This window comes from Eumetopias jubatus, unplaced genomic scaffold (assembly GCF_037043125.1).
Source record: "Eumetopias jubatus isolate StellerSeaLion01/CBP00866 unplaced genomic scaffold, mEumJub1_p1.0 scaffold_11, whole genome shotgun sequence".
NCBI lineage: Eukaryota > Metazoa > Chordata > Mammalia > Carnivora > Otariidae > Eumetopias > Eumetopias jubatus.
Genome location: NW_028274817.1, coordinates 469,919 through 540,629, shown reverse-complemented (window position 1 = coordinate 540,629; position 70,711 = coordinate 469,919). Strand labels below are relative to the sequence as shown.

Sequence of the window (70,711 nt, the reverse complement as noted above, 5' to 3'; positions counted from 1 at the left end):
ATAAAACCAGAAAGAGATTACACTATACACCTATTAGAATGGCTAAAATTAAAAAGACTGACCATACCAAGTACTGATAAGAATGTGGAACTGGAACTCTCCTACGATACTAGTGGGAACGTAAAATGGTACAACCACTTTGGAAAACAGTGTGGTAATTTTTTAAAAAGTTAAATGTACCTCTACTATATTATGCAGTCATACCACTCTTGGTATTTACCCAAGGAAATATGTGTACATATAAAGGATCATACACAAATGTTTACAGGAGCTTCATTTGTAGTCGCCCTAAACTGGAAACAACCCAAATGTCCATCAACCAATGAATGAATAAACCCATTATGGTATATCCAAAAGAATACTGATTTTACGATTCCATTTATATAAAACTCTAGAAAATACAAACTACCCTCTGGTGACAGTGGGCAGATTAGTGGTTGCTTGAAGATGAGAGAAGCCAGGGAGCAAGAAGACAGGGGCTATGAGGGACACAAGGAAACTTTGAGAGTAATGCATATGTTTATTGCTTCGATTGTGGTGATGGTTTCACGGAGATATAGATATGTCAAACCTTATCAGATAGTACAGTTTAAACATATCCAGTTATATGTCAAATGTACCTCAAAAGATCTGGTTTCTTTAAATACACCTACAAGTAGATAATAAAAAAGACAAACAACCCTATACAAGTGGGCAATCTATTTGAACAGACACTTTATGAAAGAAGAATATAGAAATGGCCAGTAAGCACATAAAAACATCATACTCAACATGATTAGTCATCAGGGAGATGATAATTAAAATCACAATGAGTTGCCACTTCACACCCACTTAAATAGCTAAAAATAAAGGCTGACAACCACAAATGTTGAGGAAGATTGGAAAGAAAAGGAACTTTCATACATTTCTGGGGGGAACATAAATTGTACAACGACTTTACAGAATATTCTGGCAGTTTCTTATAAAACAACTATCCTATGACGTGGCAATTCCCTTTCTAGGTACTTATCTGAGTAAAATGAAAGCATATGTCTACAAAAACTTGTACACAAATGTTCATAGCAGCCTTATTTATAATAGTCCAAAATGGAAACCGCCCAGATCATAAACTGGTGAATGAATAAACCAACTCGGATATATCCAGACAATGGAATACTACTCAGTAATAAAAGGAAAGAAGCAATAACACATTCAACAACATAGATAAATCCCAACATCATACGGAGTGAAAGAATCCAGGCACATAATAGTATATACTGTATGATTCCATTCATATAAGTTCTCAAATAGGCAGAAGGTATCTATGGTGGAGAAAAATTAGAACCATGGTTACCTCTGTGTGGGATTGTGGTGGTGACTTACTGGAAATGCGCACAAGGGAAAGTTCTGAGGTGTTGAGTGTTCTGTATCTTGACAGGAGATTGGAGTAGGCGTTTGTCAAAACTCACTACGTGGGGCACTTAAGATTTGTGTGTTTCACTGTATTAAATTTTACCTGCAAAAAAAAAAAAACAGTAAATAGGGGGACGCCTGGGTGACTCAGTTGGTTAAGCAGCTGCCTCCTGCTCAGGTCATGATCCCAGGGTCCTGGGATCAAGCCCCGCATGGGGCTCCCTGCTCGGCGGGAAGCCTGCTTCTCCCTCTCCCACTCCCCCTGCTTGTGTTCCCTCTCTTGCTGTGTCTCTCTCTGTCAAATAAAATCTTAAAAAAAAAAAAAAACAGTAGACAGGTATTGATCTCTAGCTAATGTTATGCATGCTGAAGTGTTTGGGAGTGAAGCCTACTGATGTCTGTAGCTCATTTTGAAACGGATCAGTAAAATAAGGATGACCTTCCAATCAAGCAAGTATAGCATAATGCTAATTGTAGAGTATTAGTGTTTGGTACCTAGGTACAGATCTTCGAATTGATCCGTATATTGCAAAGTTTTCATAATAAAATCTGAAGGAAAATAGGAAAAAAAGTTGTTAACATCTAATGGATAAAATTGTTACAAGAATATTTAAGAAGTTGGTTATCATTATCACTAATAAAGCATTAAATGTTTATTAATACAGAATGAAAAACATGTTAAACCATGTCTTTCAGACATGTTTCAGTGCCCAGCTTCACCCCACCAGTGTGGCTCTTTTTTCGCTTGGCTTACTACAGTCCAGCATTTTCCTTTTGGTCTTAGAATATACCCAATTTATTCCTGGCAGAAGACATTTACACTTGCTGTCCCTTTTGCCTTCAGATGCCCTTCCTGTCTTCAACAAGCTTCACATGGTTGAGTCCTTGTCATTCAAGTCTCACATCAACGATAGCCTCACCGAATTCCCCCACCATCACTCCCAGACATCACCTTAATTGATGCTCTTCACAGTTCTTATCACTCTTATGTGTTGTATGCTGACCCTTGCTTATTACCGTCTTCCTTAGGAAACAGGAGTCTTCAAGAAAGCATCAACGGGCTTAGCACACTGCTGAGCAAAGGCAGCATCCTAGATTTCTGATGACTGGCACCAAAGTCTTCTGGAAATGGCTGCAAGGTCCTCCCCTCCCCCGCGAGGAATCCCGTTGGTTTTTCTTCATAGTATGACCTATTTTGAAATTAACTCAAATACTTTTCCCCTCTACTCCCATTCCCACACTCGTGCCCAAGCGCGCGCGCGCGCGCGCACACACACACACACACACACACACACACACACACACCCACACTCACAGGAGCTCTTGGGCGCCAAATGCGCGCCCCCTGAGGGCAGCGAGGCGGCCTGGTTTTGCTCACAGCTCTATTCTTACAGCAAGGGCTCACAGTAGCATTGGTGACTCAGTGAGGCGCTTCGACCCCTCCCGTGAGATCTGGCTTTGCTCTGCTTTGCTTTCTGTTCCCATCCCCCTCCCACCCCCGTCCAGAAGGCGCCCGAGGGGGCGGGGTTCTTTCCATTCCTTCATTCCTTCCTTCATGGGCTAGTTGGTCCGTTCGCTCATTCATTCATTCGTTCGTTCGTTTGTTCATTCATTCACTTGTACATTCATTCCAGTCCTCCCCCCTCCGCTAGGCAACGGGCCCGCACGCGCAGATCACCCGTGGTCGCGCCTGACCCTCCCCCCCGGGCCTCAGCACCGCCCCCTTCCTGCCCCGCCCCCTCTCCAGGCCAATTGGGGCTGGCTGGCCGGGCGGGGCCGGGGCCAGGGCGGGGCTTTGCTCCCCCACTACCCCCGGCGGCGCCCGCGGCTCCGGAAACGCGCCGCGGGGCTGCTGGGCTCAGCCGGGCGCTGGCGGCTCCGTGGCGTTTCCTGCCACGCCGGGCCTGCTTGGGCCGCGCCAGCGCCGCTCCACCGAGGGCTGCGCGTCGGCCGCCACGGGGCCGGGGTGAGCATGAGGGCCACGGGAGGATGTGCCCAGGGCGCGGGAGGGTTTGCGGGATTGGGCTGACCGTTTGGGCCACGGGAGGATGCGCAGGGGGGCAGCCTGAGAGAGTGCGCGGGGCTAGGGTGAGTGTTCCGCAGAGTGTGCGGTGGGTGGAGGCCAAGCGTTTTTGGGGGGCGTTTCTGGGCCCGCAGGGCCCGCAGGAAACTGCTCGGCCCTGAGGCCATCCAGAGTGAAGGACGAGTCCCAGATGGAGGGTACGAGGAGGCCCGAAGGCCTTCTCGCGGCGGGCGGGGGGCGGCAGTCAGGGGCGGGAATCGCGGATGTGCCGAGGCCTACGCTGCTTTTGGGGGGACACTGGAAACTGGTCGTTATGGGAAGGAGGGGACCCCCTGCCCCAAGTGCAACGGAGGCTGAGGGGGGGAGGGGGCGTTGGGAAGGTTAAAGGGCTTTCCCCCAGTTTGGGGGAGGGGCTGAGCCGCAGTCTGGGGCGCTGGGTGGATGAGCTGGGAAGGGTTCCTGCTGATGGAGTTCCTCCTTTCCTTTTGGGTGGAGGTTGAGCCTCAGGTTGGTGGGGAGGGATGGGGGGATAGCCCAAGAGCTATGAGGGAGCGCGAGGGGGCAGCGCTTGCTGGGGGAAGATGAGCTCAAGGCTCTAGGTCTGAACAGGGCTTTTTCTGTCGTCCTTCTGGGGGCCACCAGCTCCTGCTCCTGTGCCTCCCCCTTAAACTCCTTTGCTGCCTCCTAGTCTATATTTGGGTGATTAATTACATGTCTTTTTCCATCCTACCCCCACAAACACACACTTGCCTGCCGCCCAAAGCCCATGGTCCCTTTCAAACAACCCCCCCCCCAAATCCTGGCCCTCTTCCCAGAGGTCCCACCCTGTTCCAACTGACGCCCTCCAGCCAACGTTGGCCTAGCCTGGCTGCCAGCCCCCTTCAGTCTCCTTGGTCAGTGAAATATTTTCTCTTAAACCTCAGACCCGACATTTTTCCTTTACCAAAGGATTTCAGAGGAGATTGCCAGAACAGCACCCCCTCTGGGTACTAATGCCTACTCACCCCCTTCCCCATCCTCCCTCCCCCATTGAGCCTTTAAGTAGAAGCAGCTTGCACAGTGTCAGGCACAGTCCAGTCCACTCCCCCCAAAATGTCCCTGGATCTATGTTTAGAATCCTCTTGAACAGTGATTTGCAGCCGTCTTTGGGTGAGAGACCCCTTGGAAAATCACTAGAAAGTGTGAATTCTCTTCCCAGGAGTCTGACAATTGGCGCAGATAGTGGGATCCCATCCCGGAAGCTCACAGGCCTGAATCCTGTCTGCTGAGTGCTGGTGGTGAGGAAGACTCCAGATTCTAGATGGGCTCAGTACTAACAAGGCACAGTTCTACATTCCAATCCCCAAAGTGCTGGTTGCAAATGCAGATTCCTTGGCCCCACCCACACCTGCTACTCTGCCCCTTGGGTTCTTAGCAAACCCGAAGCCAGGATTCTAGTGCACTGCTCCGGCCTCGGTCCCAACCTGCCTGGGCTCCCCAAATGAGCATCCCTCATACCTGTGTAGACTCTCTCATATCCAGGGCAATGTAACCTAAACGAATCTATACTTAGAATTTATTTTGATTTTTAGTAAGATGCCATGCATCTTCTTGGGAAAGGGGGAACATAAACCTTTTCTCAGTTAAGTACAACAAACACTACAAAATCCCCTTCTGGTCTACCTTCTGGCTTTTTATAGAAGGGTAAGAAAACGGAAACCTAAAGAGAGAGGGACAGGTGCCCAGGCAAAGTGAGAGAGGAAAACCGGGGAAGATGGAGACAGATGCCTCCCACCCACGCACACAGAAAAAGACACGCACAGACACAAACATCCCAAGAGAAACAGACTTTCCTGGTGAAACACCCTCTCTTGGCCCTTTAGGATTCTGCCACTTCTAGCAGCAGTGCGTTTGCACAGCACTGGGTGGGCCCTGATAAGGCCTTTGTGGCCACATCCTGGTGAGACAAGTTGAGAGCACATGGAGGCCAACTTCGCCTTCAGCCCAGAGGCTTGGGTCAGCATCCTGGCCTTGCCTGGCTGGGTTGGACTGGGATCTTGGCAGTGTGTGTTGTCTCACCCTGTCCTTCGGTCAAGCACTCATGACCCAAAGAGACATGTTCCTGGAAGGTGCACCCAAGTCTGCTTCTGTCCCCCTGAATTATTTCAGTCCCAACAGGTGGGACCTTACCTGCCTGACTTATCACTCAGAATTGGCCTGAGACACAATGAGCCATCCTTGTATGTCTCTTTGGGGTAAGTCTGGGAGTTTACAGACCATGTCTACTGGCCTTAAAGCTGATCATGCTGTCAGAAGGTCCCATGGGTGAGGATGCAAGATGGTGGGAAATATCCTTTCGTTTCTGGAAGCCCTTCTATTTGCATATATGTCAGTGTCACTGAACCGTCTTTGCCCAGAGACAATTCTCGGTGTAAGCAGCAAGACTTGGAGGAGGACAGATACCCAGTGAGGAGAATTGGGAATCTAGGCTGTCATTTGCATGGGACAGAAAGCCACAGATGCTGAGGAGTGAGGTCTCTTGTCTGACCTATAAAGACACCCTCCAGGGCATTTTTGCTCTGCCCAGAACTGAACACCACGAGCTAGCTGTTGTCTTCCAGGGCCTGAGGACATTCTGGTACAGGTCCTTATTTAGATGTTCCAGGGAGTCCAGGTATTTCTGGCATCCCTTAGAAGTTTCTGGAAGCTGCTAGATAGATCCAGTTCGGGTGGCTTTGCTGCCTCTCCCCTGCCCCACTGCCCAGGGGAAAAGGGTACCTGCTAGGGAGGTTGCATGGCCATTGGTGCCATGGAATTGATGAAATACTGATCTTTTAGGTTCAGATGCAAACTTTACTAGTACATTCTGAGGAGGGATTCTGAGCTCAAAAGCCACCTTTTAAAGACACCTAATTATTCACTACTTTTTTGACATGGGTTGGTTTTTGTCTCCATTGAATTCAGCTCTTAATTTCTGTTCTTTCATATCAAAGTGGAATGGTTATTTTGGTTCTCAGCGTTTCTGATTCTATACAGAAAATTTGATTTAAAGAAGTTGATTAAAATGTACATTGCCATCTAAAGCACATATCAGGAATATTTCTGCACTCACATGAGCTCTCGTGTTGTAGAATACATGATTTTTCAGATCGTCAGGCAGGGGGTTCGCATCAAGAGGATCCCCCTGTGCTCATCAAACAGTTGCAGTCTCTCTGGCACTTTGCTTGGTCCAGGGTGGAATCTGCCGCCAACCTTTGATAGGGCCTTCACTCTCTGGGAGTGCATAGTCATTAGACTATACTTCAGATCCCACTTAAAGAAGGAGAACAATATTATTTATATTAAGAGAGAGAGATTTGTTTTTCCATAATCTTTCTCCAAACTGCCATTTCCCAGGTGGGTGTAGGAGCGCACCTTATATGAGTTTTGGGTGAATCAAAGTGCCTTATGGTCAAGGTCAGCATCGTCTTCTGTATCCATCAGGTGCATTACTATGATTTTCATATTCTTCCTGGAATTGCTTTGGCCTTGGCCCCTGCAAGTCCACTTTTGGAAGGCAGTGGACATCTGTATTTGTCACTTTTGTCACAGCATCCGGCTTCTTTCCCAGGTTAGTTCCGCCATTTCAAAGCAGAGCAGTCGTACAGCATGGCTTCTAAATGATCAGATGATCTTCGGGATTGGTGATAATTTACTTTTAACTGCAGTGGGGGTTAATGTGTATCTTATCATACAGAATTTGGCTACTTTTGTGAAAGAAGGGCTCACTTTTTCCCTCCTGTTTTTATGAGCACTTTCTAAATGATCTCTGTATGTCCATGAGTGCTGGGACTGTGTGTGGTGATCCGAATTTCTCGCAGGTTAGGTCCCCTGGGCAAGCCTGATACAGGAAGGGCCACTCCTGTTGCTACACAGGAAAGGATAATTAATAATTCACTTGGGGGTTGTGGCTCGAGGATTTCAACAGTTAATCATTCCAATTAAGTCAAAACACTTTGATAGGATCTGCTCAATTAAATAGAACACTTCAGGAGGATGTGCTCAATTAAACATGGGTGGCTTGGAAAAACTGTGTGTGTGAGTGTGAGTGAGAGAGAGAGAGAGAGAGAGAATGATGTGTGTGACTAGCGCCCAGTGAGGGTCTCTGATGGTATATCAAAAGGATGATTTAAAGCCAGCCCCCGAAGTCCATATATACCATTAGGCTATTAGGACATTCAACAACTGCCTATTCTCTGGATATGGCCTGGTGTTAGAGGGCTGCATATTTCCTTTCTTTGGTGTGGCTTGAAAAGTCTTAAATCTTGGGAGCTGGGCCTCAGGCAAGTTACTTAACCTCCTGGATCCATGACTTCCTTCTGTGTAAAATGGAGGGGGTAATAACTATTGGTTGCAGTAATTAAATGATGTGAAGGGAGAGGCACAGTACCAAACATGTAGTAGGTACTCTGTAACTAGAGGTTTGCTCCATTTAACACGCCCCTCCCCCCACAGTTTATCCCATGTCCACTCGGTGCCAGGAGCTCCTGCAGACGCTGGGGATTCAGGGGTGACCAGGAAAGAGAAGGTCTCTATCCTTTGGGAGGTGATGTTTCTCCTGGGGAGTCAGGTAAAGATAATTTCATTTCAGAGGATGATTTTTAGGTAGTGAAAAGTGTTATGAGTAAATGGTGATTGGGCTCGAGAGTGAAGACACTTTAGGAGGTTTAACACTTGAATGAGGCCTGAATTCTTAGCAGGAACTACCTGTGGCATGTTCAGAGCCCCGAAGGGCATCATCTTGGCATATTTAGGACAAATGAATGTCAGGGTGTCTGGAAGGAACGACTGAGATGCGGGGTGCCGGATTTGGGCCAGGTCTTTGTAAGGGGTTAAGGCCTTAGGTCTCGGGCTTGAGGACAGTGAGACAAGTTTTAACAGGCCATCTTTTTCAGAAGGTAAATATGAGATGTTCTGTCCATTCCACTTGGCAGCAAAACCTCAATGTCAATGGAAGTGAGTTTTCTTAATGAATTGTATAAGTAATCTACGACCAGTTTGTTTTGTATTGGAAGCCAAAGTCAAACCAGACATCAAATGTATACCAGGAAGAATCCCAACTGCTCAGAGGGGGGCCCTATCCAGGTGACAGTGGGACACAGAGAGCTTGGCTGCTGGGTACCTGGGGCTTCACTCACACACGAGGGAAGCACCTGTGCTGGGCACTGGGTTGAAGAAGGGAATGGGGCTTCTCTGGATGTTGAGACTAAAGGAGGCCTTCTGCTCACACCCATCCATGGCACTGAGAGCCTGGGGAGATGAGCCCAGGAAGTCCCAACCCCATGGTCCTCTCTCTAAGCTTTCTGGGACTGCCCACACATTGCTATCAGCCCCTCTCCCCTGTGTCTGCCATGCCCATGTGGGTACCTCAGGATGTTGCTCAGCTTTGAGGGCCATTCCCCATTGCTTCCTTGGCCTCAGCCCTACCCCCTCACATGCTAAGAATCTTTCTTATCTAAAACCTACCCAAATCTTTTTAAATTGTTATTCTTTTCTGATTACCAAAGAAATGCAGCTTGGTTACTAAAAATTCACATGGTACAGAAACAGAAAGCAGAAGACCTTTCTAAATCTAGACTCTACCCCAGGGTGGCACACGTTACAGTATAGGTGTGCTTATTTTAGCTACAAGTCACTCCGTTTACTCCTTTTTTCTCCTGAAATGCAAATATATACTTAGCTCTTCTCTCCCCTTCCCCTACTCTCTTTGGGTTTTTTAGTAAACAGTTGCTGTCTGTCTCCATCTTCTATGAAGGATTGGAATTTTTGTAGTCTGTGTGTCATCCGTATTAGCCACCTGTTGGGTTTTTTTTTTTTTCATTTTTATTTCTTTTTCTTCTTTTTTTTTTTCTTGTTTTCTACCACTGGTTGATTTTATGTTTAAGTTCTCCATTTTTCTTCCTGCTCTGAGTTCTAGGACTCTTCAGTAAGGTCTCCAGAGCTCTGAGCCACATCCATCATTCCCCCTCTCCTTTTGTTATTTTTTTTTAAAGATTTTATTTATTTATTTGACAGAGAAAGACACAGCGAAGAGAGGGAACACAAGCAGGGGGAGGGAGAAGGAGAAGCAGGCTCCCCGCGGAGCGGGAGCCCGATGCGGGGCTCGATCCCAGGATCCTGGGATCATGACCTGAGCCGAAGGCAGCCGCTTAACGACAGAGCCACCCAGGCGCCCTCCTTTTGTTATTTTTGACATTGGGATTATTTAGACCTATGGTATGTTGTTTTCCATCCTTTTACTTTTCACCTATCTATGTCTTTACATTTAAAGTCTTTATATTTAAAGTTTCTTACAGACAGCATAGAGTTTTGTTTTTAATATAGTCTAATAATCTGTGCCTTTCGATTGGAGTGTTTAGTCCATTTACATTTGACTTAATTATCCATGAGGTTGGATTTAAGTTTGCCATCTTGCTATTTGTTTCTATTTATTCTCTCTGTTCTTTTTCCTTTGTTTCTTTACTCTTTTGGATTATCTTTTGGAATTGTATTTTATCTCTACTCCTGGCTTTTTAACATGCATCAGAGTCTCAGAGGGCTTCCTTAAACACACAATCATATGTTTTACTTACGTGTTATAAACCCCACAGTACCTTATTATTTTTGCTTTAAATGGTCAGTTATTTTTTAAAGATTTAAAAATAAAGGGGGTAAAAGTGTTTTTACATTCCTAGTCTTCTTCATTCCTTTGTGTCGATCCAAGTTTCCATCTGGTATCATTTTCCTTCACCTGAAGAACTTTCTTTAATAGTACAGGTCTGCTGGGGACCAATTCTCTCAGCTTTTTGTCTGAAAAAGTTTTTATTTTGCCTTCATTTTTGAAGGGTATTTTCCCTGAATATAGAATTCTAGGTTGACGGGGTTTTTTCCATTAGCACTTTAGAAACGTCATTCAGCTGTTTGCTGGCTTTGCACATTTTCTGATAAGAAGCCCATAGTTGTTCTTATCTTCGCACTTCTGTATATAACATGTCCCCCCCCCCCCCGCCCCCGCCGCTCTAAGATTTTCTCTTTATCACTAGTTTTCAGCAATTTTATTATGACGTGTTTCGGTATATGTATGTGGTTTTTTGGTTTTGTTGTTTGTTTAGTCTTGGTAGGGGGTTGGCTGGGCTTCTTGGATCTAGTTTTCATCAAATTTGGGGGGGAAAATTTCAACCATTATTTCTTCAACTATATTTTTATCCTCTCCCCCTTTTCTTCGTCTTTTCAGATTCCAGTTACATGTGTGTTAGGTGATTTTCTGTTATGTCCAGGTCACTGAGACTGTTTTGTAAATATCTTTTTTTTTTTTCATTTTGATCTCCATTTGGGTTAGTTTCTATTGCTATATCATCAAGTTTTCTAATCTCTTGGGGGGGGGGTGTTGGACCCTGAACATCTCCCTACCTGTGTGTATCCTGGGAGTTGTTCAGCTTAAATCTAATCCTTCTTTTTATCCTCAAGCTTTCTAATCCAGTGTCTAATCTGCTGTTAATCACATCCAGTGAAATTTTCATTTTAACTGTTATAGTTTTCACCTCCAGAAGCCCCACTTGGATCTTGTCTATATTGTCCATTTTTTTCATTATGTTTCTGTTTTTCTTTCAATACTTGTACCTAGTTAAACTGGCTGTTATCCTTATCTGTAAGTTCTACCAGTAATCATTTTTGAGTATTTCTGTTGACCTGATTTTCCTTGCCATGGGTCACAGTTTCCTGCCTCTTGGCATTTCAGTAATTTTATTTTGGCTGTTGGACGTCATAGAGATCATATTGTTGAGTGTCTAGATTTTGTTATTTCGCTTTGAAAAGGGTTGGACTTCCTTTGGGGAGGTAGTTATTTGTGGACCAGCTTCATCACATTGAGGCCTATTTGTAAGCTTGTCTAGAGCAGGTTCGGGGTGGCTGTGGCCCCAGGAGTCGGTCAGTCCTACTACTAAGGCGTGGCCCCTCTGAGTCTCTACTGAATGGCCCAGGTGATCACTGAGGACTCTTTACTCTGGTTTTTTGAACCCTGAACATCTCGCTACCTATGTGTGTCCTGGGAATTGTTCAGCTTAAAGCTTCCTGGCCATTCTTTTCCTAGTCTTTGGGAGTTTTATTATGTATGCGTGGCTTGGGAGTCAGGAAAGGCTCAAGGGGGGCCTTATGCTGATTTTTTGGAGCTCTTTTTTTCTGCATAGCTCCCTCCTTTCTGGAACTCTGCTCTGCAACTTCTAGCTGCATCAACTGCCCTGGATGCTAGTCTGGGTCTTGATGAAGCCACCAAGCTCCGTTTGAGTCCCCCTTCCCTGCACGCTCAGTCTAGAAATTGCCTCCAGGCAGAACCAGGACAGTGATAAGGCTTATCTCAGTTGTTTCTCTTCTCTCAGGGTGACGATCCTGCACTTCCTGCTGCCCAGTTATCTGAAAACTTGTTTCAAATCTATTTTGTCCAGTTTTTTTTTAAAGATTTCATTTATTTATTTGAGAGAGAGAGTGAGAGAGAGAGAGAGAGAGAACACATGAGAGAGGGGAGGGTCAGAGGGAGAAGCAGGCTCCCCGCCGAGCAGGGAGCCCGATGTGGGACGCGATCCCGGGACTCCGGGATCATGACCTGAGCCGAAGGCAGTCGCTTAACCGACTCAGCCACCCAGGCGCCCTGTCCAGTTTGTTTGTTTTTTTTTAAGATGTTTATTTATTTATTTGACAGAGAGAGAGACACAGCGAGAGAGGGAACACAAGCAGGGGGAGCGGGAGAGGGAGAAGCAGACTCCCCGCCGAGCAGGGAGCCCGATGCGGGGCTCAGTCCCAGGACCCCGGGACCATGACCTGAGCCGAAGGCAGCCGCTTCACGACTGAGCCACCTTATGGCAGGACATTGTTCTTTGTTACAATATCATGGCCAGAAGTAGAAGTGTTTATCATCTATCCCTTTCAATATCTGATTTTATGTAAGTCTTTCTGGAGTGTCTGGGTCTTCTACTCCTTGAGCTAGTGTAGAAAATGCCTCCTTTTCGTTTAGTTAGGAATTAAATTGAATTGACCTGACATCAGAACAGAAACTGTGTTCCTGCTTCTTTTGAATTCACTGAAACGGGAGGCCTCTGAGGCACACACATTTGTGGTAATATAATTACACCATTTCACATATTTTGCAATCTGGAAGAAAAAGGTAAATTGTACATATTGTTCAGATCTCTTATTTAGCGACTTGGTGTTTGAAGATCTTTTCTTTGAGGCTCCTTTTTCTAGTTGTTTTGTCCAACTTTTCGTTTTGTCAGACGTTTCACAGAAATGTTCTTGTCTGCATCTGTCTCACTGTCACCTGGATAATTGCTTGAGTTCGGTGGGGCATGGCCTTTAAAAGGCCCTGCTTCCAGCCCAACAAGACCTGGATCCTGCTCTTTGGTTGCCTCTCCCAGTGGCCCCATCTTTTTTGTTGCCCTTACAAAGTTGGAAGGCCCTCTCACTTGTCACTTAGTTATTTCTTCTGATGTTCTTTTGGGGACGCTTCCTTCCTATGCAGTGTGAGCCCTGACCTCTTTGAGGCTGGCTGCTGGGAGGCCTGTGGCCGGCCTGTCTCCGAGAGCCAGTCTCGCTACTGCTGGCCCCCCATCTGCGTCTGCGTTCCCTGCGCTGTTCCTGGGCCAGCATTCATTTGTCTTGTCTGGGTTCCCTCCGGCCTGCCTGTATGAATTCTTTGCCAGTCTGTTTCCCCCAGTGTTTGGGGTATGTTTTCTTAGGCACACCTGTGCTCTGGCTTGTCACTCAGCTGCTGTGCGAGAGAAGACTGAGTAAGATTTAATACCAGGGAAAAGGAAATCACTAATCTTGTCCTCGGGGACCCAAAGGCAGGGCTGCTGTCACTCATGGCTCTTTTCACTTTCCTTAGCTCTGCCTGCCCCCACCCCAGGGTCTTGCCCTCCCCCAGGATGGACCGCCAGGAAACCCGGTCCTGGCAGGTCCTCTTGAGATACTTGAGGCCCAGGTGAGCTGTGCTTTCCTCTGCCTGGCTTGGGAATCTGTCACTGCTCCCTGATTGTGGCCGTGACCTCTGCCTCTTTTCCCAGCATGACACACTACGGGACCCGAACTCCAGCTTAGGCCTGTCCTCCCTCTGCTTTCTTCCCGAGTCTACCAAGAAATGGACACCTGCTGGGGTTGTAATTCCCATGATGCTGGTGGGGGAGCTGCATTTCGGTCCAGGAAAGTGATTGAACTGAGGTCCCTCGGGAAGACAGTGGGAGGCCAGGGCCATGGCCCAGGTCTTCTGATGCCTGGTCAGATTCTCTTTCCAGGACTTCTTTTTGTTTTTTTGTTTTTTTATTCATGAGAGACAGAGGGGGAGAGAGAGAGAGAAGCAGAGGGAGAAGCAGGCTCCCAAGGAGCAGGGAGCCCGATGCGGGACTCGATCCCGGGACCTTGGGATCATGACCTGAGCTGAAGGCAGACGCTTAACCATCTGAGCCACCCGGGCGCCCTCTTTCCAGGACTTCTTGAGGCTTGTGCTTAGATCTCCATGCTGGCGATGCACACCCACTCCAGACCCTCACCTCTTATCGCTGCTATTACTAGTGCTCCCCCCACCCTCATTCTAGAACGGATAGAAGGACAACTTATCCCTGGGAATTCTTTCAGGATTCAGTGACATTTGATGATGTGGCACAGTACATCACAAAAGGAGTGACTGAGACTGGACGCCGAGCAGAGGACACTGGCATATTACAGGAATGCGACCTCCATGGGTAAGGATGGCCCTAGCCCTTCCACCAGCTTCCCCACAGCTGCACGGTCCTACACAGCTGGGTGTGGGGTGAGGGCCACCTGGAGTAGCCCTACACAAGCTTTTGCCTTCTGGGGGCTTAGACCCCCCACCCTGGGGATCGGCTGTAAGAAAACACAGAAGTGTCTGCCACCCTCAGCGTCTCTTTTTTCTTTTTTGGTCAACATTTCAAAGTAGCAGGGCTCCCTCCCGACTCCTAATGGCATGGAAAGAAGCCCTGTCAGTGTTTTATTGGGAAAGAAATGAGAACAAACTGGCCACTATCATTTAGGAAACTTTGTTAAAAAATCACAGATTACCCAAAAATTACATGGCCATTTTATTATAGTTTATTGTTGAGGGAGAGGTTGACACAGCAAGGCCCTCTGCCCTGAGAGGGGCCGCACATGTGAGGTGGGCAGGGTTGCTAAGACAGGAGCCTGCTGTGGGTCAGGTTTGGGAGTTGCAGCACAGGGCGAAGTTCAGTGAGCAGGCGCTGAGGAACGTGAACCCGGAGAAAGGGAGGATCAGCTCTTCTGGATGACCACCTGGCCCTGCATCCGGGTGGGCCCGGGGTCTGCCTCATCCCTTCCCTGGAGGGAGCCAGCCCTTGGGGAAGGCATTTGGAACGGATGAATGACCTGCCTGAGGGCACAACCAAGCTCGACTTTGTGGATTAAAAGGGTTTCATCTTTGAAGGCCCTGCCCCACTCTGGCTGTGTTCTGATGGCATCTCTGGCTGCCAGCAAAACCCTTTTTCCTTTTCCGTGAGCAGGAGTTCCTGTTTTGAATCCTACCTGGTGTGAGGACACGTGCTGCTGGTATCTGCCCCATCCCTTAGTGCAGATCGAGCGAAGCCTTCTGGTGAGTGAAAAAGAAACGTGAAAAATGAAAAAATTGTGGGGGGACACCCAGCTGAGCCTTTGGGGAGGAGGTGCGGCTGCTTCTCTCCCATAGAAGGGGGAGATCTCCTCAGGGCCACTTTGGTGGTAGGGAGCGGGCAGCAACGAGGCCTCTCTGTGCCTCTCGTCCGTAGTCCTTGCTTCTAGTTGGATGGGCACCAGCCAGCCTGCCCGCAGCCTCTCTGGGCGCTGTGTTCAGCAGCTGTCTCAGGAGGAATGCGATTCTCGACAAAGGAAAGTAACCTCCTTCCTTCCTCCTCTGCAGAGGAACAGTGTCTCGCGGTTCTCATCTCAGAAGGCATCTTGGTGACCCAACAGCAGACGATGGGTGAAGACGCTCAGCCACAGGAGATGGCATCCACCAGCTCCCCGCGGGCCGGGGAGCCCAGCCCCGAGGTCAAACAGAACAGGGACTCTGAGCAGAGGGGGGGGAGCCTTCAGAATCTGCCTATGGAACATCACTTCGCGTGTAAAGAGTGCGGGGATGCCTTTCGGCTTAAGGTCCTCCTCGTGCAGCACCAGAGAATTCACAGTGAGGAGAAGGGCTGGGAGTGTGGTGATTGCGGGCAGGTCTTCAGGGGGGTCTCGGAGTTCAATGAGCACCGGAAGGGCCATGTGGCCGCAGAGCCCCAGCCCGGCCCCAGCCGAGCCCCGGAAGATGCTCTGGAGAAGAGGGAGCAAATGGAGAGGGAGGCGAAGCCCTTCGAGTGTGAGGAATGTGGGAAGAGGTTTAAGAAGAACGCAGGCCTCAGTCAGCATCTGCGTGTCCACAGCAGAGAGAAGCCCTTTGACTGTGAGGAATGTGGGCGGTCCTTCAAAGTGAGCACCCACCTCTTTCGCCATCAGAAGCTGCACACGTCCGAAAAGCCGTTCGCCTGCAGGGCGTGTGGCCGGGAGTTCCTGGATCGCCAGGAGCTTCTCAAGCACCAGCGGGTGCACACCGGCCACCTGCCCTTCGACTGTGACGACTGCGGCAAGTCCTTCCGCGGCGTCAACGGCCTGGCCGAGCACCAGCGCATCCACAGCGGGGCCAAGCCGTACGGGTGCCCCCACTGCGGCAAGCTCTTCCGGAGGAGCTCGGAGCTCACCAAGCACCGCCGCATCCACACGGGCGAGAAGCCGTACGAGTGCGGCCAGTGCGGGAAGGCGTTCCGGCAGAGCTCCAGCCTCCTGGAGCACCAGCGCATCCACACCGGTGAGCGGCCCTACGGCTGTGGCGACTGCGGCAAGGCCTTCCGCGGGCCGTCCGACCTCATTAAGCACCGGCGCATCCACAGCGGACTGAAGCCCTACGAGTGTGACAAATGCGGGAAGGCCTTCCGGAGGAGCTCGGGCCTGAGTCGCCATCGGAGGACCCACAGCGGAGCGAGGCGCTGCGAGTGCAGCGCGTGTGGCCGCGTGTTCAAGAGGCGCTCGGCGCTGCAGAAGCATCAGCCGACCCACCACGACTAGAGGAGGCCCCCGGAGGCGGCGGCTTCCCGCGGGGCAGGGGGCGGGGGGGGGCGGGGGGCGAGTCCCTAGAGGGGCAGGGCAGAGTCAAAGGAGATGAACAGTTTTGTAGCGCTGATATATTTTCGCGTCAGAAAGGTCGAATCCAATTTATACTGTCACCAGCAATTTATAAGTGTACATGTTTCCCATTTTGCCTATCGAGAGTAGCTTCTCCGACATTCTAATTTATTTGGACTAGTGTGACGGGCATAAAGTACCTTCAAGGTATTCCAACCCGCGGGCCTTGAAACCGAGAATGAGAGAAGAGAAACCTGCATGTGGGGGGTGGAGGGGGGCGTGTGGGTCCCCTTCTCCCGGCTGCTCCCTCCGGGAACGGGACACAGAGCTAGTCAGTGATGGCCTCGATGTAACGTGACCCCAGCTTTACCTGAAGACAAGATAGAGCCCCAGAGTTGTTTGGCCTACTTGAATTTATAAATTGTTAGGGATGTACATAGAACACTCAAATGTCTTATAATATTTAATTTATTAATTCAGTTATACGTACATACTGTAAATCACATATTACATAGAATAATATATTACTTTAGAAAATACTCCTTTTTTTCCCTCACGCCACTCCACAAGATGATTTTATTTTGAATCCTCACATGCATCTCTGACCTCACCATCTTCACCAACCTGGTAGCCCCTTTTGAGTCCCCCGACAGTTTCAAAGCACATCCGATGGCTTCCATCCATCTAAGCTGTGTGCCATGTAGCACTGTGACAATCCCTGCACAAGGCTCTCACTAGAAACTTCCTCCCAAGCCATAAGTACGTGTTCACATACTGTTCGGACAGTTGTTGTTTTTAAATTTGTCCCGTAGCTCCACAACATAACCACTTACCGTGTTTGCCTTTTTCAAATGACCGTTAAAAGACTTTTTTGAAGCATCTATAACTTGGCATTGTGAGGTCATACTCCCAGGAATAAGTACTGAATCTGGGCTACGTTGCTTTTGCGTCCATTTTTCTTCAACCAGTTTGTTCTGGTGACTTCCATGTGCGTCCAAAACTAAGCATCAACTGGGGTCTGTTTCGGGTTCATAGGTCTTGTCCTCAAGCAGCACTGTTCTGTTCAAGCTCAAGTAGTTGAAAGAGCATCCCCATAACAGGGACATCTCAAGGACTCAAGTATAAGGTGATGCCTCTTTTTTCGGGAGCGATAGCCTCTCCTCCCATGGAGGCAGCCCTCTGTTTCGGGCTCTAAAACAGGGGTGATCACAGGACTACCTCCTAAGGTTATCGTGAGAACTGCGACGCCACGCCTGGCCCGAAGGTGCACACTCAGTGAAGGTCGTCCGCTGTCATCACCATAATTATCGCTGTCGTTCTGTGGCTCCTTAGCACCGGAACTGGGGATGGACCCAGGCCTCCTGACTCCTAGTCTCCCCTTCTTTCTCCCGTGCAGTGACTTAAATCGTGTTCCTGTTTTCTTGCACGCAAATCGTACGTTCATCTCCTTTGACCAGTTACCAAGTTACCTTTGGATATATTGACTTCATACAGCGGTTCTTTCTATATCGATTGTGATGATCTCTTTTCCAGTTTTATTGCTTTGCTCTTTGTAGCAGTTTTATTACATTTTGTCGTGCGAGTTTTAAGTTTTACATATCTGAGCACTCACCGTTGTCCGTTAAGCCGTAACTTCCATTGCTTCCGTACTGAGATACGATGATGTTTTCTTCTAGAATTTTAATTACAAATGAAAAGTTGAAAGCCCTGCCCCACCAGAAGGTGGATGCACCAGGTGGGCAGGCTGGATGGGAAGGGGCCAGAGAAGCAGGCTCTCTCCTCATCCAAGACGCAGACTCTGTGCATGTCTGTGGGCAGTACTTGACTATCCAACCTGGCCACGCAGACACGCAAGAGAAACGTCCATCTCGGATTGGCCAGAACATTCTGACTGTTCCTCAGTATAGCCCTACCTGTCAGCAGCAGGCCTGGGCCTAAACTAGATGAATGGGGTGGTCCAAACGTGGTCTTGGCTGCAGCTGGCTCTCCTTCAAGCTCCTGGGAGCTTTGGCCATGCCCGGCATGGATTCAGTGCCTGAGCAGCAGATCCACCCAAGACACATCTCCTCGAACACAAGAAGACTCACTTGACCGATGCTGTCATGTGGATTGCATCCTCCTCCTAGTGAGTGACTCTGGAAACAGAAAGAGGTCAGTCTGGTGGCTTTTGCTTTGGGCAACTAGGGGGAAACTCACCCACGTGTTCTGACGTTACCTCCTGCAGCTACACCTAAGAGGAGCAACAGAGCAGAGGCTCGGAGCGGAACCGTGCCCCTCTGATGCCCTGTGCGTCACGGCCGTAGACGCTGGCCACAACAGGCCCAGGCTGGGACCGTCAGCGGCCATGCCCAGGAGGGGCAATAGAACAAGGGTTTGGAGGGCAACCGTGCCCTTCTGATGGCCCATATGGCGTAGAAACCGAAGCTGGTCATCCTGGGGCTAGGCTGTTACTCCCGACAGCCTCCCCCAAGAGGAACGGCAGCAAGGGCTGACCGGAAAGCTGGCCTCCAGTGACCTGCCGAACCCGCAGGTAGAAGCCAGCCGCCCCGGGGCTGTGGTGTGACCTCCCAGCAGCTGTGCCCCAGGGGCCACTAGCGGGCCCCTAGAGGGGGTGTACCCTTCCTGATGCCCCCCCCCCCCCGCCCCGCCGAGGCTGAGACGGAGCTTCTCAGCAGGCACACCCGGAGGAGCTTCTCAGGCCCCCATCCTGGGAAGCAGGGTCCCCTGGTGACCGCTGTGACCTTAGCCAGAAGGTCCTCGGGAATGGCCGCCAGGCCACGGGAGTGGCTCTCTCTGATGTCTCCATCCCGGCCCTCGGGCTGGAGAGAAGCCAACAGCACTTGTTACATAGCCGCTGCTTTTGCTCTGTGGCTTCCGGTCCAACTGTGTCCGCAGTCACTGCTTCCTTCTGCATCACTGGTCTCTTTTCAAGCTGTCAGGACACGTTCGACACAACGGCCATTGGGTAAGGAACTTGACATTGATGGGGGGCGAGTCTGGCAGCTCACTAGCCGTTTGTCAGCTTCTCTGAAGGATCCAGATACAGTATTAGCTCAGAACTCAGCGTTGTCGCCGCCGCTCCATAGCTCGCCCGCTGGGACGCGGCGTCCTGGCGTCACGTCATGCCCTCCTTGACTTTTGTCATTCTCAGTTCTCGCGTTCTCTCTGACACAAACCCTCTTCTAGAGTTAACACTAAAGACCGCATCTTTTCTGTCGCTGTGTTTGCGGGTGACGTCTGTGCTCTGTCCGGCGCAAGCAGCCTGTGGCTTTAACGTGTGTCCTGTAGTTGCGCAAGTTCAGTGTTATGTGATCAAGCTTCCTGTTGTGTGTGCTCGTCTATGCATTTGTGTATCTACCTCATTTCGTTTTTTCTTTCTAATCCCACACATTCCTTTCGCAAGGGAAATGTAGAGCGGTTGGGTTACATAGAACGCCGACTCTCATTAAAAATAGATCCTTTTCTTAGATTCTGAAAGAAACCTTCCATTGCTTTTATTAAAGTTTTGAATACTTGCTGAAACTTTTAAATGAAAGTGGTTGTTTACCATTTTTGCTGCTTATTACGATTAACTGTGTTGATTAGTTATGTCTTACCCACTTCTGCACTTCCAGAGTGAGCCCCGCCCCCACCCCCGCTCAAATCACAGTGTTGGCATTCCACGGGCCTGGGGTTTCAGCCTTGTCATGTGCCCCGGGACCCTCACCGCCCCCCCAGGCCACATTAATTCAACCAGAACTGAACCCTTGACTCAAGGGCAGCAACCAGTCATCAGAGCCGACTGGACACGACAGGCTGGGCCTTTCAGGTTCTCTGTCTGTGAAGTGCGAACAAGAAAAATGAGAGAGGCGTTTCTAGTTGGTATTGGAAGAAAGAGGGAGCCACACGATATATAGAGGAGTTGACCCCATGGGTGGCACCAGCTGGAAGATGTGTGGGCTCCTGCTAAGCACTCCAGAGCTGCCTCAGCTCCAGCACCCCAGCGGAGTCCTGGCCTCGTTATGTTCTTGGATGTCGGGCAGCTGCCCCCATCAGTTCATTTGTGTCCCCACCGTAGTCTCCCTTGACCTGAGCCAGCTTGAGTGGGTCTCTGCTTTCTGCAATCTGTCAAGAGCCAGTTGCCTTTTACCACTTGGCTGCTTCCTGAGGAGAATCACGTGGCTGGTTTTCCTCATGTTCTACCCGGCTCGGGTTCCCGGCCCAAGCCCCACCTGACTATCGGAAACACCTGTTTGAATGTGGTACTGTACTCTGCTCACTCAGATGGGTAAAAATCTATGCCTTTTAGTCTCAGTGAGTTGGACCAATGCCTTTCTGTCCAGGTAGCGTTGCTGTACGGTTCCCCTGTTTGTCCCATGAAACGAGTTTAAGTCAACACCCACCACCTTGTTGTTTATTTTGGAAGCGTCTCGCTACTTCCAGAGAATCCATCAGATTGGGGAATTGAGAATTTCTCTATTACTAGTATACTTACATTCTGTACTTCTCCTAGTATCAGTTTAGGTGTTTACCTTCAAAACTAGAAATGGTCTCTTTTAACTTGGCCTTCAATGTTCTTTGCGTATCTAAGAACAGTAGCCGTGTCTGCCCCGGTCCATATTTCAGTTGTTGGCCCTCTTCTCTCATTCCTCCCTGAGCTCCTTAACTTGTTTGTTTTATGGCACTTACTATAATCAGCCTTGCACTAGAGCTTCGCCCTCCCCACCTGCCCCCCACCCGTTAGATTGTGAGCTCTTATAAGACAGGGGTGACCCTTCATGTCTGATTCCCCTACCAGATCTAGCACAGTGCCTTGCATCAAGTAGATTTCAATAAATATATGTTAAATGGCATTGGTGTTCCTGACTTATTTTGTCAAAGTTTAGGTCAACAGCTCTTCCCTTGCTCCTTTCTCTACGCTCTGAAGTTCTTTTTTTTTTTTTTAAGGTTTTATTTATTTATTTGAGAGAGAGAGAATGAGAGAGAGCACGAGAGGGAAGAGGGTCAGAGGGAGAAGCAGACTCCCTGCTGAGCAGGGAGCCTGATGCGGGACTCGATCCCGGGACTCCAGGATCATGACCTGAGCCGAAGGCAGTCGCTTCACCGACTGAGCCACCCAGGCGCCCTACGCTCTGAAGTTCTTGCCCCCTCCTGGGATCCAGGTGTTATCTTATCTCCCCCCTTACTGGATGCCTGGAGGGGACAGGAGGTGCCCTGATGACAGAGGGCTGGCTTCCCTGGAAATTTGAGCTGCCCCTTCCCAGAAGGGGCCTGTCATTCAACCAGGTACCTTCTCCCACCCTGGCTAGGGCTCTCCCCTGAGTCTGAATTCCAGTGGGAGCCCAACACCAGGCTGGATCCTGAGCTCCTCCCCCAGGGACCAGGAAGCGAGTGACAGAAGTGGCTTCTGGGCTAGGTGAGGGTGGGAGTGGAGAGGTCAGTCCTCTTGGCCAGTGGCTGGCCCTCTTTCTAATGATCATTTCCTCAAAAAGGCAGGTAGTGAGGACAGGCCCCTGGCATCCTAACCCTCCCAAATATGAACAAGGCTCAGCTGTGGAGTCAGCTGCCCAGTCCCAGAAGGACAAGCACAGAGAGGGGGCCCCAGGAGTGCTTGGGTTGGGACCTCACAGGCCATGATGTGCTACAACAGCAAGGAAGGGGATTTTGGAAAGGCCTGTGTCATCTTTCCTCCAGGGTCCCATCCTCCTCAGTCTGTCGATTCTACCCCAAACGCAGCTGCTAAGCAGGTGCTGTGATACCGCCAGCCCAGCCATCTCTGTTCGCAAGCCAGTTACATGGAGAGAACCATTCATTTACTTTGCTGGTTTCACGATTAACTGTGTTGATTAGTTATGTCTTACCCACTTCTGCACTTGCCAGTGAGAATTCCACCTATTTTTCCTTAAAACACTTGCAAGCTCTGTTCGGGCAAGCTTCAGGTGTGCAAAAGTCAAGGCCACAGGTCTGCTCGGACATCTGATACTGGGCCCAGAGGGAAGGGGACAGCCTAGGGCTTCTCTCCAGGGGCCCTGTGGGCCTCTAGTGGGGGTTTGAGAATGTTCCTTTCTGCCCCTTTCTTAGTGCCCCTGCTTTCTGGAGCCCTGTAGCTTCTCCAACACTGCCCCCCTCTGAGACCCCCAAGAAGTCTTTTGCTTCCCTGGGAGTTCATGGTCCCCAGAGCCCCACGTCATGGGCCAGCACCCGGGCCTCCGTCATTGCCCTAGCCCAGGCTCCCGCCTGCAGCCCTCTGCCCTAGCCCACCCCTGTCCAGCTCACATCCCACCTGGAAGGGGCCCCTGGCACTGTCTTGGTCTGTCCTGGCTGCTATCACAAACCTACCAGAGCGGTGGATTATAAACAACAGACAATTATTCCTCACAGTTCCGGAGGCTGGGAAATCCAAGACCAAGGTGCTGGCCAAGCCAGCGGCCAGTGAGGACCCGCCTCCTGATTCTTAGGTGACAGTCATTTTGCTGTGTCTTCTCATGATGGAAGGGGGAGAGAGCTGTCTGGGGCCTCTTATAAGGGTGCTCATCCCATCCCTGCGGGGCTCTGCCCTCATGACCTAATCACTTCCGAAAGGCCCCACATCCTGATGCCGTCACATTGGGGGTTAGGATTTTAATGTATGAATTTGGGGGGACACAGACATTCAGAGGTGAGGGTACCTGGACTTCTCTTGGATTTATGCACTGGTTAGTTTGATTTATACATCAGTGAACTGTTTGCATCTCTTTCCACAGAGCACATACTATTAAGGCTTTGATTAAAAGATTTGTAAAATACATAATAAAAAACATGGTCCCCAATTTTTCTTTTCAGGCAAGACAGGTCAGAAAATCCTTGTGTTGGCTCACCCCTTTTCTGACCTTCTTTCAACAAGCATTTATTGACCACCTGCTGTGCACCAAGCTCCAAAAGCAACTGAAATAATCCTCACCCTCAAGGACAGACACGTAGTCAGAATGTTATAAGTGGGACCTATACTCACCAAGCTGGGCTCCTAGGATTTGTACATTTTCGGGATGCAGGTTACACTTCAGTTAGGAAAATGAAAAAGCTAAACACACAAGCTCAATGTGAGCAAATTAACCCCCCTCCCCTGTCTGCAGGTCCTGTTGATTTTACACCTCAACCTCCACACCCGGCCCTGGCTCCTCCCCGGAGCCCCTTGGGCTTTCAGACCCGACCTCACTGCCTGGGAGTGGCCTGCACCCACAAACTGGGAGCCCCCCGAGGCAGGGTGGGGCAGATCCACCCCTGCCCCCCCTCACCCAACCCAGGGCCGGGCCCAGAGGAGGCCCTTGGTGCAGGTGTCCCGTGAGCGGGTGGGAGGACAAGGCTCTCCCACCCCGGGTCAGGACCTGAGGGACCAGACTGCGCAGGGGGGCGGCCTCGGCCTGGGCCTCCCCTCGTCTCCCTTTCTCCCCACCCAGAAGGAAGCGGTGGAGATGATGGATCAGATCGTGTACTGGGTGCGGGAGGACCCGTCGGGGCTGGGCCGGCCCCGTCTCCCCGGGGCCCTGGCCTCCGAGTCCATGGCGGTGCCCATGATGCTGCTCAGCCTAGTGGACCAGCTCGGAGAGGCGGACGAGGAGCTGGCGGGCAACTACGCGGAGCTGGGGGACTGGTGTGCCCAGAGGATTCTGCGGCATGTCCAGGTTGGGGGGGGGCGACACACCCAGGGGACGGGAGGCTGACATTCACCTGCCAGATGGGGCCTGGGAGCTGGGGGGGGGGCGCAAGGTGACTCCCACTCCCTATGCCCTGGGGCACCTCCTTTGCCTACACCCACACCCCCAGCTGGGCCTCGGTGGCCCCCTTATACAGACGGGGGAGACATGGCGGGGGTGGGGGCGGGGAGCATGGCTGGGGCCCAGGAGCCTAGACCCTGGGAAAGGCAGAGGGCTCCAGGGAGCCTGCTGGGGCCAAGGCCGGGAGGGAAGGTGCCAGAAGCCCTGGCACGTTAGAGAGCAGGAAACCCAGCCAGACCCAGGTTCTTCCGGGCCTCTGTATGTTCCAGGACGGCCACTTGGGTGGTGGTGGCAGGATCTCCTGGTTGGAGATGGCAGGAGTTGGCAGGTGCCAGGACGATGAACTTCAAGAGGCCGCACAGCACCAAGCTGGCTATGCAAAGGTGTGGAAGATGTATTTGGCCAATCCTCACTATCGGGGAATGAACTTCTGAAATTCAATAAGAATTCTGAAATCTCTCTCCCGATGCAACTGTTATTATAATTTTGTTATCCACTCTCACCCCCCAATTTTCAGGGCCCGCCTGCTGGTACAGGAGCCGTGCTCTCGGTTGCCTGCTGCTGGCTCACTGGGTTCCCACGCTGTGTCCTTGCCGGCTTTACACCGGCGGGCGCATGGCGCCTGATGCTTTTCGAGCAGCCCGCTGGATTTCAGAAGAAAAGTTTCATGTAGCATGTTTTCCAGAAGGAAGTTTGTACCTAGGATTAACAGTTTGGTTGAATCTCAAAAAACCTTTGTGTTTAGTAACACAGTCCCTGTGACAAAGATTTCTTTTAAAATTTTCAGCAATTGTTTCCCTAAAGCATTTTATAAAGTCTTGTTTGAAGTCTGTTTAGTTGAGATCAAATGTGCTTTTAAGAACCTTGTTTTCCTCTAAAACTTGGTTCTTTTCTTCACGTGTTCACATTCGGTATTATTTCAAGATCGGAGATGATTTACCAAAGAAGCAGTTGTAAACAACTTTGGAGATTATCCCCCGTGGAGGTTCTGCTTTGTCTCCTCCTGGCAAAATGAAGTCCTTCCCGACATTTCCTGCACATTTATATGCATATGTATACATACACACTGGAGAGTTTCTCATACTCTATGTTTATTCTGCAGCTTGCTCTCTTCACATAAGGAAGCGTGCCTGGGAGAGAGGTTTTAATGACAGCTACATTTGCTCCCCGCTTCCCCTCCTTGGTGCACATCTAGGTGTCTGGCCGGGTTTCACTCGTGAAAACAATGCTGCAAGGACACCCTTGCCCCATCACACGGCCACGAGCACTGCTGTGGAACAATGCTGAGTCAGGTCGGGCGGCTAGTTGGCTCCAATCAAGAGACAAGCAATAATGCAGCTAGTGGCTTAGAGAAGACCGAAGGTTATTGAGCCGAGCAGTCCAGGTTGAAGGGGTAGCTCCGGTCCACACAGTCACTCAGGGACCCTAGCTCCTTACATCTGGGTTCTCCTCTCTCCCCTAGCACAGTGCTTCTCAAACCATTTGTGGTGAAAACCCAGTTTACATCCACCCACCCCCCAATCCATTTCAGACCAAGGCTTTTGTAAAATGCAATAAAGAGGTCAGGGGCGCCTGGGTAGCGCAGTCGGTTGAGCAACCGACTCTTGATTTTGGCTTAGGTCATGATCTCAGGGTCGTATAATCAAGCCCCCTGGCCGGCTCCGTGCTCAGTGGGGAGTCTGCTTCTCTCCCTCTCCCTCTGCCCCTCCCCCCACTCGCACATGCCTCCCCACGCATGCCCTCTCTCTATATAAAGTGAATAAATAAATCTTTAAAAAAAAGATATCCTGGTGACGTTGAATTGCTATAAAAGCTTCACAACACTTCCTCCTGGTATCTGCACTAGCCTCATCATGGACCACTAAGGGTGGCTTGCAGCTGAGCAGTGGTCCAGGAACCATACCCAGGAGCTCGGCTCGAGGGCATTGCCTGCACTGCAGGGTAAGCTCCCACACAGGCACATCTGCGCTCTGGATCCTGTGAAGTACAGGGAGGAGAATGGTGCACGTCCAGGGTGAACACTTGTCTTCTGAGCAGGTGAGGCAGAAGTTGGACACATCACCACTCTTGCATTCCATTGGTGAACTCTTACTCACATGGCCACCACACCTACCCCCTAAGGGAGGCTGGGAAACAGTCTAGCTGAGCCCCCCAGCACCGGGGAAGAACAGCCCTGGACGGAGACAAAGAACAGTCTCTCCAACAGATACCCAGAAGTGGGTTCGAAGAGTACAAGCATTTAAAAAAAAAAAAATACTGTCAAACTTCTCTCCAAGAAAGTCTGCACCAAGCATGTACAAGAGTTCCCATTGCCCCCACCCTAGCCAATATTGATGGGCAAAAATGGTATCTCCTTGTTATCATTAGTCTTTTTCACGATTACTAGTGTAGTCAGGTTGAGTATCTTTTCAAATATTTATAGGCCATTCACATTGACACTTCCACAAACTACTTATTCTCATCCTTAGCCATTTTCCCTATTGACTTGTAGGGTTTTTTATATGCCTGACATTAACCCTTCATCTGTTATACATGTTGCACATGCTTTCTTCCGCTTATTTTTAACTTAATTATTGTGATGCAGAAGTTGCATTTTTCCTCTTTATGCTGTCAAATGTATTGTGTTTTTCTTTTATGGTGTCTGCATTGTGTGCCTTGCTTAATAGCATCTTCTTTATCTAAAGACTAGAAAGATATACTTCTCCAGTTTCCTTTTTATAAATTTGTTTTTATAGTTTATTTTTCATAGCTTTCTTCATGTTTAGATTTTTTTAATCAATTAGGAATCTCTTTTCATCTATGATATTTGTTTAGAATCTACTGTTTTTTTTTCCTTATGTGGATTGCCAGTTGTCCTATTAACTGAAATGCCAAATTCATTATGTAGAACATAAGCTCCACACTTCCATTAGAACAGAGGCTTTGTTTTATTCACCCCTAAAACAGTATCTGATGCATTGTAGACAATCACTCTTTGTCGAATGAATGAAGGGATGGCTGGACGGATGGATGGACAGACGGATGGACGGACGGATGGATGGATGGATGGATGGATACTAAATTGCCAAATTTTCTTTGGTGTGTTTCTAGAATTTCTATCGTTCCATCAATTGGTATGCTGATTCTGGCTGTTTCAATTACTATAACATAATGTTTTGATATCTAGTGGGTTCTTTCTTTTAAATTTTTTGGCCTATCTTGTGCATTTCTCTTCAGAATGGATTTACAAACCGGCTCATCAGTTTCCTTTAAAATCTCCTTGGGGGCGCCTGGGTGGCTCAGTCGGTTAAGTGACTGCCTTCGGCTCAGGTCATGATCCTGGAGTCCCGGGATCGAGTCCCGCATCGGGCTCCCTGCTCAGCGGGGAGTCTGCTTCTCCCTCTGACCCTCCCCCCTCTCATGTGCTCTCTCTCTCTCTCATTCTCGCTCTCTCAAATAAATAAATAAAAATCTTTAAAAAAATAAAATAAAATCTCCTTGGGATTTTTATTGGGATTGTATCAAAGTTATAGATTAATTTGAGGAGAACTGACATCTTTCAAAGTTGAATCTTTCTCTCCAAGAACACATCTCATCTTTTATTCAGGCCTGCTTTATGTCCTATAGTGAGTTTTTATATTGTTCTTCGCATTAGTCTTACACATTTTAATACATTTCTGTCCAAAACATTCAATAGCGTTGCTCATCAGATCAGGAGTTTTTTATATAACATGTTGTTGATTGCTAATGCTGGGAAGGTAGAGCTTGTGAAAAGCTCTCGTATGAGCTCTAATGATTTGTCAGGTCCTTCTTTTAGATTCTCTAGACAAATAAGCATAACACCTCTGAATAATTAGGTTTTTTTCTCTTCCAATATATTTATCTTGTATTTCTTTCTTGTTTCACATTGATCAGGATGAATCCTTTACAAAAGAGTGGCAAGGATAGCATGAATTGGTGTTGAATTTTATCAAATGCTGTTCCTACATCAATTGAGACAATACATTTATGTTTCTTCTTTAACCAGTAATAAAATGAATTACATTAATAACTGTCAATATTGATTTATCATTGCATTCCTGGGGAAAACGCTACTTGGGCATGATAAAGGATATGATTTAGTGTCTTTTTATAAGAAAGATTGGTCTACACAGAGCTTTTACTCTGCTATCTTAGTCCAATTTGGGAATCAGGATTATAATAGCCTCAAAAATGTGTTGGGATGCTTTCCATATTTTCCAATGCAGAGAAGGGTTTGGACAGTATGATTACCTATATCTTTTTAGGTTTAGTAGAATTTAACCACAAAACCACCTGGGCCTGGTGCAGTTTTGAAGGATAGATCATTGACTATCTTTACATTTCTTTACGGATATTGGTTTATTCTGATCTTATACCTCTTGACCAATTATCATTTATATTTTCCTAGAAAGTTACCCATTTTATCTACATTTTCCAATCCATTCAGACAAAGCTGTATGTGTATGGTATTCTCTTACAATTTTTAGAAAAATTGTATCTGCATCTGAAATTATAACCCGCCCTCTTTCTTATGATATTTTTTTCATTTCTTCACATTCTTTTCTCTTGACCAAAATTATTATGAGTTTGTGCAATTTTTTTATTTTGATTATTCAACTATTCTGGGCTTTTTGCTCTTTATTCATTTCATTAGTCATTATTTTCAGTGTCAGGAGCTTTCTTTTGGTGAGTAACTTCTAATTTTAATGTTTTGGACTCAATGAATATGATTTCTGCTTTTGAACTTGTTGAGATTTTCTTTGTGACCAAATACATAATCACTTCTGGATAGTGTTCCATTTACATCTGAGAAGAAGCTGTATTACCTGATTGTAAGGTGCAGTTATACACACACTGCATATCGGTTACGTGGACCTCATGACTTGTGTTACTCAAATCCTCTGTATTCTTACTTATATTTTGTCTCCTTGGTCTGTCAATTCCTGACAGGAGTACAGTGTCTTCTACTCTGATCATGTCCATTTCTTTATGAACCTCTATCAGTTTTTTGCTTCAAATAGTATGAAGCCCTGTTGGGCACAAAAGTTTATGCCTATTATAACTTCTTTGGGCTTATGTCTTTTATTTATAAGAATATTTATATTTGTCTCTTTAGAAGCTTTTTGCTTTGGATTCTATTTTACATGATAGTAGTATTGCTCTATCTGCTTTTTTCTGTTAGTATTTTTCTAGCGTTTTTCTTATCCATTTATTTTGACCCTTCTCATGATTTCTCTTGTACCAAGGCTCTGAGTCTGTTGGGGGTAGCAATGTGCCAGTTTCAAAACTACATTTCCCAGCCTCCCTTGCAGGTAGGAGTGGCCAATGAAATGAGAGTGGAAATCATTGGGTGAGGCTTCTGGGAAGTTCTTTACAGGGAGCTGAGTTGGTGGGAGCTTCCACCTCTTGGTCCTCTTCTGCCCCCTTTTCTCTCTCCCAGCCTGAAACACATATTTGATGGCTGGAGCTTTGGCAACTATCTTGGTGTAGTAAGGAAAATACCAAGAAAATCGTAAAGACCTTTCTTTTGACACCCTTGAGCAACTAACCAAAACCAGCCTACTTTCAAACATCTTTGTGTTTAAACAACCATTGTTGCATGTCTGTTACTCCATCAAACACTGTTCCTATGTTTTAGTGCCTGCAGAGGTAACCAGTGTTATTAGTTTCTTGTGTAACCACTCTAGAGATATTCTTTTTATTTTTGTTAGTCTAAGTATATTTTTTACCTTATATTATGGAAATTTTTAGGCATATACAAAAACAGCAAACAGTATAATTTTTTTTTTAGCAAACAGTATAATTAACTTCTATGTACCCATCACTCAGCTTTAAGAACTATCCTTCAATAGTCTGTGCATATACATACACATGCGCACACACATACACACACACACTCTTGTCTTACACAAATGCCAACATACCATTCATGTTCCCCACTGCCTTCCTTTTTAAAATTACCAGTGTATGGTGGAGATGGTTCCATATCAGCACATAGTTTCTTCATGCTCTTTAATGTCTATCAGTATCTCTTTATCATTTCACACGTGTGAAACTATATCTGTAGAATAAATTCCTAGATGTGGAGGTGCTGGGGCAAAAGTTATATGCATTCGTAATTTTGATAGATGTCACCAAAGTAGCTGTATAGAAGTTGTGCCAATAATGTGTGTTAGCAAACTGTTCTACTTTTGCCAATCTGATAAATGAAAAAAAGGTATCTCATTATGGTTTTAATTTTGATTTCTCTTATTTAGAAATCTTTTGTATTTCTTTCCCGTGAACTGTAGTCATAGCTTTTGCCCATTTTCCTATTGAGTTGTTGGCATTTTTCTTGCTATTTTGTAGGAGCTATTTACATAATAGAAGAATGAGACTCCTTGTCTCTGAAATGAGTTGCAAATAGTTCTCCTGATTTATCATTTTCCTTGGACTTCATAACAGTAACTTTTGTATTAAAGAAACTTTTTGTTTTTATGTATTGAATGAACCAAGCTTTGCTTTTTTGGCTTCTGAGGTCTAAATCGTACTTTTAAAAAGTCTTTCCTCCTCCAACGTATTTTAAATCTCACATGGTTTCTTCTAGTATTTTATAGTTTCATTTCCTTAATCTTTAAGTCTAGTCCATCTGAAATCTCATGTGCTGTATATTGTGAATAGGGATTCAACTCTATACTTTTCTCAAGTGGCCACCTATGTGTCCCAATGCCATTTATTGAGAATCCATTTTTCCCCAGTGAACTGAAATAACATTTTTGTCATCCACTAATTTCCTGTTTGGATTTAAGTATATTTTAGAGTATCTATTTTTTCTATTGTTCTGTCATTCTATTCATACACCAGTACCACAGTGCTTTTTAATTACTGTCCTTTTATTATGTTTTGATATCTGATAGGACTAGTGCTTCTCACATAGTCTTCCTTTAAGAATATCTCCAACGATTTTCACTCCTTTAGTTTTCTATAATAATGTTAGAATCATCCTGAAAAGTTCCAAAAAATTCTATTGTCATAAAACGTTTGGTATCATATTTAATTTAGAGATTGATGTAGAGAGATTTTGCACCTTTATGAAGTCACATTTTTCTAAAAACACAGTAGACCTTTGCATTCATTCAAGCCTTTTTTTATGTCCCCGAGGAACATTCTAAAGAGCCTTTACATAGATCTTGCATATTTCTTAGATTTATTCCTACATATTTTATTTCTTTTTTGTTAAATGGAGGCTTTTCTTTCATTATGTCTTCTAACTTGTCATTTGTCTAAATGATTTTGTACCAGCCCCTTTACTGTATTCCCCTTACTCCTTGTAACATTTTTAAAGAGTAGATTCTCTTAAGTTTTCCAGATATAGGAGGCATATCATCGCAAATAACCATCATTTTAATTCTGCTTTTTAATGTTTTAACTTTTCAAATTGTGAAGTGCAGCGCAGATGCAGAGAACGGTGTAAATCTCATACATTTTACACGCATTTCCTGCACTTTATATAAAAGAACATACTCTTGTAACCACCCCCAGATCAAGAGCTAGAGCCCCACTCTCCAGCCCCAGCATGTCTCCCCACAATCAACTCCCTAACTTCTAAGGTAATCATCAGAGTTTTGCCACCTTAACATCCATCCATTCATAACTAATATGGTTTAATTTTGCCTGTTTTTAAACTTTATATAAATGCAATTCTAATATACGTACTCTGTATCTTGTTTCTTTCACCCAACACTATGTCTTTAAAATTTATCCATGCTGTAGTATATAGAGAATTTATTCCTTTTTATTCTGGTAGAGTATTCCATGGTATAACTTTACCATAGTGTATTTACCCATTCTAACCCTGCTGGATATTTGGATTGTTTTCAGCACACAAATGCTGTGGCAAACCATTGTTTCCTGTGGCTGCCATAACAAAGCACCATAAATTTGGTGGCTTACAACAACAAAAATTCATTGTCTCAGTTCTGGAGGTCAGAAATCCAAGATCAAAGTGTCAGCGGGGCTCTACTCCGTCTGAAAGATCTAGGAGAAAATCTGTCCTTGCCTCTTCCAGTTTTTGGTGGCTGCAGGAGTCAGTACTTGGCTTGTGGCCGCATCACTTCAATCTCTGCCTCTCTGATCACATGGCCTTCTCCTCTTCTGTCTATCTCAAATATCGCTCTGCCTTTCTCTTATGAAGACATTTGTCACCGGACTTAGGGCTCCCCCAGATATCCCAGGATAATCTCATCTCAAGAGCCTTAAGTTAATCACGACCGCAAAGACCCTTTTCTCCAAGCAAGGTCACATTAACAAAGGTCTGGGAGTTAAGATGTGCACATATCTTTGGGGGAGCCACTTTTGAACCCATCACAACCATTTACACTGTTTCCTGGTGCCAATGTACACAAGTTTCTCCAGAATTTGTACACTTGGCAGTGAAATGCTGGCTTATAGAGGAAGTATGCCTTTAATTTTTCTATAAAGTGCCAACCAGTTTTCCAACACACACTCCCATCAGCTGTATGTGAAACTTTCCATTGCTCCACAACCTTGCCAACTCTTAGACTCATCAGACTTTTTGGCTTCCACCAATCTAGTGGGTGTGTACTATCTCATGGTAGTATTAAGTTCTGTAATGACAAATGAAGTCGAGCACCGTTCATATATTTATAGGCCATTTGGGTTTCTTCTACTGTAAAAAAAGGTCTGTCCAAGCCTTTGATCCATTTGCTCTATTGCATCATCTGTGTTTTTCTTGTTATTTCTTTCCTTCTATCTTCTATTTATGAGAACGCTCAGTTAACATGTGTTTCCCCTCTCTTATCCAAATCTTCCATCAGAATCTCTCATATGGCCCACCCGAACTGAAACCTAAAAGAAAGGGAATTCTGAGAAATGTAGTTCAGGCTAGCCAAGTTGACACATTACAGAGCCACCTCAACCCCTTTATGTAACTCTCTTCAAATTACTTAGTTTGCATATGCCATCTACTTCCTGTCAGACCACTTACTGATTCAGATGTGTAGTATTTTTTAATCATTCAATAAAATATTTCCTAATTTCCATTAGGTTATTGTCTTTGAACCATAGGTTATTTAAATGTGTATTTCTTTTTTAAAAAAGATTTCTTTATTTATTTTAGAGAGAGTGCATGCACGCGTGCGAGTAGGGGGAGGGGCAGAGGGAGAGAGAGACGCGGAGCCCAGAATCCAACACAGGGCTCAATCTCAGGACCCTGAGATCATGACCTGAGCTGAAATCAGGAGTTGGGCGCTTAACCCACTGAGCTACCCAGGTGCCCCTAAATGTGTATTTCTTCATTTCTAAACATGTGGGAATTTTTCTAGTTATCTTTTTGTTATGAGTCTCAATTCCACGCTGCCAAAGACACCCAGGAACCCATCAGTAGGTGAACAAGTTAGGCCTGTTACTCTTTGCACTGAGGGAAGATCACACCATGTGCAGCCGTGAGGTGTCTCAAAAAGAGTGTATTAGAAAGAACCTACTGTAACATCTGGGCTTTGTGTGATCTTGGGGAGAGTCCAAGGAGGTAAGGGTTTGCTCTAGATGCTGTCAGAAAGCGAGGGCAATTCTGTAATTGAAGATTTCAATAAATCTCCTTTATAGGGAAAGCAGACTACAGCAAGGCTAAAGCTGTGATTGAGAAAACAGCCCCGGGCACCCATATCAGCCAAGCAAGAGGGAGATAGATGTCCGGTGTTTGTGAGTTGCACATAGACCTTGGCTTTATCTGTGCTCAGAAAAATTCATGAAGTAGCCTTGCTTCATCTCTTTTTATCATGGTCTCAGAGTAACCTTGTTTGCGGTTTGGTATTCTGTGAGATTGTTTATGTCCAGTAAGAGAAAAACATGGCCTAGCTGTGAGTGCCAGGCCAGCGTGCAAATGGTAGAAGCTGCTGCTTTGTTCTTTTTCCCCCCTTTCTCATGGGTTTCTAGCTTAATTACACTGTGGTCAGAGATCATGCTCTGAATAATTTTGATCCTTTGAAACATGTTAAGACTTGCTTTAGGTTACAGTATATGGTCAGTGTTTTGTAAAGTTTCCATGTGTGCCCAAAAGAATGTGCAGTCTTACAGTTGGATGCAATGGTTCAAATTCATATCCTTACTGACATTTTGTGTGCTTGATCTGCCAATTACTGAGAGAGGTGTGTTAAAGTCTCCCAACTCCACATATGAATTAGTCTTGCCAAAAAAAAAATTGAACCCAAATATGATCAGCCTTCCGATTCCCACTACTAATTTACAGGAAATATCAAGTTCAGAGGAACTCATTGCACTACCACAGAGATGCAATCATCAACATCCAGGCCATGGGAACTTTACAGTAGAAACAACACAGTTTTCTCAACAAATAAACTGCAAGAAAAAAACAGAGCTAGGCGGAGAACCTGCAGATTAAAAGACACTTAAAAATATATCATTCCACATATGGACACCAATTGGTTCTTGAGTCAAAGAAACAAGGTAGAAAGAAAAAAACATGACAATACATAGGATACAAAATCAGTATACAGAAGTCTGTTGCATTTCTATACACTAATAAAGAAGAAACAGAAAAAGAAAGAAAACAATCAATTTACAGTTGTACCAAACATAATAAAATACCTAGGAATAAGCTTAACCAAGGAGGTAAAAGACCTGTATTCTGAAAACTATAAAACACTGCTGAAAGAAATTGAAGACAACACAACACAATGGAAAGATAGGCCATGCCCATGGATTGGAAGAACAAATATTGTTAAAATGTCTATATTACCCAAAGCAATTTACAGATTTAATGCAATTTCTATCCTAATACCAATAGGATTTTTCACAGAACTAGAACAAACAGTCCTAAAATTTGTATGAAACCACAAAAGACCCCGAACAGACAAAGCAATCTTTAAAAAGAAGAGCAAACCTGGAGGCATCACAATCTCAGACTTCAAAATATATTACAAAGCTGTAGTAATCAAAAAATATATACATGGTACTGGCACAAAAATAGATGCATAGATCAATGGAAAAAAATAGAGAGCTCAGAGATAAGCCTACAATTATATGGTCATTTAATCTTCAACAAAGGAGGCAAAAATATGCAGTGGGAAAAAGACAGTCTCTTCAACAAATGGTGTTGGGAAAACCGGACAGCCACATGCAGAAGAATGAAACTGGATCACTTTCTTACACCACACACAAAAATAAATTCAAAATGGATCAAGGAACTAAATGTGAGACCTGAAACCACAAAAGTCCTAGAAGAGAACAGAGCAGTAATTTCTCTGACATAGGCCATAGCAACATTTTTCTAGATATGTTTCCTGAGGCAAGGGAAACAAAAGCAAAAATAAACATTAATTTATTCATTTATCTCTTTTTTTCCATTTGTCTCTTTATCATTGGTTTGCACTCACAAGTTTCCATTTTTTAATGGTTTATAATTCATTACTGTCCTGACTTATTTGGTGCTCAAACTGTCCCAGATTTAGCCAGTGTAAGCTCCTTGAGGCAAGCTCCAGTGTCCTTTGACACACCACTTCCTTACTTTCTGCCCCAGTTCTGAGATTAGCCATTTTTCTGAGGAACCCTGGTTTCTTTCAGTCAGGAATGGTAATAGGGACCAACATCTGATTGTTGGGTGTGCTTGTTGCTAGTGGGCTTTTTCAGTGGAAGGAGCTAAGAATATATGCATGTACTTAAATGTATACACACACACAGGGGTTCCTGGGTGGCTCAGTCCATTAAGCGTCTGACTCTTGATTTTGGCTCAGGTAGTGATCTCAGGGTCCTGGGATAGAGCCCCAGGTTGGGCTCCCTGCTCAGCGTAGAGTCTGCGTGGGATTCTCTCTCTCCCTCTCTCTCTGCCCCTCCCCCTGCTTGTTCGCTCACTCTCTCTCTCTAAAGTAAATAAATAAATATTTAAAAATAAATAAATAAAGGTACACACATAGACATATTTGCGTATACATACACAGATGCACATATGCATGCATACACAGATGCATTTATTCATTCCACATCCATCTCCACAAGCTTCTTTTTTGTCTTCCTCCATCTCGTATTTGTATCTCCCTTCTTGCCCAGTGAGAACCCTGGCTCCAAACAATGACACATTTACTCATTTACCCAGTCCTATCAGAGAGAGTTTCAAAATTGTTTCCAGCTTCCCGCTACCTCAAACAAACTTACTAAGAGCTTGGGCTCTCTTGGCAGTCCCCCTTGCCGCTGCACCCTTGCCCAAGACTGAGAGTAAATAGTCAAATAAGCTTTAAAAAGAGTTTTCAAAAATAGTGTTTATGAGTTACTGGTGTTTTCTTTCCCTTTCAATGTGGTTATAGTATACAGGTGATACACGGGTTCGTTTGCTTTCAGTTTTAAGCTTTTTCCCTTTCTCATTCTTACTGATTTTTCTTTCTGAATATGAAGAACATTAACATGATCACAAAAGTACACAAAAGTACACAAAAAATACAACTCCCTCCGGTACTTCTTCTGCTCCTTTTCCCCCACCCCCCGGTAGATAACCACCTTCTTTGTTTTCTGGGTTAACTTTTTCATGTTTCTTTTTGTAACGATTAGCAGATGCGTTCATATTTCCTTACGTTCCCTTCTTCGTCACACAAAAGACACCACACTGTATATCAACTTTCCACTTTGCTTTTTACACTCAACAATAACCCCTGCATTCCACTCTGTATCAATTCACACAGAGCTTCCTCGTTCTTGTTTACAGCTGTGCAATCCTCTATTGTGTGTATATACCACAGTCTGTTCAATCATTCTTCTGCATTGAGACATCTGGGTAGTTTCCAACATTCCAATATTTTTCAATTATAAATAAAGCTGCAATAAGTAACATTGTTTATATGCATTTTTATATTGCTAAAAGCATATCCTGAGAGTAGATTCTTAGAAGTGGGATTGCTGCTTTGAAGGATAAACTTATATATATAAATATATATATATTACCGCTTGTTACTGCTCCCTTCCTCATACACTCTATCTCCCACTCCTGCTTTATCTTACGTCTTCACACTTACCACCATCTGATAATCTATACATACATGTTTATTGTCTGCCTCCTCTCTTTAGAGTATATGCTTCATGAGGACACAGACTTCATTTTGTTCACTTACTGAAATATAGTTGAATGAATGGATCGCTGTGCAGCATTTCATCATATAATTAAAACATGTCTTATTTATCTATTTTCCTCCTGATGGATGTTTAAATTGCTTCCAATTTTGCCCTGTTATTTAAAAAAAGTCTCAGGGAAAATCCATGTGTATTTCTCCCTGCATACATGGACAAGAGTTTCTCAAGCATGTATTATACAATGTTCACTCTTACTTTACTTTTTATTGTCAAATTGTTCTGTAGAACAGAATGGCTCTATCAATTTACACCCCCCCTCAGAAATGTAAGAGAATACCATTTTCCCTGCACCCTGCCAGTACTTGAACTTTCTTTGGTCAACTTGGTGAATAAAAATGGTAACTTGTTGATATTTTAACTTATATTCCCCTGATATCTAATCATATCTAATATCTTTTTGTAGATGTATTTTTATTTCTTCCTCAATGAATTTTCTGCTTATATCTCAGCCTATTTTTCTGTTGTATGATTTGTCATTTTCCTCCTGATCTGTAGGAGTTCTTTATTAAAGTCTTGAAATGAATTCTTTGTCTGTTTTATACACTGGTAATATCTTCTCCCAGTCTGTCGTTTGGTTATAAGCCATGTTAATGGTGATTTTCATAAATACAGTTTTTTTTTAAGATTTTATTTATTTATTTGACAGAGAGAGACACAGCGAGAGAGGGAACACAAGCAGGGGGAGAGGGAGAGGGAGAAGCAGGCTTCCCGCCGAGCAGGGAGCCCGACGTGGGGCTCGATCCCAGGACCCTGGGACCATGACCTGAGCCAAAGGCAGACGCTTAACGACTGAGCCACCCAGGCGCCCATCAATACAGTTTTTTAATTTTGATGTAGTGAAATGTATCTCTCTGCTTTTGTGCTTTTTATGTCTTATTTAAGAAAGTTTCAGAAAATTCCTACTACCAGGCCATTTGTCTTGTATTTTATTTTAATGGTATTTGAATTTTGTTTTTTCACATTGATGTATTTAACTCCTCTGGAAATTATTTTCTGAGAATAGAGTAAGATAAGAACTTACTTTCTTTTTGTCCATGTGGAGCACTGAATTGTCCCATCACCGTTTATTGAAGACACTCTTGTTTCCTACTTGCTCACGGTTCCTTCTTTGTCATCTGCTACGTATGTAAAGGTCTCTTCCTCCTTCTGAGCCAATACCAGGCTGCTTTAATTACTAGAGCTGCAAATTGTCTTGATATCTGATAAGGCAACTACTCTTCTTTGTTCTTTTGAAAAATATTCTGTACGATCTTTACCACTTTACTCATCCATATAAATTTTAGGACCTGTTTGTCAGGTTCCCACAAATACATTGAATTTTTATTTAATTCAGAGACTCATTTGGGTAAGAATTGTCATATTTGTAACGTCAAGGCTTCTCTTTCATTAGTATAGTATATACTTCTCCAAATATTATATTCTTCAAATATTTACTTGGCAGTCTTTTACATTCTTCACTTAAGTTTGATAATTACCTCCAGAAAGGTGTTGCACATTTTCTGTTGGGTTTGCTCACAGGTACTTTTCATTGGTTGTATCTCCTTTGTCTCTGTCTCGCTTTCTACTTGGTTATTATTGAGAGTGTCTAAGAATGCTAATGATCTATATATGCTGATCTTCTATCTGGTCACCTTGGTGCGGTTTTTATTAATTTTAATAAGTTGCTCATTGATTCTCTTCTTCTTTGTAATATAGAATTCATAATTCAATAACTCTCAAATGCTGATAAGTCTCCCTTTTTACAATCTCCATCCTGCTCATTTCTTTTTCTCATTGCATTGGTTAGTACTTCCAGGGCAAAGGTGAACAAGGATGGTAGCAGGCAGAAGGAATTTATGATTCAACAAGTCTGATGGCTGCTGTAGGCTTTTGTTTTTTATTTGTTTATTTGAGAGAAAGAGAGCACACAAGCAGGGGGAGGGTCAGAGAGAGAAGCAGACTCCCTGCTGAGTGGGGAGCCAGATGCAGGGGCTCGATCCTAGGACCTTGAGGTCATGACCCGAGCCAAAGGCAGGCGCTTAACTGACTGAGCCACCCAGGCGCCCCTGCTGTAAGCTTTTTGGTACTTAATCTTTATTAGGTTGAGGAAGTTGTTTCGATTCTTAGTTTGATAAGAATTTTCATCAGGTACAAGTATTGATTTATATCTAATGCCTTTTCTGGATCTCATATGATTTTTCTCCTTTAGTTTGATATGCACTGAATGACAATGATATATTTTTCTGATGCCAAACCACCCTTGTGTTCCTGGGATATATCTTACTTAGTTACAATGTGTGTGGGGGGGGTGTGGGTGTGTTTAATATACTGTTGGATTCAGTGTTTTCGTAACAGCCTTATTGAGATATAATTCATACACCACAAAAGTCACCCTTTTAAAATGTACAAACCAGAGGTTTTAGTTGCTGAATTAGATTTGCTAATATTTTCTTTAGGATTTTTTACTCTAATTTCCTATACATTTTTATGTTATACTAGATTCATAAAAAATAAATTTTGGTAGATTTTCCTCATTTTCTTACAGCTGCAATAGTTTGTATAAGTTAGGAAATCCTTGAAATCTTGGTAAAAAATTTTTTTTAAATGCCTGGAGCCTATTTTTTTTTCTGGGAAATTTTTGAATACTGCTTTAAGTTCTTAGCTGGTGATTTTTTTTTTAAATGGAGACTTCCTCCCATCCATCATTATGTAAGGGCTGCTTCCAGGAGCATTGAGGCCTGCCCATTCAGATGAGAACACAGCCAGCCAAAAGTTGGGTTGCAGCCTGGTGAGATCCTGAGCAGAGGAGCAGCTAAGCCCACACTCCTACCTCAGGGAGACTGGGAGACAATAAATGTGTGCTGTTTTAAGCCACTAAATTTTTGGTCATTTGTTATACAGCAATAGAAAACTAAGACACCTGTTATAGAGAGTTGAATGGTAGTCCCCCAAAAGACACGTCCACGTGGAAGCTGTGAATGTGAACTTATTTGGGGAAAGGGTCTTTATAGATATGATTAAGTGAAGGATCTCAATATGTAATCATTCTGGATTAGGGTGGGTCCTAAACCCAATGACCAGCATCCACCTAAGATATAGAAGACGAGAAAGACACACACAGAAACAGAGAAGAAGACCATGTGAACATGGGGGCAGAGAGTGGAATGAAGTGGCCACAGACCAAAGAATGCTTAGGATTGCCGCTACCATCCAAAAATGGAGGAGCAGACTCTCCCTCAGAGTTCTCAGAAAGAACCAACCCCACCCACATGTCTGTCTCAGACTTCCGGCCTCCAGAGCTGGGGAGTTGGGGCCAGTTTCTCCACTGCAGGCAGCAAGGGGCTACTGAGCAACTTGAAGTGTCAGGGCAAGATGTGACTCACACTTGTCAAGGATCTCTCTGCTTCTGGGTGGCAAAGGGCTTGAAGGAGACTGACCTGGAGGCCAGGCAAGCCAGAGGAGGCCATCACAGGGGTCTGAAGGAGAAATGGGAGAAATGTGAGCAAAGTGAATGGAGAGGGTGACACGTGGGAAAATTGAATCAGCCAAATGGGAAGAGAAAAGGAGGTGAGAAAAAAGACCCTTGGGCCTTGAACCAGGGTGACAGAGATCCTGAGGCTGACAGGAGGGACAAAATGTAGAGTGTGCACAGACCCCTTCTGAGGCCAAAGAGGGGCCTCAATTTTTGTACCAAAGTAGACATTGCTTAATGCTTACTAACCCAAAGAAGCAGGAAAAGCAACTAAAACAGGAAGCAAGTCAGTTATGAGAGGCCACCCCACAAGCCCGTCTGAGCCCCTAGTAGTCCCCAAAGGACTGATCAATTCACCAGCTTCATCCCTGTTAGGTGACTGCAGTGGCCTTTCCCTCCATGGGCTGTGATTCTGAGGTCATCGGATTCCAGCTGGGCCAGGGCCTTCCCGATCTTTCCTTGTTCCCAAATAAGCATAATCAACTTCTAGGTACATGGGACTCAGCTGTTACAGGGATTAAATATTTTAGACCTGTTCCCCAATTCCTACATTCCTTTTGAATTGTGCTATAAATCCTGGCAGAGAGCAGAATTTCCAGAGGGGACAGGCTTTGCCCTGGCTGTGCTCCCAGACTTCTGTCCCTCCCTGTACTGCTCAGGGCCCATGTGGCCAAAGCCAGTAGACACGTAGTGGCCCCCCAAAATGTTCACATTCTAATCCCTGGAACCTGTGAATGTGACCTTATATGGCAAAAGGCACTACAGATGTGATTGAGTTAAGGACTTGAGATGGGGAGGTGATCTTAGATCATCTGGGTGGGCCCAAACTGCAACCATGTGTATCACCTTAGAAGAGTGTGATTTGAAAGATAGAAGTAAGAAGGCAATGTGATGGAAGCAGAGAGAGATTTGAAGATGCTCTACTGCTGGCTTTGATGATGGTGGAAGGAGCCACAAGTCAAGGAATACAGCTCCAAAAGCTGGAAAAGACCAGAAAATGGATTCTCCTCTAGAGCCTCTGGAGGGAACACAGATATGCCAATACGTTGACCTTGGCCCAGTAAGACTGAGCCCCACCCGCCTCACCCCCATCACTGACTGTATAAGCTCCAGGGCCCTCACTCACACAGGCTCCTTCTCAGGTCCTGAGATGGGCCCTAGCAATTTTGTAGTTATAATTTTACATTCTTTTTCTTTAAAAAAGCCCTCCAAACTGCATAAGCTTTAGGCCCCACAAACCATGGATCCAACCATGCCTGTGCCTAAACCACCCACTGGCAAACAGAATGAGACCCCCATGAGTGGTTCACTGGGTCAGCAACATTCCAAAATGGCCCTGACAGACTCTCTCCTTGATCAAACTCTAGGCAGGCTCTTCAGAGCCCTCTTCCTGACTAGGTCTCAACCTTGGCCTATAAAGACTTAAACCAAATACTAATATAGTTTCTAACAGCTCAACTCTGTACCCCTAGGATGACCCTACACCCCTCTTAAAGTGCCTACCTGAGAAAATTCAAGGCTGCCAGAAGAATTTCCAGTTTGTTCCTGCCAATACCTGAAAATAAAACCCCAGTCTCTCAGCCTTTGTGGGAGGGCAGGAGCCTAACTTTGAGAAGCACCAGTTAGCGAACTCAGACAGGTTTCATATGACCCACACCCCTTTGCTGCTTTTTGTGATTTTTCACTCCCCTTACTCTACTGAGCCCACTAACTGCCCTCCCTGCTCCTTCCTTCATCCTTGAAAATGCCCACTCAACTCCTATGAATCAAAATTGTGTTGAATTTACACTGGGCAGTAGTACATTACTAATTAAGACCTATCCTTGCCACTTTAACTAGGGTCCAGCTTTGATTTGCTTTGACCTCCCCAAGTCTCTGCCCCCTGGTTTCTACTCCCTGTGTGATGTTCCAGTCTGCAAATCGAATAGGCATCCAGGCCCATGATGTAATCCCAGGAGCCCTTTAAACCTGGATCTAGAAGCCAGAGACAGGGAAGTCGGAGAGTCAGATCATGAAAGGGCTTCAAGGAGAGGAAAATTCTCCTGCCGGCTTTGAAGATGAGGGGGCCACGTGACTATGAAAGCAGATGGTGTTTGGAAGCTAAGAGGAGGCACTGGCTGACAGCCAGAAACAAACAGGAACCTCGTTCTTATAAGCACCAACAGGGAAACATGGCTGATAACCTTCAGGAGCCTTCAGACCAGAAGGTGGCCTGGCAACACCTTGACTATAGCCTGTGAGACCCTGAGAAGAGGACCCACCCAGGTCATGCCTGGAACTTTCATTCAACAGAACTATGAGCTAGTAAATTGGTGCTGGCCAAAGACACTAGGTTTGTGGTGATTTGTTATGCAGCCGTACACTTACGGGTCATGATCTGGCTGCTGGCCAGAGAGAGCTGAGCACAGGGCTCCAGCAGGCTGAAGATGGGGGCTCTTCTCCTCTTCCCGCAGACCATAGCACAAGGGGCACTTCTTCACTCTCCTCCCAGGCTACATTTTCCTTCATGGCAGTTATCACTATTTGTACCTGTGCATGTAACTGTGGGGCTACTTTTCAAGGTCCAGACTATGACATCCATGAGGGCAGAGAGCTGACCGATCCCGGCCCCAGCTGTATCCTAGCACCGAGCAGAGTGTCCGGCTTACAGTTGGTGCTCCGTAAATGGGATGAATGAGTAGGCACGTGCGAGGTAGGGATGCTGAAGGGGTAGTCAGAGGGTAGCTCTGGAATCCCCGGTGGCAAAGAAAGGGAGCCTGGAAGGGGCTGGGCAGAGGTGGGTGAAGGCAGGGACTGGCACTGTCTCCCATCAAGGTCAAGAGACCACAGAGGAGCAGGGGTGGGTAGGAGGACAGGAGGAGGAGCTGTGGGCCCAGAGGAGGCACCTCGGGGGTGGAAGAGGCGGAGGAGGGGAGGGCGGCCAGCCCAAGGTGTGCCCTTGACAGCGCGGAAACAAGGCGGCAAGGCAGGGGGGAGTAGATACAAACAACAGGGACACTTGGGACAGATTTGACTAGATGAGGGGAGCCTAAAAGGGCCGGATTTTACACACGGGTGGAGGAATGCAGGGACAGGAAGTGACACTGTAGGGCAAAGAAGGTGCCATCCCCCCCACTTTTGCCCCCATGGTATGCAGGGCAAGAGAAGGAGTGCAAGGTGGTAGCCCCTCAGCTGAGGCAGGCGGTACGAGGCCCAAGGGTAACAGGCACGGCGGAAGGCCCGGGGAAGATGAGAGCAAAGGAGACAGTGTAGGGCCCGTGCAGAGGGCGTGGGGAGAGGACGGATGCCCAGCATTTAGTGCCTGCCAACAAGAGTCAGGGGGTGAGTCTGGTGCAGTCAGCAGCAGCCGACATTTCCCAGTGGACCCTTGCGGTCACTGGCAGCCCGCTCACAGGGGTCCAGATCTGCAGGGAGCTTTCCTTCTCCCTCACCAAACTCTGAGCACCATGTCTATGCCCCAAACCATGTCTAGCCCAGGTGGCCAGAGTGGGTGTTCCATGAATGTTGGGGTCTTTGAAGGATCCCTCCTGTGTGACCCAGCCTGAGGATGCAAAGGGCTCGGAGCTAGGGGTGCCTTGGGGAGCCACGCATTCCCTGCCCTCACAGAGCTTATAGTCACAAAAGGGAAAGGGGCCTCTCTCCAGGAAAGTAATGATACCGGTGACAGAAGCTCTGAGCAGAGCAGGACGGTCACACAATCCAACACAGCAGAGCCACTCCTTGGAGGTGCCATCTTGGGCACACCGTTCACCAACGTGAGCCTCAGTTTCCTAACACAGTCCACAGTTTGGTCACGTGTACCACATAAGGCTTGTAAAGGCGAAATGAGGTAAAGTGTGGAAAAGTGTTACAAAGTGCTTCTGGTATTTCCTTGAACTGTGAGATCTGAACAGAATGTAACTTTCGGAAAGTTGGTAACCAAAGCAGTGGAGTTGCGAGCTTTTCCCAACAGGGTGGCTTTAATCACTTGACTACGTGGCCACAGAAGCTGCCTCTGGCCCTCCCTGGGCCACCCTGGCCTGAGTCACGGGACTCCCCAGGTAAGAACACATGTTTCCATCAGCCAAGCTGCTGATCAAAGACAGATCTGGTCACCGCTGGCCACCCTCCCATCCCCTACCCTTGGAACTATGCTCACTGACTGAGGGCCAGTTCTCAACCTTAAGGCCCCAGGGTTCTGAAAGAGAAACCACCAAGGCAAGGCTTCTAGAAGTGGTGCCTTCGGGCCAGTGGGTGAGACAGAGGTGGCCCATGAGGTCGCAGGCAGTAGCAGAGGCAAAGCAAGAGACACTTGGGGGAGTGCCTGTGGCAGAAGGGGTCCCAAATGTGAGGAAATGACTCACCCTGAGGAGGCAAGGGCACCGGTGGCCAGTAGGGCTGCCAGCCTACTGGGCTGTGAGTCTTTTGACAAAATATGTCAGCTACCTCCTCTGGGCCACCTTCTTTCCAGCTGGGGCACTTGGGGACATAAACAGAAGGGAGCCACACTTCTTACTACTTCTCTGCCCCGAAAGGTCCCTCAGATACCCCATCACCTGCCCTTGCCTGGGAGGGGGACTTAAAACTGGCCTTCAAGGCCTCAGGCAAGACCCAGAGTCCCAGGAGCCCTGAGAAGATGACCCTCACAGTCCCCCTTTCTTGGACACTGTGGCGTGGGGCCCTGCAGCCTTCCACACTTCACTTCATCTTCAGGTAGCACAGTTTTGAGAAACAGTCATGTTTTAGGCACCAGAGAAATGGCTACCCTTCATCCCTCAAATCCTAACTTGAATCAGGGTCAGGAGAAACCCACCCTGACATTTGTGGGTTGTCATGGGCATGTAGTTTTGAGGCCTAACTCAACATGGTTACCAGAGCCACAGTAGGTGGGGGAAGACACCTGGTGTCATGCTTCGTCTTTCCTTTTGTCCTGGTGGCCTTTAAGAAAATGCCTTACTATAGGACCCCATTATCCAAGTTCAAATGCCTGGAACTGCCTTGGGACAGACAGTAGAAGTGACGTGGAATTGCTGTCCCTAGTTCTGATATCAACAATGAGAATGCATAAAGTCCACCCCCTTCCTCCAGATCCCTCCACGTGCAACACACTCATGCACATCAATCGCAGTCCGCAAGCCCTCCCCCAGCATGGCCAGCCTCATGCCCAGGTGGCCCTCCTTCCCTGCCCATGTTCTCTTTCCAGCCTTTACTCCTACGGGGTGGGAGGGGGACTTCTTCATCAGGGCGGGGGCCGGCTCGGGGCGTAACCACAGGAGACCATTCTAGGTGATGTTTGTGACTCCACAGGCCTGTGAGACTCTCCAGCTCCTCCTCATCTCCTTCATCCAAGCAGGTGGTCCACACACTGCATAATGGCCCCAGACTCACACTTACCAAAACAGAGGCCACTACCAGAGAGGAGAAATGTAAGCTAAGAGGTGACTGACAATCGGCCTTTTGGGCCAAGAAATTAGGAGTAGGATTAAATCTTAAACTACAAGGTTTTGTTCTAGAACCACTGTCTGTCAGAACTCATTCGCCTGAGACCCACGAAGGGCAGGTGCCTTTAGCCCCACAATGAGCTGGTGGCAGAGTTTATCAAATGCTTAACTTGACATGGAATAGCTCATGGCTTGTTTACAAGAGCAAGGTGACTTATATGAATTTGCAGACGGAACTAAACCCTAAAGCCAGGTCAGGTCGGATGGCTCCTATTGTGACACGTTGGTTACCAGTGGCACCCTCTGCCTGGCTGGCTCTGTATGGTAAATTACTTATGTTGAACTTATAAGGGATTCTGTGCCTTTTCAGGATGTGGATTCCAGATTCCACCAGAGTAAAGCCTATTTCATGCAGAATCGTCATGTCAGAAGGCTAGATCATGAGGCTGGGAACTAGCACTCTGCAAAGTGGTTTTCCTTGCAAATCCCATCACCCATGTGAGACGAGTAGTCTGCCGTTGCCGTGGTGAATTGGTGTTATACTGTGACCTTGATTCTGAGCAGAAACGTATGTTGCCTTGACCGTGATTACACAAAACATGTTGTCTAGGAAACAGAACAGGAAGGGCTAGATCATTCTTGGCTTTGACTGGAAGCCACACAGAGTTATCTTGTACCCTGTGGGGTCTCAGCTTTTCTCAGGGGCCTCTAGGCTTTGTGTTTGTGTGTGTGACACAGAAAGAGACAGAGACAGAAAGGGAGAGAGCACTAGCTTCCCCCTGCAAACGGGAAATTTTAAGCCAAGACAAGCTTCTGTAGCTATTGTTTGGAAGCAGAAGGGGCTTGCAGTGCCCTCTCCCATCTCTTACTGGGAGGCTGCTGGAGAAGGGAGCAATAACTCTGGCCTCCTGCCTGTTCCCTATCACCCAATGCAGTTCCAGAGCTGAGGTGTGGTACTGCGGGAGGGCCCCACTGGGCTCTGGAAAGAGTTGGTTTCCCATCAAGAGCGCCTGAAGTACTCTCTCTCTCTCTCTCTCTCTCTCTCTCTCTCACACACACACACACACACACACACACACACACACACACACACACACACACACACCAAGGGCAGATTGACACAAAAATAGCTTGTTGAGACTCCAGTCTGTTTCTTTCCCCACATAAACCATGTGTGCCTCAGAGCTGGTTTCCCAGGCCAGCCACAAAAGCCACCTTGACCTAGAAAGGAGCCTACAAGGAGGGATCCTATGAGCCTGTGGCCATAGATGCCAGTGTAGTGGCAGAGGCCATTTCCAGCGGGGCACACTGAGTAAGGCATTGTTTGACTTCCTGTCTGATGGCTTCCTGGTCCCACTAGCCCAGGGCCCTTCCGCCTCACAACCCGAGAGCAGCCCAGATTAGGAGTACATCCTTGACTCCTCTCTGTTCCTCAGCCACAAGCTCAAACCCCTTGCCGATCTATCAGGGACGGCTGTTGTCTCAACACCTTGGCAGACTCACAGTCCAGCCATCTACCCTTCTCCATTCTCCCGGATGCTTACTGTTTTCCAGGCCCTGTCTTCACTCCATTGCCAACTGCATGTAAAAGAAATACAGTAAATACTTCCCCAAAAATAAGCAAAAGACAGAGATCACCATTAGGCAACTAGCAAGGAGAGGACACAAGAGGATACATGATGGTGGAACAGGTCAAGTGTTCCAGAAAAGTCCAGAGATGAGTTCAAATCCAGCCCAAATCCCAGCACCCAGAAATCCCCATCATTTACATTGCCCCAAGTGTGCAATGATAGAAAGGTGGACAGATGCAGGAATAGGTAGGTGAGACAAAACTATTTCCCCAAAAGGATCATCCAGTGTACTCAGTGAGAGAAGCCAGACTCAAAAAGCCACATAAGTGTATGATTCCATTGATATGAAATGTCCAGAACAGGCAAATCCTGAGCAACAGAAACAGATCAGTAGGTGTCAGGGGCTGGGGGAGCAGGGAACGGGGGATGCCTGCTAATGGGCACGGGATCTCCTTTTGGAGTGATGGAAATGTCCTGGGAGCCGATGGTCATAACAGCCATAAGATTTTGTGAATATACAGTACTAAATACACAGAACTGTGCACTAAAATGGTATGTGTATTATATCTCAGTAAAAATGAGATCATGACATATGCTTTGTGTTTAATCTAATGAATTACGCACATCTCATTTATGAACAAAGAAAAAAAAACAGAAAATGAAAAGAATTGTTGAAATTGTAATAAATGTTCCTTTATAAGAAGAAGTCCTAGTTCCTAAGAGATCCCACAAAGGTTAAGGAATGAAACTATGAAAAATGCTAAGCTTTTTGAAATACCTGAAACATTATGCTTAATTTCATGTTCCAACACAGTATCTGCTCTAACAGATGAAGAAATCATCCCATGCTCTTCCTCCCACCCCTCAGTGTTCCACCTCTGCTTTGTGTTACATTACGACTTTTATATTGTCAAGGTTTCTAAGATTTGCACTGTTCCCTAAAGCAGGACAGGTGTGACTGCATAATCTCGCACTTGTGTAAGATTAATTCTGTGTACACGGATTCAGTGTTTGTTCTTCCACTTCTATGATCTTTGTTTAAATTGATCTTTATCGTCCAGTGGCCATTTTGACTTTCTGCTTTTTGACTTGACAGGCGAGTTAGATAGAACTTTTTCTTCTCTTGTTCTCTTTCAGGAATACCGATTTTGTATACATATGTATAATTTCCTTTTCTACCTTCTCTCCAACCCTCTGCTCTCTCACATTTTGTACAAGCCTTACAAAGATGTCCCCAGGTGGCCATGATGCATGTGGTCTCCTTGATCATGTTTACTCAAAGTGTGAATTGCTCTTAGTGTGGCTTTCATCTCAGTAATATTAGTATTTCTCTCTTCCAATTCTTTTCTGAGTTCTGCTTTCATTTCTCGTCATCTCTTCTTTAAATTCTCTTTTCTTTTGAGAAATCATGTCTTCTGAAATTGCTTTGCATCAGTGGAGGGTTTTTTGGCTTTGTTTTCGTTTGGTTGGTTGGTTGGTTTTTGTTTTTTCGTTTTCTTGTCTAGGGTCTCCCTGTAGTTTTTGTGTAATTTTCCCTTGGGATGTGCTTTCATCTGCTGTTTGCCTCTGTTCCTTTCCTCCTATTATTTGTGTAACTGTTGCTGTTGCCAGTTTATGTATAGGACCCACGGATGCACTAGGAAGGTGTTTGATTCTGCCAACGCGTCCACATTGTCTCTGGCTTCCACCTTATCTGACTGGGTCTGCACAGTGATGTTCCACTGCTCCTGTGGCCTGTCCCTAAGTTTCATTAGTCTAACCAGAAATTTGTTTTCTGTTTGTCTATGACTTTCCAGACTGTGATCCTTGACTTGGGAGTAGTCTGATTCTTGTTCCATTCCCAAGGAGCCATCACTGACCCAGCGGGCTCCCCACCCCTGTCCAGACATAGCAGTGTTTGGCTGGAGAGTGTCCTAATTTGTGGCTTGGGGTTGTTGCAGTTCCCAATGCTGTTTTTCTCTTGAAGCTGTCTTTGAAGCAAAGCCAGCCCATCGTTTTTCTGTACGACTACAGAGGAAAAGAGCCCAAGGCCTTGAAGGAATTTCCTTTCTTAAGTCGGTCTCTTTTACAGGCAGCTGAGATTTCAGCATCAACACAGAGCACCCCAGCTCCACCCGCCCTCTGGCTGAGCTAGTCACTAGGGAGTTCTGGACTGGCTCTGGCCCCTTTGATGGACGAGATAAGGCTTCTTGGACAGTCGCAAGTCTGAGCTGTTCTTAAATCATAACCCAGCAGGACATGACATTGTGGAACTTCTCCCTCACTTAGGAAAAAGTTAAAGAGAATGTGGCCTGAAGTAATCCCCGAAAGGCAACAGCAATAGGGAGCGCAAGGCATGACGGTGGGCCCTGGCTGCCAGCAGCTTGCAGACACCCCAGGAGGACAGACTGCAGCAAGGGGCAATGAGGAGCCAGCAGCCATGGACTGGGGGCAGCCAGGGCAGGGCAGCCCCGGACAGGGAGAGCTCTGTGGGCAGGGTGGACGAGGGCCTGGTGTGAGCCCAGGCTGTGGTGTGCCTGCCAGTTAAGGTTCCTTCGAAGTCAGAACTCACAGGTCCTCACGGGAACGGGTTTGCACTGCCTCTCCAGCCCTAAACCTTGGAAAAGACCGAGCTCTGGGGCCAGGAAGGTGGTCACTGGGACACGGGCTCACCAAGCTCTCCCTCGAGGCCACCCTGAGCCCAGATCCCCACTTACCCAGAAGTAAGTTGGCTCCCTGGTGACCTGGCTTCTAGAAGAGTTTCCGGAGCCCTGCTCCAGTGGACTTGTCCCCTGAAGCCCAGTGAGGCCATCACAATGTGTTTGCAGAGCAAGATTCAGGCCCCCACATGAAGCCCCTGTGGGGGAGCTGCTCAAGGCCAGTTCCTGAGTGCTCTCCAAGGGGCAGGCAAACAACCGCCCCCCCCCCCAAGCAGCCAGCAGGCTTCTCTCTTTTTCATTGTTCAGGGCACTCCATACTGGGGTCCTAGTGGCCTTTTGCTGAATACTGTCACCCCCTCTACAGACAGGAGATGGGCTGGGACCGGGATAGGCATGGAGCCAGGTGGGGGTATCAGCTGCATCTGCACTGGGCTTCAGGGAGGGCAGTCCTCTCTCTCAGCTTCCACTCCTTAGCCATTAGCCATGGATCTGGCCCCACCTATTGGAAACCATGTGGCTCGTGGGGTGGAGCGGCTCTCCACTCCTCAAGGCTCTACCAGCTGCCCCAGGGTACAGGCAAGGACAGGAAGGAGCTAGATGGATGTGGACTTGCACTGTGGGCCAGGCAGAGGGAATAGGAAGGAGACAGAGAGGGAATGTGAACAGTGTTATGGAGGCCTGCTCGTGAGGATGTCTCTGACCACCCCATCTGAGACACTTTTAAGTAAAGCACCAGAAGCTCTGGGGAACTAGGCACAGGGGATGGCTCCCCCAGAAGTCTGCTCAGCCTGCTCAGTTGGCTGGAGTCAACCAGTGTGTTCTTCCTCCAATTCACACGCAAACTTCACTTGGGCCTGGGAGGGGTTCTCAGGCCTGTGCCCTACTGCTGACCCCAGATTGGGGGCTCCTCTCTCTCCACCAGACTGACTCCCCCTCAGACTTCAGCTGTAGCACCCAGTTCCAAGATACAAGAGGCAAAGGCCCGCCCACACTGCCCCATACCCCCGGGGCCAAAATCTTAAGCTCCCCTGGCCTGATTTCCCCCAACCTGCCCTGGAGGGATTAGACATGGCCTTCCCAACTCCCAGCCAGTCAGCAGGAGCTGCAGTAGCAATAACCTCTCCCGTGGGGAGGATGGGTGCTCTTTCAGCAGGTGTCCCTCAGCTCCTGTACCACATCGAGTCTTTAACAGTCACATCTCACTGCAGCTGATCAAAGCACAAAGAAAATTAGCTGAAGAATGGCAGGTATCTCATGGGTATTTGGGGAGGGCCAGAGAGCCAGGCTTGGAGGCTTTGCAGAGAGGAACAAGGGTCTGAATCACGCTGCTGTGCTGGGCAGGTGCCAAGCACTCCTATGGCTCCCTCCCACAACTGGGCACAGACACTGTGACTCGCAGCAGTGATATAGGACACAGGTGCTGCCATGAGAACCACAGCTGCCGCTGCTCCTCAAGAAACAAGTCTCAATGCCCTTGCTGTCACCAGCACATCCGAGTGCAATCTCTGTGGCCCCTGTTTCTTCCCATCTCTGGCCCCAGATTCATCTGACCGAGGGGTCCTGATCATGTGCCCAGTCCTAGCTTCAGGGGAGGCTGGAAAAGTGCCAACTGGGCATTTTCTGCTCCTCTCATGTGAGCAGAGCTCAGCCTCATCAAGTGGCAACTTCCTAGGACAGAAGAAAAGCAGTGTCCATTGGGACCACCTAAATTGTCCAACAGCTTCCCACTACCCTTAGTGTGAAACCCAACTACCCCTCCATCCCTAAACATGACCCCTTCAGAGAGCAACCCCCCCCCCCGCAGCTATTGTGGGTCCTCATTCATTGTGCATCTCAGTAGCCTGGTCTCTTTCTTTTCCCTGACAGCAAGTCTGTTTGCAAATGGAGGTGGTAGGAAAATGTGCCCATTCTCCCAGAATCGCAAGTGTCTAGATTTTTTCAGTTTCTCAGTAAGTGTTACTAATATTGTTTCATGGTGAGATTTTCACATTTAGGATAACTCAAAATACATTTGTAGTTCTTCAAAAACCCTTTACTTTTTAATACCGACCTTCTCAATAAGGATGCTACGGCAGTTGGAGGCATGACAGCTCGCATGGCCCCACTCCATTCACTGCACACCTTAAGCAATCTACAATCCCAGGAACTGGATGTCAGTGGCCCCTTTAGCTTAGTGAAGGAGAAAACCATGATTATTCCCACTCAATTTCAAAAGGCAAAGTGAACAGGACCATTCCAGGATGACCCAATGGAACCCTAAACTTTGTAAATAGTTTATAAAATAAAGGCAAGGTCCTGATCATATCCTAGTCTTCCGGTCAAAGTGCCTCACGTAACCTCTCACTGGAGAAGTCTCCCGAGGGTACTGGCCAAAAATCTTTTCTCTGGCTCCCTCCTCCAACCCCAGCAGACCCTCCCGACGATTGCCCACAGCAGAGGCGAGACTCAGCTGAAACATGCAATGAAATTTATTGAAGAGAAACACTTACTGAAACCATCGAACGGAGGGAATGACAACAGAAACAGGAACGCCTAACGGCCACGAGAGCCCATAGGTCACGGCCCCCCTCCTCTTGGGGTCCCAAACGAGGTGCCTCTGCTTCCCCCAACACCGCGGCCCTCCTGCCTCAGCCTCCCTTCCTGAGGGCCCCACGATCAACCTCTGGCCAGGACGCTGGACGCTGGTCATGTCCCCTCACTCCGGGGCACCCTCCCCTCGGGCCGACATGCCGGGGCCTGGTCCTGCCCTATGGCCTGCACAGGACAGTCCCAGGACGCTGGACAACGCAGCATGGGACCCTCGGCCGAGCCAAGGAAGCGGAGTCGCAAGGAACAACAGGGTGGCACATCAGAGCACGGTTCCCGTGGAGACTCCCGCTGGCCACCTCCATCCCTGGTCCGGTTCTTCCTTCCTGAGGTCACGGGGTGAACACCAGCCGTGCCCTCGGGCATCCTTCCCGCCGTGTCCCGGAACTGGGCTCGGGATTTCTGGGCGGGGGGGCGCGGGGAGGGCAGCTGCTCAGACAAGAAAACACACACATCTCCACAAAAACAAGCAGCGGTTGGCCTAAATGTACACGGAGAAAGCAGAGGTTGAGCTCACAACACTGGAAGAGAGCGAGCAGAGCCTTGGTTCCCGCTGAAGCTCATGGCACGCACGCGGGCTGAGAGGTGGCTGCCCCGGTAGACCAGGACACCCACGGCGGGTTCCTGCACACCTCAAGGCTCTGCACAAGCATGGTCACTAGTGGGGTGGGGGGGTCACTTGAGACGTGGGTCACTAAGGGCCCTACAGAGACACAAGCGGGCTTCCCAGAACATGGAGCAACGTGCCCCAGGGGAAGTAAATGAGTGTCTCCCTCTCGGGAGACCCAAGAGGCTGGCACCTTTGAAATGGCCCCTAACATCTCCCAGTACAGTGTGGGTGGCAGATGGCTTCAGGTGCCCGTCCCCTAGGCTAGGGCCAGCCACTCAGGGACGTTTCCCAGACTGGCTGCCTGAGTTGGCAGGGATTGGGGCTGGGGCTAGGGCTGGGTATGGAGCTGCCATGGGGGGGGCACCTCTCCCTGCCCCATTTGGTGTCAGGCATGGTCATCTTGGTCATTTGGAAGGGCTAATGGTGCTGGCTAAGGTGCCTTGGGGAGGTGGGGTCCTGGGAATTTGTTTGGGTGAGTGGGCTGTTCCCTCGGCCCTACTCTCAATGTGGGGCGAGGCTGTTGCCCTGGCATGGCCTCCCTCTGCCTCCAGAACTCTGCTGCCTGAGAGGAGAGGGGGCCCCTGGGCCCTCTGAGCCTATTTGCCGGAGGAGGACTTGGGGGGGCTCGTCTCCCCAGCGCCATCCTCGTTTTCCGACTCTTCTGGGATGGGCTTGAGCCCCTCCTCGGGGGGCTCCCCAGCCTCCTGGTCTCCTGCCTGGGTGAGACCCTCTGGCTCACAGCCAGGACCTCCTGGGCCCACCCTGGAAGCACTGCCCATCTGGGCAGGAGTGGGGCCCCCAGGGGCCTCGGAGGGTCTTGCCTGACCTAGGCCCACAGAGGAGGGAGCATTTTCATCTTCCTGAGTGGCAGGGAAGGACTTGGAGATCTCCTGAGGGGCAGGGGCAGCCGTGGCAGCATCATGGGGTTCAGGAGCAGCCCTACCAGCTTCGGCAGTGCCAGGAACTGCCTCACTGGCCTCCACGTTCACTGGGGCAGGCTTGGCAGTATCTTCGTCGGCTGGGGAGGCCTTGGTTTCCTCTGCACCGGCAGGGGTGCCCTCGGTGATGACTTCAAGAGCCAGGGCAGCCCGGAAAGCATCTTCGCTGGCTGGGAAGGCCTCGGTTTCCTCTGCACCGGCAGGGGTGCCCTCGGTGATGACTTCAAGAGCCAAGGCAGCCTGGAAAGCATCTTCGCTGGCTGGGGAGGCCTTGGTTTCCTCTGCACCGGCAGGGGTGCCCTCGGTGATGACTTCAAGAGCCAGGGCAGCCTGGAAAGCATCTTCGCTGGCTGGGAAGGCCTCGGTTTCACCTGTGCCGGCAGGGGTGCCCTCGGTGATGTCTTCAAGAGCCAGGGCAGCCCAGAAAGCATCTTCGCTGGCTGGGGAGGCCTCGGTTTCATCTGCACCGGCAGGGGTACCCTCGGTGATGACTTCAAGAGCCAGGGCAGCCCGGAAAGCATCTTCGCTGGCTGGGAAGGCCTCGGTTTCCTCTGCACCGGCAGGGGTGCCCTCGGTGATGACTTCAAGAGCCAAGGCAGCCTGGAAAGCATCTTCGCTGGCTGGGGAGGCCTTGGTTTCCTCTGCACCGGCAGGGGTGCCCTCGGTGATGACTTCAAGAGCCAAGGCAGCCTGGAAAGCATCTTCGTTGGTCGGGGAGGCCTCGGTTTCACTTGCACCGGCAGGGGTGCCCTCGGTGATGACTTCAAGAGCCAGGGCAGCCTGGAAAGCATCTTCGCTGGCTGGGAAGGCCTCGGTTTCACCTGTGCCGGCAGGGGTGCCCTCGGTGATGTCTTCAAGAGCCAGGGCAGCCCAGAAAGCATCTTCGCTGGCTGGGGAGGCCTCGGTTTCATCTGCACCGGCAGGGGTGCCCTCGGTGATGACTTCAAGAGCCAGGGCAGCCTGGAAAGCATCTTCGCTGGCTGGGAAGGCCTCGGTTTCATCTGCACCGGCAGGGGTGCCCTCGGTGATGACTTCAAGAGCCAAGGCAGCCTGGAAAGCATCTTCGCTGGCTGGGAAGGCCTCGGTTTCACCTGTGCCGGCAGGGGTGCCCTCGGTGATGTCTTCAAGAGCCAGGGCAGCCCAGAAAGCATCTTCGCTGGCTGGGGAGGCCTCAGTTTCATCTGCACCGGCAGGGGTGCCCTCGGTGATGACTTCAAGAGCCACGGCAGCCTGGAAAGCATCTTCGCTGGCTGGGAAGGCCTCGGTTTCACCTGTGCCGGCAAGGGTGCCCTTGGTGATGTCTTCAAGAGCCAGGGCAGCCCAGAAAGCATCTTCGCTGGCTGGGGAGGCCTCGGTTTCATCTGCACCGGCAGGGGTGCCCTCGGTGATGTCTTCAAGAGCCAAGGCAGCCTGGAAAGCATCTTCGTTGGTCGGGGAGGCCTCGGTTTCACTTGCACCGGCAGGGGTGCCCTCGGTGATGACTTCAAGAACCGGGGCAGCCCAGAAAGCATCTCCGCTGGCTGGGAAGGCCTCGGTTTCATCTGCACCGGCAGGGGTGCCCTCGGTGATGACTTCAAGAGCCGGGGCAGCCCAGAAAGCATCTCCGCTGGCTGGGAAGGCCTCGGTTTCATCTGCACCGGCAGGGGTGCCCTCGGTGATGACTTCAAGAGCCAAGGCAGCCTGGAAAGCATCTTCTTTGGTCGGGGAGGCCTCGGTTTCATTTGCACCGGCAGGGGTGCCCTCGGTGATGTCTTCAAGAGCCAGGGCAGCCTGGAAAGCATCTTCGCTGGCCGGGGAGGCCTCAGCTTCATCTGCACCGGCAGGGGTGCCCTCGGTGATGACTTCAAGAGCCGGGGCAGCCTGGAAAGCATCTTCGCTGACTGGGAAGGCCTCGGTTTCATCTGCATCGGCAGGGGTGCCCTCGGTGATGACTTCAAGAGCCGGGGCAGCCCGGAAAGCATCTTCGTTGGTCGGGGAGGCCTCGGTTTCATCTGCACTGGCAGGGGTGCCCTCGGTGATGACTTCAAAACCCAGGGCAGCCCAGAAAACATCTTCGTTGGTCAGGGAGGCCTCGGTTTCCTCTGCACCGGCAGGGGTGCCCTCGGTGATGACTTCATGAGCTGGGGCAGCCCAGAAAGCATCTTCGCTGGCTGGGGAGACCTCGGTTTCACCTGCACAGGCAGGGGTGTCCTCGTTGACGACTTCAAAAGCCATGGCAGCCCAGAAAGCATCTTCGCTGGCTGGGGAGGCCTCGGTTTCACCTGCGCCGGCAGGGGTGTCCTCGGTGATGACTTCAAGGGCCAGGGCAGCCTGGAAAGCATCTTCATTGGCTGGAGAGGCTTCAGCAACCTCTTCACTGGCGAGGGCAGCCTGGGCGGCCGGCAACCCTCCCATGTCCACACAGGCCCCTTGTTCCGCTTGGAATTGCTCACCCCTACCTGAGGCGGCCTCCCATGCCTCGGTCTCCCGAATGAGCCGCAGCATCCCCATGAAGCCAGGTGGTCTCCTCTCCAGCCGCATCCTCCTCAGCTTGCTCTGGAGCATCTCGTTCGGGCGGGCCCGCATCAGCACCTGCCTGGCGCGAACCTGGTCTGCGATGACGGGATGGAAGGCCCCCTTCTCCACGGCTGACTGCAGCAGGCCTTCCAGGCGCATCACATAGGCAAAGAGAGTCTCCTGGGGCCGCTGGGCACAAGTCAGGAACTTGAGCCGTGCAGTCATGCAGGTGTCCTTGTTCCCAAACACCTGTACCAGCGCGGCCAGGCAATCCTGCGCAGGCATGTCGGGATTTTCTGCCAGGAGGCTGCACATGAGATCCAGCGCGGGGCCACCCAAGCTTTCCACCAGCCGCCTTTTCCTCTCCCTTTCTGACACGTGGCGCCACGTGTACAGCATGTCGTTGGCATGGTCCACCCAGCTCTCAAAGGACTCTTCCTCTTGGTCTGGCTCTTGCATCCCAGAAAAGGTTCTCAATTCCCCAAAGGCCATATTTTCAGGCACAGGCTGCTGGGCCTGATTCCATTGCTGGATCCAGGATCCTCCCTCATCTATGGCTCCTGACACACCCACAGCTCCTTCCTCACCTGCAGCTCCTGCCATACTCACAGATCCTACCACACCTGCAATTCCTGTGTCACCTGCAGCTCCCTCCTCATCTAACACTCCCCCTTCATCTTCAGCTCTTGCCACACCTGCAGCTCCTGCCTCACCTGCAGCTCCTGCCTCACCTGCGGCTCCTGCCTCACCTGCGGCTCCCTCCTCATCTAACACTCCCCCTTCATCTTCAGCTCTTGCCACACCTGCAGCTCCTGCCTCACCTGCGGCTCCCTCCTCATCTGACGCTCCTCCATCTTCACCTCCTGCCTCACCCACAGTTCCTTCCTCACCTGCAACTTCTTCCTCACCTGCAGCTCCTGCCTCACCTGCAGCTCCTGCCTCACCCACAGTTCCTTCCTCACCTGCAACTTCCTCCTCACCTGCAGCTCCTGCCTCACCTTCCTGTCCTTCCTCACCTGCAGCTCCTGCCTCACCCACAGTTCCTTCCTCACCTGCAACTTCCTCCTCACCTGCAGCTCCTGCCTCACCTTCCTGTCCTTCCTCACCTACAGGTCCTGCCACACCTGCAGCTCCTTCCTCACCTGCAGCTCCTGCCTCACCTGCAGCTCCTGCCTCACCTTCCTGTCCTTCCTCACCTACAGGTCCTGCCACACCTGCAGCTCCTGCCTCACCTGCAGCTCCTGCCTCACCTTCCTGTCCTTCCTCACCTACAGGTCCTGCCACACCTGCAGCTCCTTCCTCACCTGCAGCTCCTGCCTCACCTTCCTGTCCTTCCTCACCTACAGGTCCTGCCACACCTGCAGCTCCTGCCTCACCTGCAGCTCCTGCCTCACCTGCTGGTCCTGCTTCACTTGCAGCTCCTTCCTCACCTACAGGTCCTGCCACACCTGCAGCTCCTGCCACACCTGCAGCTCCTGCCCCACCTGCCTGGCCAACTCCTGCATGCCTCCGGGGCTGTGCAGGGAAATCTGGTCTATCCTGTGACTCTGAATCGGGGGCCTGGGGCAGAAAGACCACAGGCCAGGGTCCTCCCTTGCCTGGTATTTGTCGGGGGATCAAACTTCGGTTTAAATACTGAGCAAACTCGACCAAGGCGACCCTGGATCCGAGCTCCTTTCTGAACGCTTTGCCCAGCACTCGGTACGTGCCCAGGGGCCACAGGGCAGTGCGCACGGCCTTCTGGAATTCCTCCTCCCCGCAGTCGTCAGGGATGCCCAGGATGAGCAGGGAACGGTGCTCGTTCACGCCCATCCACCTGCACCAGTCATGCAGTATTGTCAGTGGCGTCGCCATTGCTGAGAACCTGAGGGTGGAGAGAAAGGACTAGACAGGGACACACAGACTTCCACGATGTGAGCCTCAGCCTGTGGGAGCAAAGGGGTGAGAGGCATGTTCATACCACACAGCCTACCCTACCACACAGCCAAAGCCCAGGGTCCCTCACAGTGGTGGCCTGTAGCACCTCCACTCCCCATTTTGTTCAGTTTTAGAAAACTTTCTTGGTAATACACTAATTCATTTACTAGATGTAGGCCTAATCCTATTTTCTATTTTTCTGGCATCACTTTAAGGAAGTTGCTTTTTTGGGACGCCTGGGTGGCTCAATTGGTTAAGCATGTGCCTTCGGCTCAGGTCATGATCCAAGGGTCCTGGGATCAAGTCCCACATCAGGCTCCTTGCTCACCAGGGAGCCTGCTTCTCCTTCTGCCTTCCGGTCTCCCTGCTTGTGTGCATGCGCACAGGTGCTCTCTGTCTCTGACAAATAAACAAAATCTTAAAAAAAAAAAAAAAAGTTGCTTTTTTTACCGAAGAAGTATGTCAAGTATTCAATTTTTTGGCATAAATTTTTCCATAATATTCCCTGCATTCTCTTTTTAATGTCTGTCTGATCTGTAGCAATAGCACTCTTTCATTCCTGATGTTGGTGATAAGTGTTCCTTCCCTTTTCTCTTGATTAGTCTCACTAGGGCTTTATCAGTTTTGTTTCTCTTAAAAAAAAAACAAATATAAGGATTTGTTAAATGCCTACAGTTGGCTTTCTATTACTGATTTACTCTCTTAGCTGTAGTATTTTTTCAGCCAACTCATTTTGCATTTAGTTTATTTTTTTAATTTATTTTTAATTTTAATTTCTTTAAATGGACCATTAGGTCACTGATTTTATGTCCTTCTTTTATAATAAAAGTACTTAGAGTAATACATTTTCTTCTGATTGTTTCTTTAGCTGCCTGACTAATTTGGGTAAGTTGTATTTTTTTTTTTATTAATCAGTTTGAAATATTTTCTAAGTTCCTTCGTGTTTTCTTCTTTGAGCCACGGGTTTCCAAATATTTAAAGATATTTTATTATTATTAATTTTATTTTATAAAAGATTCTATCTATTTGAGAGAGAGAGAGAGAGAGAGAGAGAAAACGCGCGCGCGCGCAACCGCGCACAGCGCGCAGGAGTGAGCACGAACAGGGGGAGGGGCAGAGGGGGGAAGCGGACTCCCTGCCAAAGGTAGACGCTTAACCGACTGAGCCACCCAGGCGCCCCTATTATTATTAATTTTAGATAAAATTCCGTGAGGCCATAGAAGTTATTATGCAAAAGCACAATCCTTTAAAATTTATGGAGCTTTTTTATGGCCCAACATACGGTGTATGTGGGTGAATGTGCAAAGCACTCTTGTAACGAATCTTTATTTTCTGTGGAGGACAAGGTTTTGCACCTCCCCCTGCTGGAATCCTTCTGCCATCCCCCACAGAGGCGACCCAGAGCCCGTGGGATTCCAACTGCAGGGGGCCAGAGCCCCTCCGGAACCCCGCACGTGCTCAGCCGGCGGCCCCACGTTCCAGCCCATCCGCCTCCCCTCAGCGAGGCTCCGTCCTGTTTGCGCAGCCGCAAAGCTGTCCTCCAGTGCAGCGCCCCCACCGCGTGGTAGAGCCCGTCTAGGCTCTCGCGAGCAGGGCGCCCCCACAGGCTTAGACGTAACGTCCGCGTCCTCACAGCGGGGAGCTAGCTCTCCCCTCTCCCGCCCCAGCTAGGAAGCCTCCCCTCCCATACTCTCCACACCCGCAGCCCGGCACCGTCCCTGTGGCCCCAAGCAGCCAGGTGCCCTCCCAGTTGGCGCGCCCCGCGCCGGCGCCTGCAGTGGCTCGGGCCTTGGCTTCTGGCCTCCCCGCGCCAAGCGGGCCTCCCGGTAGCGCCGGCAGCCGGGGGTCCGTCCCTCCGCACAGCCCGAGCGGGAGCCCTCGTTCCTGCCAGGGGCAGTTGGCGTCCTCCCTTCCCAGCTCCCGCACAGCTCCATAGCTCCCCTCACGCCTCTCCGGTCGAGAGGCCTCTCCGTCGCCCCCCCCCGCCCCTCCCCCACACAATAGCCGTTAGCCCCCCCACCCCCCCACCCCCCCCACCCCCGCCGCGTCCGGAGCCCGGAGGAGCCCTCCTCTCCCACACTCCCCCCACCCGCAGCAGTAGGCCCTTCCTCTAGCCCCCAAAGCTAGCCCCCAGGCGCTCGGGAGGCAACCCTGCCCTCTCAGCACCCCACCAGGGAGTCGTCCCCCGCCGCCTTCCCCCCACAGCCTCCAGCAGCCGGGAGCCCTCCCTTCCCATGCCTCTCACACAGTCAGCCATCAGCCCCACCCTTGAGCCCCGGCCCGAGCGCCCCCCCCGCCCCCAACCAGACCCCTCACAGCCAGCAGTCCTCCTCCAGGGCCCCCAACGCCGGGGTACCCTTCCCTCAGCCCCTACCTTCCCTCAGCAGCCATTCCTTCAGCCCAGAGCCCCCCCCACCCCCGCTCCCACACCGCCCACCACATGCCGAGACATTAGCCCTCCCCCCACCTCCCCTCACCCCGGAGCCCTCCCCACCAGGCCCCCACAGCTAAGAACCTTCCATTCCGGCAACCTGTGCCGGTGCGCATCTACTCACTTTCTCTCACTCTGTGAACAACTCCACAGTCCCACTCCGAAAGGTCTGAAGAACTCTCGTCAGCTACACAGCCGGAAACCGTGTGACGGAGCCCACCAAGCACGCGGTGCTAAAGCCACGTGCGCTTCCGGATGCTCCCAGAAGCCCCCGGGCGCAGAAGGCGGAAAGTTCTCGGGGCGTGTCTTTACCAGGCAAATGATTGGCTCAGGAGAGCACGTGACGAGGCACTGTTACTGTAGCGACATACCAGTGAGTCTCACGAGATTGATGTTCCGAGATCGGTGTTCCGAGACTGAAGTTCCGAGGCTTGTGAGCCTCGCGAAGTAATTGCCGGGGCTCGGCGCCCCGGGGATCTTCTGCCAGTGAAGTGGCCTACCGACAAAGTAGTGGAGTTGGAGAAGGAGTAAACTTACAGGTGGAGAACTCATTTTGCAAAGTTGGTCAAATTTTCTTTAAAGTTTATTTTCTATTCTTGGTGATGTCATAAAGATATTCTATACTTTTATTGATTTCTTACCTAGCTGTATCAGTTCCTAAGGCAGAAGTGTTAAAATCGCCACCTATAATTATGAAAAAGTCTGTTTCTCTCTTTATTCTGTCAAGTTTTATTACATATATTTTGAAGCTCTGTTATTGGGTACTAGTACATTTATAAATTCTATGTGTTCCTGACTAATTGACCCTTATATCATTATTACCTTTCACGTCAGGCAATATTCTTTGTCTTTAAATACATTATGTCTAATATTAATATAGCCATTCCCACTTTCTTAGGCTTACTCTCTGCATGGTATACAGTTTGGGATTCTCTTACTATCAACATATCTGAGTCATTATTTTTAAATTGTGTCTCTTGTAGACAGCAAAATCCTTGCTCTTTCTTCATTCTGACAATCTCTGCCTTTCAATCGGAGTGTTTAACCCATTAACATTGAGTATAATTTTTGAATGGTAGGATTTAAGTGTATGCTTTTTCTGTCTTAGTGGGCTCATCAGGCTGCTGTAACAAAATACCATAGACTGGGGTGCTTAGAAATGACAAATATTTGTTTCTCACAGTTCTGGAGGCTAGGAAGTCCAAGATTAAGGTGCTGGCCTGTTTTATATCTGGTGAGAGCCCACTTCCCAGTTAACAGCCGTCTTCTCACCATGTCCTCACATGGCAGAAGGGGTGAGGAACCTCTCTGGAGTCTCCCTTTTAAGGGCACTAATCCCATTCAAAGACTCCTCCCCATGACCTAATATCCTCCTAAAGTCTCCACCTCCTAATGCACTGGGCATGAGGATCCAACATGTGAATTTTGGGAAGGACACACACTTTCAGTCTGTAGCACTGTTTATCTATTTTTGTTCCTACGTTCCCCTTTTCCTGCCTGAGATAATCAATTATTTTAAATCCCATTTTAACTTGTCTATTGATTTTTTTTAAGATTTCATTTATTAATCTGACAGAGAGAGAGAGAGAGAGAGAGAGAGAGTGTGGCAGAGGGAAAGGGAAATGCAGGCCCCCCACTGAGCAGGGAACGCAACGTGGAGCTTGATCCCAGGACTTCGGGATCATGACCTGAACTGAAGGCAGATGCTTAACCGACTGAGCCACCCAGGCGCCCCTTGTCTATTGCTTTTTTAAGCAATTATCATTTTGCACTGATTCATTGTGGTTGCTCTAGAGACTATAATATATATCCTTAACTGTTCGCTTGTCTACTTGTGGTTAATACTGTACTACTTTACATAAATGTAAGAAGATTTCCACCAGATGATAGATTCATTCGCCCTCTACCTCATCCTTTATGCTGTAGTTGCCATACGTATTACATCTACATATATTATAAACCCTACGATATACTATTATAATTTTTACTTTAAATAGTCAAATGTATTATAAAAAAAATTAAGAGCAAATAAGTATTCTTTAATGTTTGCCTACATGTTTACCATTTCTGGTGTTATTCATCTCTACCCAAAAATCAAATTTTCCTTCTACTATCGTGTTTCTTTAGATTGAAAGATCTCCTTTATCATTTCTGTTATCACAGGTCTACTGATGAATTCTCTTGGCTTTCATTTATCTGAAAAGGTCCTTATTTCACCTTCATATTTAAAGAATCTTTTCCCCAGAGATACAGAGTTCTGAGTTGAAACCTGTTTTTTGTTCTTGTTCAACACTTCAAAAATGTTGTCCCACTGACTCCTGATGCCCATTGTTTCTGATGAGAACTCATTTGAGTTCTTGTTAGTGTTCTCCAAAACATAGTGCTTCGGCTAATTCTGACTGCTTTCAACATTTTCTCTTTAGCCTTTCTTTTCAGTATTCTGACTACGATGCAACCACATGTGACCTTTCTTTGTATTTATCGTCCTTGGGCTTCACAGAACTTCCTGAATCTGTAAATTGCATCTATCTCCAAATTTTGAAAATGTCAGTTACTTTTTCTTTAAGTAGTTTTTCTTCCCCTTCTCTGTCTTCTCTCCTAGGATCCCAAATACACATGTTAAACCTTGCCATGTTGTTCCACAGATTACTAAGGTTCTGTTCTGTTGTTTACTTTCTTTTTAAAACCTTTTTTCCTCTCAGTTTCTCAAAATGGATCATTTCTATCGATCTGTTTTCCAACAAGTAATATGAAGCTTCTAAATATTCATAACTATTAACAAACACCATTGTTAAAAGAAGGATGGAGAAAGAAGAGCCAATAATGGATTGTGTAAAGACCTGCCAAGCTCTAAGGGCACATGGCGACCCTGAACCCAGGGCAGGGAGTACCTAACGCAGTGGGAGATCATGCAGCCTCTGCAGAAAACTAGTCCATCATAGTTCTTAGTTGAACACAACAGAAGCAGACTGGCTGACAGAAGCACAAAGGGAATTAGCTGAAGGATGGCAGGTGTCCCACAGGCATTTGGGGACAGCTGGAGAGCCAGGCTTGGAGGCTTTGCAGAGAGGAACAAGGGTGTGAATCACGCTGCTGTGCTGGGCTAGTGAAGGCACCTATGAAGCTGCCTCACACAACTGGGCACAGACACTGTTTGCACCAGCAATGTAAGGTGCACATACTGTCATGAGAACCACAGCTGCCGCTGCTCCTTAGGACACAGGTCTTACTGCCCCTGCTGCCACCCACCCACCCTAGTGGAATATGTGTGGCCCCTGCTTCTTCCCATCTCTGGCCCCAGATTCAGTTGGCAGCAGGTGCATCTGATTGGTGGGACCAGGTCATGAACCCATACACTAGCTGCAAGGGAAGCCGAGAGAATGCAGACCTGGCATTTTCTGCTCCTCTTCTGGGAGGGAGGTGGGGTTCACATCAGCTGAGGGAACTGCATGTGTAAAGGCCCCGGGGCTGAAAGAAACATGGTGGGTATCAGACTGAAAGAAGACCAGTGGGTCTGGTGCAGAGGGAAACAGAGAGACGCAGGCTGAGGGGAGTGCTGGGCACTGAGGCTGGAGAGAACAGACCATGCAGTCTTCATGGTTGGTCTTTACCTAAAAGAGTTGGGAGCACATTGAGAAGTTCGAAGTCAGAGGTGCAAGTGCACTCACGTGTGTGTATGACATGGTCACATTGTACCTCCAGATGCTTTATCTGGCTTTCTTTTGGAAGAATCATGAGGGGAGGGGACGAAGTGGATGCAGAAAACCTATTGAGGGGCAGTTGGGGCTGTCCCCTGAGAGATGATGGCGGCCTGAACAATAGTAGTGGTAGTGTCATGGAACTGATAGGGCAGAGTTAACAGACCTAAAACACGTGGAGAACTAACCAAACACTATGAATAACTGGATGGGGAAGGTGAGCAAGGGACACATCCTCGAACTCTGGCCTTTAACATGGGTGTATGGGGATTCCATTCACTGTGGCTGGGGACTTGGGAAGAGCACCACCTTGGGTAGAAAATCATGAATTCCATTTTGGACATGTGAGTGGGAAGCATCCAAGTGGAGATGTCTAGAATGCAGCTGGATATAAGGGGTAGGGACTCTGAGGAGAGGTCTGGACTAGGGATAGAAGTGGGGCATCATGGAAAGCTCCAAGTGGCCCAAGGATGAATCCACACCCAGCCATGCCTCACCTGCCCCCGCTCCCAAGTGTGAGCATGGGCCAGGGGATGGGCCACTCGTGGGAACGGACACCGGGGAGCGAGGTGCAGCTGAGCAGTTGTCCTGGGCTACTGGAAGGTGACCCTCCCCTCCACCAGGACGTCTCGGAAAAGCTGGTGATCCTTCGGGCCACAATCCCTGTCACCCAAAGGAATGCCTAGAGACAGGACACAGCTGCTTGCCCTCCCAGCAGCCATTTCCCCTTTCTTCTTTGCTATGAGGACCCCCTTTTTATGGGTCTGTCCCTCTGCCATGCAGTTCGAGGCATGGTAACCCCCCCCCCATCCTCAAACCCAGATGCAGATCTGATTGGTCCAAGGCCAGGAGCGCATGGCATTCCTAGGGCAACTATTAGTGATCTGGGCAGCCCATCATCCAAATGGCCCAGCAGGGTGGGAGGGAAGGATTCACATTCTGTCTGAGGAGGGCTTCTCTGTCTTTGGGCAGGATCGAGGAAGACTGTGGTCCCGATTGCTGATGACAGACCTTCCCCAGCGCACACAGAGCAGCCTGATGCCACAGGCAAGACTTCACACTAGAAAGAGGCTGGGTCTTGGGGCAGCATGGCACCCGGGGAAACATGGTGGGGGGGGGACCAACAAGGGACAGTGGTAGTCACACTGGGAGGGCCAGTGAAGGGAGAGGGTGGCCACACGGGGAGGGAGAGTTGAAGGACAGTGGTGGCCACCCTGCGGAGGGACAACAAAGGGACAGCGGTGGTTCCCCTCTGGGAAATCAGGGGCCAGAACAACAATTGCAATCATCAGAAAACCTCCAGCTCCAGCTGAGCTTCAGGCCCACAAATGCCAAGGTGGCCTATTTGGAAGGAAGGGTTTTGTCCCTCCTGGCACCCACTCACAGCATCGTTGCCCCCACCAGCCTCCCTATGAGGGCCCCATCAAGGCTCAGGAGCCCCAAGGGTATGAGGACTGGCCCCACATGTGACATGACGTCCCCCACCACACGAGCCATTCAGTGTTCTGACCCTTGCGCAGAGTCGAGGAGGAGCCCACGTGACCTGGAGCACTGATGGCCACATGCGTTCCCAGCTACTACACACCCTAGGGCCCCTGTCTCCCAGGACTACAGTTTGGACAGCACGGTTGACTCAAGACACGTGCTCCACTGATAATGATTTGGCCACATGAGTGGTGACCTGTAGGAAAATGGAGACCCCAAGCCCACCCTGCGGACCTGCTCAAAGGTTACGGGAAGGGCGGGGGGTGGGAGCGGCAGGGGGAAAACGGACGCAGCTCTTCACTTCTTGCTATTCCCTTTCCCTCCGTCTGTCTGCACACGGCCCTCCCCAAGTCCCCCCCCCTCAGTGCACCCCATTTTCTCATCTTTGCCCTCCTGGCCTAAGGGCGCTGGTCTCTTACTGGGTGCCCTGCAGTGTCCCATGGATCCCAAATGGCTGAAGAGATGATTGGATGGACGTAAAGCCCCAGGGTCTGCCCCGTGGGAGGTCCTCGGCCAATGCTGCCCCTCCCCTGCCCCCTTGGGGGACCGCGGCGGACTGACCCCTGCTACCCAAGTCCTCGAGGCAGCCCAGATGGGAAGCAGAAGTGCCCCAGGGTGCACGGGGAGTCAGCCCAGAAACCCCGAGGGACGCACGGGGAGCCGCGCGGGGCCGGGCCGCCCTCCCGCCGCGACGCGCATGCTCCATGCCCCCCCACCCCCCGCGCCGGGTTCCCACGCCGCCGCCGCCCCGGCCCCGCCCGCTCCCCGCCCGCGGGCCGGGCCCTGCTGGTCCGCTCCGGATAGACAACTGACGGCTTCGCAGAACGCGCCACCCCCCGAGAGCGGCGCCCAGGGACCAGGTCGAGACCTGTCAGGGAATCCCGCCATCTCCTGGGGCCGCTGTCCCGGCGGGCTTCTCGGAGGCGGCAGCCTTGGCCTCGGGCCCGCCAGAAGCGGGGGTGGGGGGTGGGGGGTGGCGAACAGCCCGGTGGCCTGCGGAGCCCCAGTACGCTGGCCTGGCAGGGCTGCGGCGGCCCAGAGCGGGGCCCCGTCTCGGCAGGTGGCGAGGGGGCGAGGGAGAGGGCCCTGGGAAAGGCAGCCAGTGTTTCCCAGTTTCTCTCCTTTGACTGCGGTTCGCCTCTGACCCTGGGGCTGGCAAGAAAGCACCGGCCACCCGGCGGGTAAGTTTGGATTTTTGCGCCTCTGTGTTTGGGAGCGCTGGGCAGGCTGGCGTTGTGAGGTCGCGGCACTCCTGCCGAGGGACACCTGGTGAACTCAGCGGGCACAGGCCGTGTGGATCCCGGAGGTATTCCTGGGTCTGTCAAGGGTGGGGCGTTGTGCCCCTTGGTGGTGAGGAGCACACCAGAAAAAAGCGTAAGGAGAGAAGCCAGAGGTGGGATGGAAGGCCCTTGAGAGCAGGAGAGGGAGGGAACTGAGCCGAGCGGGGGAACTAGTTCAGCAGTCCTCCGGTCCAACAGATACTCGCTGAGCAGCCAGTGTAGGTCAGGCTGCTGCAGGCATGTCAGAGACAAAACGGCAGAACTCGCCCTGCGGCGGCGCCAGTTCTAGTGGCAGGGAACAGACAACAAACAGCAAACATGTTAAATTCAGAATTAGAGACTGTGTTAATTGGTGGTAGGTGCCATGGGGAAAATAGAGCAGAGGAGGGCAGGTAAGGAGCTGGGTTGCAAGTTTAAGTAGGTGGTTAGGTGGTGATATTTCTGAAAAACTTGAAGGAGATGAGAGAATATTCCACGGAGAGGAAAGAACTCGTGCAAAGGCCCTGAGGTATGAGTGGCATGGTGTGGGGGAGGGAATGCTCAGAAGACAGTGTGGCAGGAGTAAGGAGCAAGCAGGTGGAAGGGGAGGGGAGGGCCAGGTCAGAACGGGCACCCCAGGGAGGGCCATGAGCAGGGGAACGACAGAACCCCATTAGGAGGTAGCCCTCCTTATGACCAGTTCAGCCTGTGGCCCCTGCCCCCCAGGGCAGGGCAGACACCAGTTGCAAGGATGATGCTCAGAGGGCTTTGCTGGGCCAGGCAGTGGGGAGGCCCTGGGCTGACCTGTGGCCTCCCTAGGCCCTGGGTCCCCAGGCCTTTCCACCAGGTGGGTGGCAAGTGATGTGTTCCCTGGGGGAGGACTACTAGAGCAAGGAGGAGGCAGTTGGGGTCTTGAATTGCCAAACCTCAGAGGAAGTTTCACCAGGAAGGAAGAAGCCTGACTGCAGAGGCTCTGCGTCACTCCTGGCAGATGAAAGAGCCCCAATTCCTGATCCTGCCTGCGGATTGCCGACTGCCTTTCACGTTGTTTGTTTTCTGTTTTCTTTTTCTGGAGAAATAGCCCCATCTCCTGGTCTTCTGTAGGCATCAGCCCTGAAGCTCCCACCCCCCCCACCTCTCCCTTTTTTGAGCCATGATGCATTTCAGTTGGCAGCCCTGTTCCTCTCCTCCCCCAGGGGGGTGGCCCCACATACTCGGCTTTACTTGGGCCAGTCAGCAAGCACGGTGGGATTCTGCTCCCCTCCTTAGCGTGGACCAGCCTTAGAGGAGGCTGGCAGACGGTCCCTGGTTACCCAGGCTGACAGGGCCTTCCTGGCTTCTTGCCTGAGGCACCGATGTCTGATGGACCTCCACCTGTATGCCTAGTGACGGGTTTTGGGGAGACCTGAGCTTCGGGGCCTGGAATCATCCTTCGGCTTCTCCATTGTTCTGGCAGCCCACCAGGCTCTTAGGAGAAACCGCTCTCCAGTTCCACAGTGTCCTTCCTGATTCTTCCTTATGCACATGCTCAGGAGTGTCACCCCATTCCTGCCTGGCCGTTACTTGGCCTTAGGGTCTGTGAGGAGAGCTTGCCATATCTTTCTTTCCAGGATTTGAAAGTATGCTGACTTTGGGAGACTAGGTCTCAAAGACGGACCCTTGGGTGTGACCACTTCGCATGGCTGGCGCCTGGACGCGCCTTGTGGCATTGAACTTCAGTGTTGGTCTCTGTCTACAGGCTAACCCTGTCCGTAATGTGTTTCTCTTAGGAAGTCACAGCTCAACAATCTCCAGCATGTGTGGTGTGTGTGTGTGGGGGGGGGGGGGGGCGGGGTGGCTAGAGATAATACTTCTTCCTTTCGGCTTGTGTATCTTCCAAAATGGACCATGACCTGGCCCCACAGTCATGGTAAGGAAAAAAGAAACTCGTGCTGTTTTTCAGAACATTTTAGTAGTGGCCTGAAAAGCCTTGCTGTTATCAGTATTCTCCCCCTGCACACACTCTTTTAGCTTGTGCCCGTCCCCCGGTGGCTGACGGCATGTCATCATAAAGCATAACCTGTGGACATCAGGAGGATTACTTGACAGTGACACCTTTTGCCTCCCCCCTTTTTTTATTGAGATGGGATTCACATAACATAAAATTAGCCTCTTTAGAACCAACAATTCAGTGGCATGAAGTACATTCACAATGTTGGGCAACCACCACCTCTTTCTAGTTCTAGAACCTTTTTATCCCCCCAGAGAGAAACCCCTTCCATGAAGCAGTTGCTCCCAGCGCCCTCCCCCTCAGCCACTGGCACCCACTGATCTGCTCTCTGACCCTCCGGATTTACCTGTGCTGGAGGTGTCACACGATTTATAAGAGTTAAAGATTTCTCTTTTTTCACGATTTTATTTATTTATTTGACACAGAGAGACACAGCGAGAGAGGGAACACAAGCAGGGGGAGTGGGAGAGGGAGAAGCCGGCCTCCCGTGGAGCAGGGAGCCCGATGCGGGGCTCGATCCCAGGGCCCTGGGATCACGACCTGAGCCGAACGCAGACGCTCAATGACTGAGCCACCCATGCGCCCCAAGACTTAACGATTTCTTGATAGCAAATCACAGGTCGTGACATTCAGTGCAATGAAATGCAGAACTTCCTTGTTACTTACAGCTCTGAAGGAGAGGAGGTGGCCACATGGGGCCACATGTGAGGGTGGGGGGGGGAACCTGGGGTAGGGGTAGGTAGTTTCTGCGGGGTCCCTGTGCACTGGCTAATTTGGATGATT

At 49.0% G+C, this 70,711-nt stretch overlaps 3 protein-coding genes across 4 annotated transcripts in view; 2 read left to right on the top strand and 1 right to left on the bottom strand.

The window, feature by feature from the left end:
• The first annotated feature begins 3,242 nt into the window (after positions 1-3,242).
• On the top strand, positions 3,243-16,549 carry ZNF275 (zinc finger protein 275). Its single transcript, XM_028094363.2, has 4 exons — positions 3,243-3,358; positions 14,036-14,142; positions 14,935-15,023; positions 15,327-16,549. Exon 4 carries the CDS (start codon positions 15,386-15,388, stop codon positions 16,511-16,513), a length of 1,128 nt encoding a protein of 375 aa, XP_027950164.1. The 5' UTR covers positions 3,243-3,358; positions 14,036-14,142; positions 14,935-15,023; positions 15,327-15,385; the 3' UTR covers positions 16,514-16,549.
• A 37,679-nt stretch (positions 16,550-54,228) lies between these two features.
• Positions 54,229-59,002, bottom strand: LOC114201622 (paraneoplastic antigen Ma6E-like). Of its 2 annotated transcripts, XM_088028598.1 has the most exons (4): positions 58,633-59,002; positions 58,291-58,470; positions 56,914-58,236; positions 54,229-54,753 (listed from the first exon to the last, which is right to left on the bottom strand). In XM_088028598.1, exons 1-4 carry the CDS (start codon positions 59,000-59,002, stop codon positions 54,311-54,313), a joined length of 2,316 nt encoding a protein of 771 aa, XP_087884724.1. In that variant the 3' UTR covers positions 54,229-54,310. The 2 variants fall into 2 exon arrangements, with proteins under 2 accessions (XP_087884724.1, XP_087884723.1); XM_088028597.1 differs by having other exon boundaries at positions 54,229-54,832; positions 57,002-59,002.
• Positions 59,003-67,664: 8,662 nt separating this feature from the next.
• ZFP92 (ZFP92 zinc finger protein) overlaps positions 67,665-70,711 on the top strand; it is a 13,508-nt gene continuing 10,461 nt past the window's right edge. The window contains exon 1 of the mRNA XM_028094392.2: positions 67,665-67,860. The gene's annotated coding sequence lies outside the window, so the exon portion shown is untranslated. The remainder of the gene's footprint in view (positions 67,861-70,711) is intronic.

Bases quoted from the DNA above. Each gene is read 5' to 3' on its own strand.
- ZNF275 (XM_028094363.2), top strand. From the start codon at position 15,386: ATGGGTGAAGACGCTCAGCCACAGGAGATGGCATCCACCAGCTCCCCG.
- LOC114201622 (XM_088028597.1), bottom strand. From the start codon at position 59,002: ATGGCGACGCCACTGACAATACTGCATGACTGGTGCAGGTGGATGGGC. The intron at 54,833-57,001 runs GTTGCTGAAGCC...GAGGAAACCGAG, and splicing joins CTGCCCTCGCCAGTGAAGAG to GCCTTCCCAGCCAGCGAAGA.